The sequence below is a fragment of the Diadema antillarum genome, unplaced genomic scaffold (assembly GCF_040938485.1).
Source record: "Diadema antillarum isolate AM-2024a unplaced genomic scaffold, OU_Dant_1.0 seq00000471_RagTag, whole genome shotgun sequence".
NCBI classification, from domain to species: domain Eukaryota; kingdom Metazoa; phylum Echinodermata; class Echinoidea; order Diadematoida; family Diadematidae; genus Diadema; species Diadema antillarum.
The window spans coordinates 668,999-741,087 of NW_027271439.1; the positions used below are offsets into that span (position 1 = coordinate 668,999).

The 72,089-nt window shown below is 38.1% G+C and overlaps 3 protein-coding genes across 3 annotated transcripts in view; 2 read left to right on the forward strand and 1 right to left on the reverse strand.

The window, feature by feature from the left end:
* LOC139733314 (uncharacterized) overlaps positions 1-72 on the forward strand; it is a 1,976-nt gene extending 1,904 nt beyond the window's left edge. The window contains exon 2 of the mRNA XM_071644151.1: positions 1-72. This exon is cut by the window's left edge and continues 1,008 nt beyond it. Coding sequence (XP_071500252.1) covers positions 1-72 — 72 coding nt within the window.
* A 20,548-nt stretch (positions 73-20,620) lies between these two features.
* Positions 20,621-50,341, reverse strand: LOC139733328 (uncharacterized). The gene is made up of 13 exons (XM_071644166.1): positions 49,985-50,341; positions 45,334-45,413; positions 44,800-44,841; positions 42,146-43,458; positions 41,496-41,561; positions 39,140-39,205; positions 37,409-37,483; positions 35,446-35,517; positions 34,635-34,757; positions 32,991-33,142; positions 29,407-29,520; positions 26,924-27,037; positions 20,621-20,630 (listed from the first exon to the last, which is right to left on the reverse strand). The coding sequence occupies exons 1-13, from the start codon at positions 50,062-50,064 to the stop codon at positions 20,621-20,623; spliced, it is 2,307 nt and encodes a 768-aa protein (XP_071500267.1). The 5' UTR covers positions 50,065-50,341.
* A 17,674-nt stretch (positions 50,342-68,015) lies between these two features.
* Positions 68,016-72,089, forward strand: part of LOC139733330 (tyrosine-protein kinase receptor Tie-1-like) — an 18,618-nt gene continuing 14,544 nt past the window's right edge. Inside the window, exons 1-2 of the mRNA XM_071644167.1 lie at positions 68,016-68,040; positions 70,570-70,842. Coding sequence (XP_071500268.1) covers positions 68,016-68,040; positions 70,570-70,842 — 298 coding nt within the window. The remainder of the gene's footprint in view (positions 68,041-70,569; positions 70,843-72,089) is intronic.

A 72,089-nucleotide genomic window follows, 5' to 3' on the forward strand; every position in this document is an offset into this window, starting at 1 on the left:
CAGTGCCACCTTTGCGAACGTGCTTTCTCTCGTTCTGACCACTTGTCTCTCCACATGAAGCGTCACATGTGAATGAACTGAAACGCTCTTGAGTATGTCCTTTTGTGTAACAATGTGAACATTGCTGGCATGAAAACTTGTTTCTATGCTTGTCAAATTCACAGCTTGTTAAGCAAATCCACTGGTTTGCAGTGGTAAGATGCAGAGTGTGTTTTTGTGTTTCATGAGAACCACCTCATCGCTAAAAAGTTGGCACAGTCAAAAATCTATGAAAGCACACCTTGTGAATGTTATATAGGATTTTTGTTGGTTTTCTTTGTGACTCGAGATCAAAGCTGGAACTTGATCTGAGGAATTGTGATACAAAATCCTTTTGTATGGTGCTCTTAGTTTGATAAGTGCCTCTTTGAAGAAAATGTTTGGGCTAGCCCTGCATGAAGCAGCTTCTTCGCAGAGCCAAGAAGCTGTATAGCTGAAAATGTCGAAAGTTTATACAGGAGCAGCAAAGGAAAGATGCACACCATTTAAAAACCAAAGTGTGCTGATAAATCTGTCTTTGAGATTTACTGTTAGGATCAGTAAACTTAAATTGTCTCCTGATGGCAACCTCTGTTCCAAACATCATCATACCAGAGAACTTGCCTACTTGAGAATTGTGTACATTGTACAGCAGGCTATCTTGTTGCCAGTGCCTCACAACAGTACTTCAGTTTGTATATTTAAACAATTCAAGAAGAGCAGCATTTGAGAATGAATTAATATCAATGTTATGTAATGAATTGTGCTTTGAAGGCACGGGCAATTCTGTAAATATCAGATTTTTCTTTATATGTACATTGTTAAATTTCTACAAATTGGCGTTGATCGCTAAAACCAATTGAGGCTTGAAGTATGATGATTTGCCAAATTTATTTTTCAAGTTATTTAATATTCATCATGGCAACAAGCCATGATTACAATTTATACATAAAATGCCCATTCTTGCTTGCTACTTGGAATATGAACCACATTTTAAATCTGTACAACTCGCACCATATCCAATTGATAGATACACAGTCAAAGAGATATATTCCAGAAATTGCAATCGGTTGTCATGATCAAATTAAGCATTGTGTGCTCTGCAGCTGTTAAGCACAGACTATAATTTATTCCACCACACCACAATTCTTGTATGTGATGAATTTTTGTCACTGCAAAAGTGCATACTTATGTTCTGTTTGAAAAAAAGAATAATGCTCTTTAGTTCCAAGAATTGCACGACAGTACCAACGTCGAGTGAATTAAACTTAACCTCCTGTGAGAGGAAAAATTGAAAACTGAATCTCAACTGTAACTTTGTTCTTTTCATTTTCATGTCATTGATTGATGTTGGTTGATATCTTTAGTGGCGATTGTGAATGTGATGTTCTGTGTCTGTGCGTGCGTGCGTGCGTGTTTGTGTGTGTTTGTTGGTGCAAAACTTGAAGACTTAGAGTGCATGTTGAGTGTGCATGGCATTTGTGACTGAGAACTGAAGCAATGAAATACATTGTAATGTGCTGGACTTTATAGAAATAGCGGCAATGAGAGAAACAAAGATTAGGAATAGACCTTCCTCGGCTCATCTGAGCAGTATTCTTTACTTTACACAAATCGCTAATATATACGGACAAAACACAACATCACAACTAACAAAGTCCAATAATGACGGTATACTTGGAAGTCACTAAATTTTTTGATGGAAATCATTCACAAGAATACAGTCCTGTACATGGTACATAAAAATGTACACGTACATGAAATTTATTATGAACAATTAGAAAGAGTATACATGATCTCTTCCAAGCACCACAAAAAAGCTTATACAGTATATGTGTATATATATATATATATATATATATATATATATATATATACATACATATTAAAACAAGAAAGGGAAAACTGACCAGAAACAAATGATAAATGGCGACTTAACTTTGAGCAAAGAAAATGGGTTTTCATTGGAAAACCCATTTTCTTTGCTCAAAGTTTTCGCCCTATACATATATATATATGTATACATGTATATACAATGTGTGTATATATATATATATATGTACATACGTCACAATGTATAATACGGATGTAATATATTGGAGTTGATTTATCTGTCTAAAATCCTCTATTGATATAATTCTATGTGTGTAGATATCTGTCTATCTACCTCTCTATTTTCCACCCGTCTACCATCCATCTGTGGACAGTTCCATGAACACGATACATTTTTGTTCTTTGTGTACACGTTGCTGTATCTACCACAGGATTGTATATTTGCTTGAAATAAATCCGGTCTTATTTTCGTTTTCTGCTTTTCTTCATCCACCGAACCACTTTAAACATAATGTCGGCCTATATTGTGCAAATAAATAATCATGTCGATCCCATTAAAAAAAAGACATCGGCAGAGCGCTAAATTGGCAGAACTTAAATGATTTCCTTCTCTTTAAGATGACTGTACTGAGTACATAAACGTATAATATACATGTTCATGCTTGTACGTGTGGAAAAAACCCGACTTTTCATCATCCCTCTCTATTGCACATACCTTGCGCAAAGCTTTTGCAAAATCGTCATCACCGCGGTAGTGTGATACACGTAAAATATGCTCAATGATACTCAAGCATGAATCACGAATATATTTGTATTACATCGTGACAGCTGACGCACATTTTTTCACCTCACATCTCACATCTCACATCACCTTCCTCCGGCAAAAACCTGGACATATTTGTAGGATAACATCATCCTGCGTCTACTCATGGTAATCACTCCAAAAAGTAATGGAGTAAAGTAAGAAAATATCTGTACATGTAAATTGTAATAGGACATGTAGATAATGTCGTTACAGCAATTCGAGATGGACACACAGGAACTATGCTTCAAATTTATTTTGATATACTTAATAAACGACAAATGCCTCGAACATGATACCTAGAAGCAATAACTGTTACTTTTCAGTCGTTAGTTTTATTGCGAAATCTATGCTATGTTTAGCCACTATTGTCCAAGCACATTCATCTTGAAATGCGCAATCAATAATCTGTATACTTGTGTATATAATACCATGGTATGCGATAATCTACGTGCGTGATATCACACTAATAATTTTCCCCTCTCATTGTTGGCTGAACGAAACGAAAGTTCTGCAGCCCAAAGCATTTGAGTTAAAACACGCTTATTCATGCATGCCTGTAAAACCAACGTTATTCTGTGTAAAAATTTCTTAAATTAACTGTATTCAAAGAAGAAAATGACAATTTAACATATGTGATCCCATGTAGGGGAGCAAACTAGATTTGCAAACCACGATTAGTAGACTTTTACATGTACTTATAAAATGTATAACCCTAATGCTCCTTTCTGACATTTCCCTTTGTAAGAGTGGAACGTCATTTCTCATCAATCAATGGCTATTGTGATGTGCAAACTCGATCTCAATGCAAAGTGCAGTATGTATTGCAACATTATTTTCAGGCGCAGCGAAACAAACACACACGAAGTGCTCAAAACTACTGCGTGAACGTGCATACAGTCACTCACCAAATTATTTCTTTTTTTGACATCGTAATGAGGGCGCTATTTCACTGAAAATGGCAATTCGTGTAGAAAAACACTCGCAGCTCATGGTCCGCGGATTGAATGCATTGTCGAATTCGGGAATGCCCTGGATGTCGTGCGGAGTAGAGTCACTTTTTTGTGAAAATAGAATAAAATAGAATGAAATAAGTAAATAAATTAATTTATAGATAGATACATAAATGAATAAATAAATGAATAAATGAAGAGATAAATAAATAATAGTAATAAATGAATAAGCAAATAAATAAATAAATAAATAAATAAATAAATAAGTAAACAAAGAAACAAGCAAACAAAACTAAACAACACTACAACAGCGTAATTTGGCCATACAGTGTACCATCATTCATCCTGAGGGTAATCTTACTGTGTTTATTGTCGGCCTGTTTCAAATGCCCGGTCTTTGACGAAATGGCAAGGAAATGTAATGGTTTTTATAAACAGAAGTTCGGGTCAATCAAGTTCCTTTAGAAGATAGTGCAAGTTGTCGTCTTTCCCAGGGTTGCTTTCACAGTATGATAAAGATAAAGAAGTACCGGTAAATGTAAAACAATTTCTAAAAATAAATTCCACGTGTATGACCATCCCCTTCAAATAATAAAACAAAAATAAAACCAACAGCAACAAAACAAAAACATGCTATCGCGTCCATTTTGCGTCTTATTTTGTCCATTTGTTGATTGATTCTAATTAAAGCTGTCATCGATCTGTTAGCTTTTCTCTTTGAAATTTAAATCTGTCCATTACCCGTTAATACCAAAAGTGTTCCACAATATGACTAATCATTATAACGGTGTAGAGACCCTCCGTTTTGAGACTATATGAGGGCATACTTCATCTATTTAACTCTATTTACCACAATACCTGCTCATCTATAGGTTTCTATGTGAATTGTGCACATGTGACCCATTTGCACAGAAAGGGTTTACGAGAAAAGTTCATCAACACCATCATCATTGTGCTTCGCGTCATAACGATGGATTGATCACCTGATTTAAACCCATTTCCCCTTTAGACCAATAACATTAAAACCATTACACGCACAATAATTTCAATAATTTTTACTTATTTAGAGATTGCTATTCACATGATAACTTGAATTCTTTGCGCGATATTCGAAACAATAAGCATCTTCCATTATCCGATTGCAACAAATTTCAAGTGCAAATACATGGCATGTTCAGGCATTTCAAAGTCAAGACATCCCAAGCTGTATTCACGATTTCCATCTCCCCCCCCCCCCCCACTACACTCCATTGCTTCCCTTTTAATAAAATAGTGCGCAGTAGCAGCAAAGGTCGTGGTGAAATATCATTCATTCGTCGATGTTCGTGAGGCCGTTCAGTTCTCCAATTTCATTTTAACAAAATTTCATCGTGATCCAAATACTTCAGGGAGTAGTTTGTTCCCAGCTACAACTGCAATCGCAGACTTCTTCCTCTTCTTCTTCTTCTTGTGTCTAAATTTCTATCTGAACAATAATAAATGTGTATCAGGGACATTGATATTTTGTCGATGCATGTTGCGTCGTTTTATTTGTGTCATTAAGTTTCACAAAATCCCACAAGCGCTGCAATTAGTATTTTCTTAAATTTACAAAACAGCAAAAACTATACAACAACAACAACAAAACCCCAAAATAATGTCAGACTAACTTGGTGTGGTAGACGTGGTTGTTGTAATAACGTGCACCCAGGGTTAAATGATAGAATGGAGACAAGACTATCACAGGAAAACAGTTTCATATATTCAACATTAGCTCCTTTTTTTTTTTGGGGGGGGGGTCTGTTTTCCCTCTTTCCTCGCAACATTTTAAATGATTTCCTGCCCGGCTTGTTGCTGGTATCCGGTAGATGCCTCCAGAAATCCGCCTTTTCCTATCTTTATCTGTTTTAAGAGAGAGAGAGAGAGAGAGAAAGAGAGAGAGAGAGAGAGAGGGGGGGGGGGGCAAGAAAGAAGAACCAGGGGGAAAATACAGGAGGAGGAGAGAGAGAAAAAACAACAACAAGAAAGCATGAGGAAAAGTGAATAAAACACACAACGAAGTACGTGACTGCTTTCACGGGAAAGATTTAATGGTAGTCAATGTGAGTGTCTTTTTCTTTCTCTCCTCTCTATCTTTCTCGTTACTCGTAAGTACAGTGATAACGATTGATACCTGCGATAATTTTTAGAGTGATTGTGACGTCATTGCTAATGATACGCGTAATTATTGTAATCAAACTTTCAAGCTGACCTCGCGGTGACCGACGTAAAGTTAACAAAAATCCATCCGTCCTGCACTCCTTTCAGATCACGAACAACAATTAAAGGGAAATTCGAGGCCAGTTATAAGTTAGTTTGAGAAGATGGAGCAAACTATTACAAGCACAACAGTGGAAATTTGGGCAAAATTGGATTTTCACAAGCAAGGAAGTTATGACATTTTAAACATTCTCTAATTTTTGCACAACTTGGCAGTTCTCAAACAGTTGATGCGAATATGCAAGTGAGTGACCTCATATCCTCACCTCACCATTTTCTAATGTTCGAGTGAAAGAAAAATCAATTCTTCTGCCACAAAAGTAAAAAATATTTATGCTATCCTGGCTGAATAACTTAAAAAATGATCAGACAGATATACATCAGCAGGACTTTAGACTGTGTCATAATCGCGTTTGGAAAAAAAATATTAAAGATTTTATGTACAAACTATATTGCAAGTTACAAAGCGACGACATCAACAACTCATTTATTTGTGTATTTATATTGACCGTTAAAGAACTGTCGAAAAAAGGTTAAAAAAACGTGAGAATACCTTTTTGCTCGAATTTTCAATGTCGTGCTTGTAAAATTTTACTTTTTCTTTTCAGACTAACTTTTGACTGGTTCGGAGTTCCCTTTTAAAATGTGAACAGCGCGCACACGTACACTGTCTTACACTGTCTTACACTTACACTGTCTTACACTTACACTGTCTTACATGTACACTGTCTTACAATAATCAACACTGACAAGCGATACCTACCAACTTTCAAACAAACACTTTAATACACAATAGACCACAACATACGAATGATTGATTTCTACTCCTTGAGATGATGTGCAAATTTACATAGCGAATTTCCTTCCAATGTTCTAGTCTGTACAGTTCAATTACTATAATACCATCAATTACTATTGTCGGTGTCTAGACTGCAATCAATTTCTCCTAGAATCCTTCTCCTATTCGATATCAAAAGCTCGACCGCCGTGAGATGAGGGAATAGATTCAACTATAGAAATATAGATTTTCTCTCTCAAAGTTTGGTGCTCCATCGACATCTGCATCACCGATAAACTGACAACCCGCATCATGCCAGTGATGTACCAAGGAAGACCGGAGTAAACTTGGACATCAGTCTTGGGCGGGGTAATTTCAGACTGTCCAGAGGTCTCATTGATTGAGGCCACGTGACTTTGTTTACCAGGCGGCCATTTTGATTGTTTCTTTTTAGCCACGCCCTGCTTCGTGTGCATCAGGACATGCTCCGACTCCACCCCCAACAACCGGGGGGGGGGGGGGGATACATAACCCTCTATTCAGTAGGCATCAACGTCCACTATTATTGTCCGTCTGTACAATAATCTCAAAATTTAAGTAAGCACGTGTTAAATTTCCGTATTTCAACTGTACTGCATTCATTTAAAGTATAGAGTAGTGTATAACATGGAACACTTTCCGGTCCTGTCGTCCACCTATAGAATATAAATCACATAAAAACCATTTCTCGCGTAGCACAGTATCAGTCAATTTCAGTAATGACCTAATAGTATGTAATGTTACATTAGCAAATATCATTATATTCTGTAATACTACAGAAATATTTGATTGACTGGAATAAATCAATATATTATTTGGTTTAAAGGTTTCAACTTGTTTGACTCTCTTTCTCTTGTAATACTTATATCTCTTCATGGTATATGTTTTAGATAAAAATACAAGAATATTATTCATCAGCCGATGTTCAGGGTTTCATACAGTTGAAACACATCTGTGTTACAGTCTAACTAGATGCATTTATAATTGTTCGACATACCACTTGTCTAATGATATTTGTATTTTATACTGAATAAGGAGATTATCTTTATTCTATTCAAATCAATATCTGTTACGAAGAGGGAAAATAGAGAAGGACAGATAGATATGCAGATAGATAGGGAAACCGGGGGGGGGGGGGGGGGGGGGAGCGAGAGAGAAGGGGGCGTAGGGATAGTAAGGGATGGAAGAAGGAAATTAATTCAGGATAATGAAGGGACATTATTAACGCAGGCGTTGTATCTAATCAATTTAGAGGGATTTCACACCATATTACAATAACGCATATTCCCGTCTTTTTTTCAACACTCTTAATTTTCACCAGTAAAAAGAAGGCGGTCGTCGCACTCACACACCGCCATCACCCTCGTCGAATCCTGCATCAATATTTGCCTCTACTTCCTATAACAAAACCCTGGCTCGGTACCCCTAGATCGCATTTCAAGCCCGAGGGGTTAGTCCACCGGTCAGGCTTGGTATCATGTCTTCATTTACGTCCCTTAAGCGCTCCCCAGGTGCTTGTCTTCATCCAACTGACGATATATCTTTTCAAAAGAAACTTTTAAAAAAATGAAGAAACTGAAGATGACATGAATATGATGGGAAGAATAGTACGAGCAACCTTTATTTCCCGAAGTTTAAAGGATAACAGGAAAGGGTAGATCAATATCAATTTAATTAAGCGGTTGTTCCATTTATTTGCAAGTTCAAGGCAGTTCTGTGGTTTTTGTTTGTTTGTACCTGCACGTGTTGAAGTAATTGAGATATAGATCTGTCCCCCGTTGAGAGATGGAAGAGACAATTTTTCTGCGAAAACCTTGAAAATGTTTCATCCTACAGTACACGCACGTACACAACTTTATCAATACATGAGGATCAACTGAACACCATAGCAGCGGCAAATATCATGTCATTGTGTGGGAATAGTTTGTGTAAAATCTTGTTATTAAAGGAATTTTATTGATTCCGTTCCGCAATGCTGGAAGAAAGTTTAAAAAACCCTAATAACTTTGTGTAGCACAAAATTAATGACACAAGAAAGGAAAAAGAAAAATGCAAATGTATATTCATTTAAGGAACATAGACAGTCCATTTTTAAGATTTGATCTATAAGATTGCCATATTTTACACACGAACATACACAGTACAGAATGAAACACGTACCCACAGATTCAAACACACACATACATGCATTTTTAAGGAAAAAACAACAACTACAAGATGTAAACAGTATTCCAGTTATCAGATAGAACATAATATAACATCTGAGTGTACGAATGTGAGCAAAGCGAAAGTGTACGGGATGAAATTGAAATGAAATCGAAATTAATCAGATTACCAGAAATAAGTTGATAATATGTTGAACCGTACTATACGTATGTCTGTAAGGCATCCGTCATGAAGGACAAAATGAAATTCCTGGCAGCATGACTGTGACGTCACTACAAAGTAATAGTGGATCCTATCTGATGTAACGGAATTAAGCAGAAATAAATCAAATCAAATCAAATTTGTGGGCGTCATTTTTGTGTGCATTTGTTCGTAAGCTTATCATTATTTTCTTATAATGACTCCGTTGATGATATTCAAAGTCAAATCTAGTTTGTTATTGTATGACGTCATGGTCATGTGATGTAAGGCAATGTGTTAATAAATGACTTAATATATTCTACCCATCGTCATTTGAACATTTTTTTTTTTTTTTTTTGCATTTAGTTGCTGAAATCATCGCAGGTCTGTTCAATCACAACTTTCACTTTAACAACTTTGTGTAACTCGGAGTAGATCACCGTTACATTACACTATTCCGAAGTTCACTGCTCACAGAGACAAGAATGGAACAACTGAAATACATCGTTCAGTCTGCACCTTTAGATGCCGTTATGATAAGCGATGCTCTTGCATCAGAATTGAGCTGATGAAATATCATAAATCACCTTTCTTGAGGTGTATTATGATACAAATGTCAAATAGAGTATCACAATGGTAAACGAAAACGAATTAATCATTGAGGTGGAAGTAGCAGCGCTAATAAATCGTCTTCATTCATATCATCTGCAGTTCAGTTTTATTCATCTATTTTTTCTTCAATTATTTTTACGTCTTTGACCGCAAACAGCTAAGGTTCAACATGCCATTTTCTGTGGGGAATCAAAGGCCTGCTGATGACACAGCGTACCCAGTTTAGAAATATCATTAAATACAGCTCGTTCCACGGTCTACGACAGTGGCAGAAGAGAATTCTCCACACAAAAAAAAAATCATAAACGAATGCAAAGGGAAAAAAGGACACAACCGCGTGCTGATTAAAAGTTATTACTATTCAAAGATGACTGTCAGAGTTGAACAAAAATACCAGTAATTATCAGGGCGCGAGAACCAACGGATGGTTGAGAATTTCTGATGGCAGGAGAACTTGACCCGAAGTAGAATTTATTGTGTCATCTTAATCATTCTCGTGGCAATTAGGTGTGCCCTGTACAAACTCTTTTAAGGAACATTCTAATGTACATTTGTTTTGGACAGGACCCTTGGAGAACAAGGTGTTAATCTACGGATTAACGAGTTTTGAGTTAAGATCAAGATATTTATTATGTGTAATACTTTAAAGAGTTGAAAATATATATGTGCACAAACTGTCATAGAAATAGCCCCTGTTTTTCTTTCTAAATTCCTTGTTCAGTTTTTGAGTTTGTTAATTTGTAAATGAGATGAAAGGAAAGAAAACATGGGATTTTACATTGCTGACATCACAAGCATAGTGTTATATACACAAAGTTTCGCACACAGAAGGCAAGGCAAAAAACAAAAACAAAAACAAAAACCAGAAATGAACGTTTAGATGCGTATTTAGATATACCAATGTGAAAATAAAACTGGTCAGCCTCAACCTCGCCCTTGCATCTCGAATCTCTTGCCAACGACTGGATAGATTGATCTCGACCCACCAAAACACCACTTTTTTTCCCTCTCTCTCTCTCTCTCTCTCTCTCTCTCTCTCTCTATATATATATATATATATATATATATATATATATATATATATATACATACATATATATGCGTAATATATATGGGTATATATATATATATATATATATACACATACGTATACATATATGGGTAATGTATGTGAGTACTGTTGGACGTTCCTGCTCGCTGCTTAATATTTCATTATCATTTCATTATTTCAATATTTGTTCCATATCCAAATAATACAAAATAATTGCAAAGCAGCAAAATCGAGTTGTACAAGAAGGGGAAATGACATGAAGTTCTAATACAAATGCAAACAATGATATTAGAAAAGTTGAATTAAATTGAATTGAATTTATTTGTTCAGCATAAAAAACAACATCAAAGAATGACAATGATAAACAATCACGACAAGCACAGAGTAAAGACGGATCTATGGAATACATAATACATGATAAGCTGAAGGGAAGCAGCCAACGAGGAATTAAAGTTTCCTCAAAATCTGGCAAACCCAGGTAAGCAATAAAAGAATGCATTAGTGGAAGTCATTTTCATATTTTTTAAACAAAGAGATGAGCAAATATACAGATGTAAGAACAAAGTATAGCCATATGTACAGCTACACCTACACACACATACCGAGATACATGTGATGTACATAGTTGATCACGATGACTTCACTATGACTATGAGTTGAAATAGCCCTCGCTTGTAAGGAACATGGGAGAATATGGGGGGAACTTGCACAAAAGGCCGAGCTTGTACAATCGCCAAGTTCCCTGAGTAAAAAGAAAAATGAGGGTTTTTTTTTATACAGAAGGAAATAATATATTAGAGGAAGAAGGAAAAAGGAAAAGGAAGGAGAGAAGAAGGAAGAGGAGAAAGAAAAAAGAGTTTGAGGAGAGAAAAATAGAGAAAAGATAAGACAGTACTGTCTTGGTTACATTTCATTGACTGGATTTCCTTCACTTATCAGCAATCTGTGCTTTCATTTTTACTTCCTTTCCTTCTTTAGCATCTTCAACATCTAAGGAAAAAGGGACAAATCCTTCGACCAATAGAGGCAGCCATTCTTTCTGCCTTCTGCCAATAAAGGCTTCTTTTCTTTCGGTTGAAATTCCAAACTTCAGCTCTCTTCTCCGATAATCCGACAGCCCTCTAAGAGTGGCTTCACTCACGCAGCATCTTTTAGTCATGTTAACATATCTGCTACCATTGTAGAGCACTGACTATTTCTTATAGCACAATCCTGAAGACAAAAAATAATAATTCCCTGAGACATGCCCCTAGGATAGTCCTTGAATACGGGAGAATAAAAAAGACTAATTCAACTGATTGAGTGGGTCAATGAGAAAGCCCATAAGTGTTCCCTATCCCGACTTGTAAGAAGAAGTCAAGTCGGCTTGACAAAGGGAAAGAATACACCTCTCCAATAAAACGGATTAGACATTTGGAAAGTGGGAATAAATAGCATGCTGATTATGAAGACAAAAGACTGGTATCTTAAACTCGAAAGTACGCTGTGGCCTTTCAAATCATTTCACTTATCGTTTTTAAATGTATAAGTCTTTTTTTCGTGAACAATGATAAACAGACATCTGTGTAGGATTTAAAGAGAGAGATAGAAAAAATATGTCACCTCAATGACGATATCCCACTTTATTTTAAAGTGGTAAACTGTAATAAACTTATATAAACTAAATTATAAACTTAACTATGTTTCCTCTTTTGAGGATTTTTCATTTGCAGACGAATATTGTATCAGTATAAATAAAAGACTAATCCTGTTCATGAATGCAATGTCATTTCAAGTTCAATCATTTATGATTCAGAGGAAGGCAGAATGACGAAGAAACGAGTACTTTGATGTTATTCATACGTGTTTCATTGTGTGTGTGTGTGTGTGTGTGTGTGTGTGTGTGTGTGTGTGTGTGTGTGTGTGTGTGTGTGTGTGTGTGTGTGTGTGTGTGTGTGACAGCTGGATTGAGACACTTAGCGTCACACGGAAGATGGCTATGAAACCCAAGGGTAAAAGTTCAACACAAATTTTCACTTCGTGTTCATTCCCTAACGGCGAAAGTGCCCCATTAATCCCAAATACCAGCATATCTTAATTCAAACCAAGATATACTGCCAGTCTTAATTAATGCACGTAAAGCCATTCAAATTTTAATGATACCATTAAATCTTTCATCATTCATCTTTCTTGAGGAACAAAGAGATGACTCTATCATCTTTTTATGACGTTGTAAACTAAAGTATCTAATTTCATCATTCAAGTAGAGCGTTGTGGCGGCTTTGAAGTTACTGTAGATCCAAAACTCTCTTCAAATTTTATTGAGCTGTCGATTGAACTCATTGTAATGAGGTAACGGAAGTAGAGAATCCCATTCTAGCTCAAAATGACACGTGATCAAAGTTAAAGGGAAAGGTTAACTAGCTGACAACAAACAGGAAGTATACTACATTCATACTAATGTACTGCAATGTAATGAGGATGACACAACTTTCAAGCGCAATGCTCATAACTATGCAGCATTTATGAATATACATGGCCGGCAAGGCGTGTCGTTTCAGAATCCTTCACTTTCGGTTCGGACAAGCATTGTATGGAGTCAATCAACACCTATCGGAAAGGTCTGCAAAATGAAATTATCAATTTTGCAGTATATGATGGGCTTGTGACAATGAAGTTAATTACAGAAACTCTGTCTATATCTCCATGTACACATATATCATCCATCTTTCACAACAAACCTATAGTTGATATATTTTCACGTCAATTTAATCTTTCATGCACAAGAATATCATTTATAATGAAATTACTGTGATAAGTACTTCTTATGAAGATACTTACTACCTTTGCATATCATTATCTCTGGCTGGTTTTCGACACTATTCTGAATATTTCTCTCTCCAGATCTAACATTTTCAGCATTACACAATATACAGCTTTATCTATCACAAGATTTCATGAGACTATCCAAGTCACTTCCGTCAAACAAAATAGCAACCTTCCGATTTCTAGATCAAAGTAGATTTGTTTCAATCAGAATTTAACCTATGTTTATTACAAATGAAAGAAAAACGATAATACTGTGTCATTTTGAAAAGAACAGTATGTTTTTGTTTTTGTTTTGTTGTTGTTGTTGTTGTTGTTGTTGTTGTTGCTGTTGTTGTTTTTCTTTTTTTTTGGGGGGGGGAGGGGGGGGGGGGGGAATAGAAAAAGTGCTCCTTATGTCTCCGTAGCCTAGATTTGTGCAAATTTCCTTTTTGATACTTCAGATCAAGATACACATAATGACGGTATCCTAGATATAGATAATATAGATAAAGATACATATTGATATAGATTTTATAGATATGGGTAGATATAGATTCTTAAGTATGCTAGGTCAGCAGTTTGCCATAAATATATAGCTCTAATATTCTAGCTTTTCAATTTTCATGTGGGGAAAAAAAGATGGTTAGTGCAAAGATGTTATTCCTATCGTTATTGATTGAAATGATATTCAGAATATTAAGACAACAGGACGATTTTTTTAACGTGCTCAGATGTGAGCAATTTCACCTTTTCATGTAGTAAAATAGAAGTCTTAATGATTACTTCGAGCCAATTTGTAGTACCATCGTATCACAATCCTATAACTTTTAATCGGCAGTTACAAGTACAGAAAGATGAATGCGACGTTTCCTAGCTTGGAAGCACGTGATGACAGCGTGCGCAAGATTTCAGAAAATATCTTTATCTTATCTATCTCTATACATATACACGTGTATTCAATAATTTGACGACTTCGAAGCTCCTTTGAAATGTCCGCTGTTTTTGTCTTCTTCTTCTATTTGCGCTCATCGAGATTTGTTTACCCTCCTCGCGCTCGCCGCGCTGCGGGCGTGTGCCGTCTGCGGTCTCACCCGGCTGATAGAGGTGCTTCTAGGCCCCTCAAACTGGTCTCGTGCCTTTACCACAGCTGTACGGAAGTCGCAAAAAGAGATGACAAACCCTGTATTTTAAGTGATTCTCAAACATTCATCCCTGTATTCCCCTAACCTCTACCATAATCACAAAATGAAGGCCATGTTTTACGAATAAATTTAATGCAGTTTCTGTTGCTGTTTTGCACATAACATGAATAGCCCTACAATTTCCAGGTTGAGGTGTCAAAAGTTGGATCATATGCATAAAATATACGTTTACACAAAGGAGTGACAAGCTGTAGAAATTTTCAATATGGCATTTAAGTTGTGCTGATTATGAACGATTCACAATCAAGAACGCCAGCACCATTTTCGGTAATTTCTTATCCACTGCTCGCGTACAAAAAGATTCTTCCACTGTTGGAATTATCAAAGTTGTAATAATAAAGACAATGACTGTACATTATATCAATATCATATCGTAATGTGTGTAAGACTGCGGGGAGAGGGAATTTAGTTAATTTATTATCTTAGTTGACTGGATTGATTACGTGGTATAATAGTGAAAAAAAAATGCCCTCTCAAGCTCCAACTCACGAGTGATTAAACCTACATTCATGCGAAGGATATATCTACATCTAAGTTATATCAAGGTGACATTATGACTTTGAAAATAAACTTTCATATTTATTACCACTCCACCACTGAAAGCCACTGATTGATATCCTAGTTTTTCCAAGGAAAAGAAAAATTAATGCAATATATCTTCAGTTTTGCTGGCGATATTCAAGGATCGTTTGCTTTGATGAGGTCTGTTAACGAACCTATTTATCTATTAAATATAAGTATAAATTTGTTAATACTTCATATCATGGTTTTTCAAACAGCATTCAGTGTAAATGAGAGTTTGTTACGTTTATATCGGATTTTTTTTATGTTCCAGGATTGTCAGAACACTGTACTGGTTCCATAGGAGGTAAAGTTTTATTGTAATACTGCAAACATGGCAAAATGTGAGCACTCGCATTAGAGCGAGAACTTAACTATTCGCCCTGTGCGCGACTACATACAACCATACACTCTCCAAGAGGAGGCTAGCATAGTATGGAGCTGTCTTGTATGAGCTCCATGGCTGGGGGCTGGCGTAGAGCATGGAGCTACATCATCCCGTAGCTCCATGTATATAAAGTCTGGCCGACTGGGAGATGTCTGTCATGAGATGTGCCCCGGGTCGAGTTTCGGCAGGGGATCGGGTGACGTTTTGATGACGCAGTTTGAAGACGGACAGCTATGACAACCGGTTGAGTCATCACGATCTTCGTTGAATCTGTCATCGACAATGACATCCGAGAGATAACTCAAACAATGTCTGTCTGTTAAAGTACTATTTACTACCCGAGCGGTGGCCGCTACTACCACTGCTACTGCTACTACAACTGAAATAGTTTTCGGCCACTAAAAGTGGCAGGACTCTGATAGCAATGACAATAATACGAGTTTTGGTAGATATATCATCGTCATAATCATCATAATCAGCTGATCATTATAATTCGAAACGTGTAATGGATGAGATCAGACTCTGATTGGAGTAGTAATTGAGCACAGGTTTTCTCGCATTTCCCCGACTCGTCAAAAGTCGTCGTAAAAAAGAAAGATTATAGTTGAAACAAAAACTTGTTACTCTCATATCTATATAGTATAGAAGCTGTCATCACCATTGACGTGTGCGCAGTAGTTGCTCCTTATCATATGCGTCAAAGTTATTGACAGATATATGACTCATAAACGTGTGATCGGTGTGATTATGACATTTACCAAAACAAGATTATTATCGGATCACTGTCAATTTATATGATTTCTTCTTCAAGAACTGAACAACAAAGTGTTGAAGCTTCAGTATTAACCTCAAAGTTTTGTTTTTCCCCTTAACCTGTTGCTCTCGTCACGTGGTGGTTATAACAAGTAAACAAAAGAATCAATAAGGATACAAGAGAAGGAAAGACAGGTGGATCTTTGTGTTATCACTCCTGATTCTGATTGGTCGGCGAATTAAGGGTAGATCGTGGGTAAAAAATAAACTTTCCATAAGGACTAAGGGGTATTTTTAAAAGTGTATGGATGCTTAAAGCATTCTGAGAATCTTTGCACCAAATTGTCCGTCATCAGCGCCTTAACTCCCTCAAATAGCCCGACTCTTTACCATTTGAGAATGTGATGTTAAGTGAACTAGAATTTGCAAATGCTGTGCTCTTTTAGTGTACCTTCATCTGTTCGCTTATTCAAGTATAAATGCTGTGTTATGAAACTTCAGTGAATGCATTCAGTCGATAGATTTCACAAACCAATCAAGAGTAATTGTGCATTCCATGATTAATTTCTACAATATGGTGTCAGTCTGTGTGGCCTAAATTTTGTGGAGTGTAGAAAATTCCTTTTCTCCTTTCCTTATGGTATCTGAAGGTAGGTAAAGACGAAGATGTCTGAAGACTATAATCGAAGATATGGCGCAGATGCATGTAAAGGACGAAGTGGGAGTATATAGCCGTGCATATTCTGAGTAACACACTGGATTTTAAAGTCCCCGTCTAGAGCGCATCGAGCCAACGAAAGTCAAAAGAATTCCAAAATTTAAAAGATATGTTCGCATCCGTTGCCAGTACTAGAATAGTTCGTAACATGTTTGACGTTCTTTGGACATGTCAAAAAAAGAAGAAAAAAGATTGGCTCCAGCGTATCTCTGCGAATCCCTTCGAATAGCTAATGAATACAAAGAACGTCAAGCATGTTGCAAACTATTGTAGTATAAAACAGCAAGGGATGCGAACGTATCTTCAAATTTTCCAATTCTTTGGGCATTCGTTGGCTCGATACGATAGTGTGACTGGGCCTTTAAACAGATTGTCTTCGGTTGAGATCCAATAAGGTGCGTTCATTTTTTTAAACCCACAATGTCCCTCTTGATCTAGGCAAGTAGGCACCTAAATGGTTACTTGGCATGGCTTTAGGGTAATGATTATGGCACAGTCCTCTGGCGGTGTAAGAGAGGTTCCTTGCTGAATGGGACCAAGTTATAATTAATTACTAATTTCAGTGATGATAATACTGGAACCGTCTGGAACACAAGACGCAGGTCAGATAAAGGAGTTGTCAACTCCTTGGTCACATCATCAATGGACAGGACACGTGATGATAGAAATGAAATTTCTGTTCTGTGATTATGAAGAGTACTGAAGGGGATTTATAGAGTTTTGTCTTTGTGACAGTGTGAACTCTGGCTATTTAGCTGCCTTTGAGTGGATATTAAAGGGATTGTATAGTTTTGGTTGAGACCTAATTTCAGGTTTCTAACATTTTTGGTGAGATAATGAGAAACCTCTTATGACATATGAAAGAGCTTGTAATTCCATGAGGAATTCAACTTTTATTTGATGAAAATTGGTTTTGAAATGGCCGAGATATCCAAAACAGAGTGATTCTAATAAGGTGTGGGACCCACATTTCATTACGATCGCTTTGTTTTACTTCAGTCATTCCAAACCCGATTTTCATCAAATAAACTTTGAATTCCTCTTAAAATGGTATGTTCTGTACTATTTCATAGGTTTTTCCTTGGTATCTCGCAAAAAGTTAAAAGCCCAATTCTCATCTCCACCAATACTGTACCATCCATTTAAAGTGTTGGGAGAACAGAGAGCAACATGGCGAAGAGAACCAGCTTTTTTTATCACTTTTCTTTGGGGGGGGGGGGGGATGTGATGACAGCGAAATGGCTGTCTAAAATATCATATAAAATTTCAGAAGAGAATAAGCACATCAAAAACTTTTATTTTGACCAAGGTATGAAAGAGAATCAAACAAGCAACATAACTATTCTTATTCCTCTTAGTGAATAAACTAAATAATGAAGAATGTATCAAAATCGCAGTCGGAATCAACTTCAAAACAGCAAAGCGAGCAATTGTGATTATTGATATCGGATTCAATTCTGTTCAGTTCAATTTTCCTTTATGCCACGTCCCCTAGTTTTATACACGCATTTTTTTTCAGTCAAAGTATCATTATTTTAATAGAAATAGTTCTATTATCACACGGAACTCTCTTTTCTTTATTATCTCTTGCCTTTCGCCCTCCCTAAATCTTAAAACCTAGTTACTTTCAGGGATGGGAAGAGGCTGTAAAATTATTTCACCTTGATAGGAATTCATGGTAGAAGTCCTTCTTGCACGTTTGCATCCAAATGACTTTTGAACTTTCTGCCGGTCGATCTCACAGCTGGTATTTGAGTTTCCTTATGGTGTTCGCTGTACTTCATACGTACTGGTTTCAAGGAATGGTAACGATTATGTTTTATGTGTAAACATGAAAACACTCTATTGCTTCTGCAGAAAGAGATAAAAATTCTTGCTTTCTTGGTAAATATATTGATGCATGTAGCAGTTGGATCATTACGACACATGTGAACCTCTTTGCTGAAGGTTTTTGAAAGATTGGGGGGGGGGGTTGAAATAAATGCATTCTTGAGAGTGTTATCAAATAAACTAGATATCATACTGATCAAGCGGCTATGGTGCTTCAAGTGGTCAAACACTGAACTGAAAATCACTGTGTCCGTCTTCTCGATCACTGTAGAGTAGACCGAAAACAGCAACTTCCTCCCCGACGGTTTGGGGGCAACTTGAAGCCAAGATACCCTCGGAAAAAGCTGCTACAAAAACTCAGTGTAACATTGGACTGGATGGGGCAGTACTTATTTTTGAAGACATGAATTAATACAGAATTTTTTCATGAATTGAAATAAAATTTGATAAACTAGCTGTTTTTGCTGGAAATGCAATATTTGGGTAAAGCAACGAAAATCTAAAAATATGAATAGAGAGTGCAGCTGTGTTAATATAGGTCTATACATTGTATTCATCTCTCTCATACCGGCAAAACTGCGTCACAGTATCCTGATCTGATGATTGCAATGTATTTACAAAGACACGGAACATACAAAACATTAACGCACATTATCCCTTCAGCAATGTAATGGCACCTATTGTTTCTCTAGTAAAATTACCCCCAAAACAACGCATTCACCATTTGTCGACCAATATTTGTCACTCCTACTCTTTTCTATTTTTACTTGAGCTACAATGATGTAACTTCATCTGTTTTAATGTTCTTTTATTGTCATGAGAAAACCACTATAGTTGAAAATAGTTTGACCCCATTGTCAAGTTATGGCAAATATCTTAAAGATACTGCCTCTCACTACAATACATGCAGATATATTGCTATCGTAATGTATTTATGTATGTAATGTGTGGTTAATCGATAACATTTCATTTTGAATTTGAAATTGATCGAATGAATAGAATTCATATTGTTGATGTGCTGTCAACCCTGTTATTTCATATAAAATCATGATCATGATGATTTCGCGTTTTTTCGTCCTTTCTCATACGAACATAGATAGGTCTTAATTTAGAGATTAGCATAGCTTCTCCGATGAGCAGTTCTATGTCTCATTTTACAATCGCAAAAACTGAAGAATATCAGAATTGTTGAACTCGTCAAGGGATCGGGGATCGAAGAGACCAGATTGGTTCAATTCTAGATGCTTATCTAATGTCTATGTTATGTTTTTCATAAAGCAAAAGATAGAAAACATTTGTAACTGGAGCATGCACACAAGTGTCTAAGATATCATTTCAAGCTGTCATTTTTAAATAAAATGAAATAAATACTCCTCAGTAACATGATGGGCGTCTCCCTTTTACTCGGATTAACAAATAAGCAACTATTTCGAGATTATAGGATTATCATTTCGCTGGTTCAAGTCGAGGGACTTATGTCTTGAAGAAATGCACATGGCTAGAAGTCAAGGAGAGCGCTCCAAAGCCTTAAAAAGTTTTGGAAAGAGAAACATAAAATCTTCAAGATTTCTAGCGATTAAGATTCTCTGGCGAAAGCCGGATATCATTGGCGGGAAATTGTAAATGGCGCGCGGAAGACATACAAAAGAGCACGAGAAAGCTCTGGCTCAAGTCCCCCGAGGTTCACCCGATGAGCGAGATCTCCTCCCCGTTAGGCCCGCCTGTAGAGGGGTGACAAGATAAGACAAGGGTACAGTTTCTTGAACTGGTAATGCCACTTAAATATATTATGTGACAGGGCAGAGGGAGGGAGGGTGGCAGGGCTGATAGGGCCTGTAAGGAGGTTGGACCTTCAACCGCTCTTGCAAAGTTGTAAGTTGTGGTGACGTGCAAAGAATCTCTCGATGCCACGTATGCCATTGAAAGGCATATATTTGTTCAAGTAACGAACCCCACAATAACTACTTTTTGGGAAACAACTGCGAAATCCTCATCAGTTTATTCGACCAGTGTCCTTTGAATGCAAATCAAATACATCATACTTACATTACAAAATTGCATATAATTAATTCATGTCAGATATATAGTGTGTTTGAAATAATGAGTTATAATGATGCGTATACATACGATGTACACTTGCGTGCGGTATTACACATTCTTGCACACTCATCTGAGGATTATGTAGAAAACGACAAGAAATCAGAAACATAGCAGTGCATATGGTCAAAACTGAATCAACAGTTTTAACATGTTTATTGCTCATTGAAACATGGACACACATTTAAGTCATTGCAATAGAACAACGAGCCTCATATCTTTTTAAGTATATAGTTATTAAAGCCTTCTTACCGAACAATGACTTGAAATTTATTTCACTAACTATGCATCTGCAAAACCGAAACGATGTAAGAGTTCAGCAGATGGAATCACTATTCCTACACCAACACTTTATTTTCTTGTCTATCTAGCAATCATAATGTACAAGCAAACGTCCATAGGCCATGATTATACGTTTAGAAAAGTGAAGAAACCTACTTCTCATTAAATTTGATTTTTTTTTAAAACTCATATTCCTCACCATGACAAGTGAAGACAAGAACGTGATCGTTTGGCTCTTCTATCATCTAACCTCCGGCCTATTTAGCACGTTCGAGTAATCCACTCATATCAAAAGCTTGATCATAGCATTAAGTCGGCTTTTATCGTCAACTCGCCATAAAATTGATTTGTCAAAGCACATATGTGTGATGAAAAATTAGAATAACAGTCATTTGACTCTCTTCTTTGCCTCTCTTACCGATCTATTCACAGAGTTAAGGAGTTATTGATCACCGCATAATTAGAGTCAGGTTAATGAAGCACATGGATAAGCTGTCACGACCAAGGACGACAAGAATAATTTTAGACGTTCATGCCAAACATGTAATAGAAAGCTCTGTCGTGTATGAAATAAATACCAAATACCCATAATTCCTTTGACGATGTTGATGACTAATCCCTGTGTAAAACTAGAAACGTCAGAATAGAGTGAACAGACTTTTATACTAAATTAGAACATTCGTTTTATCTGCTGTGATAAGGGTGGGGTTTTTCTCAGCGACTTCTTATTATCCAATCATATCTCTCAGTGACGTCAACGTGGTAACTTTCTTTCACATTTTCGCAAAAAAAAAAGAAGAAATCAACATTTTCACGATTTGGGAATGTTCAGGTCAGTAAACTTTACAGATTTTTAAGAATTGAAACGGAACATGTTTATTACTTACTATCAAGTTTTGAGAAAGCCGAGTGTCAAAATCATTATTATAATATTTGGCAATATTACTTTAAGATTTTTGTTTTCTTGGGGAGGGGGGTTGCTATACAACAAAATGTATTTGCAGTTCTGACCATAGCCATTGATATATCAATACAGTTTTCCTTTGTTCCCATGCCGCAAGACATCGAATCTCTAGTGAAACCAGAAAAATATCAATTCCAGCTAGAAAAATCTATAATCTAGACGAACATTGTTAGCGACATTCACAATGGTACTCCAAGAGTATACTTATAGAAGATTTAGAAGCAAAAATGATACTTGTTTCACATATATCGCAATGGATCTATTACAAGTAAAAAGTGATCACAGCAAATTCCGTGTTTGTATGAAGAGAGGAAGCTAGTGTCTCACTTCAATTAAATTAACTGAGATGTACACCCTGATCTTACAGAAAGAGCGACATATGTCACTCTTATCGCACAGCTGTAATATAAACGTTACATGAAAATGTGTTAACTTTGACGTTACATAAAATGTATTAAATGTGTGAAAACAAGGAACAGTATTCAGCCATCTCTGCGTGTCTGATTTAACATGATATTGCACATCAACCCGTCGTATTTATACTCGTTTTCAGTCATTCTATCGTGGAAATGTCTGTGCTTATCGTTCTTGTGCAATATCGTGGAGTCAAGATTCACTAACTTTCTATCATATAGGCCCTCAAAAATCAGTGTCCATTACATGCCATCCCAAACGAGGGCGACATTTGATGTCCGTATCAAAGTGTAAAGCTATCAAGTACCAGAGAGCATACAGTACCTAATGCTGTTTCGTATTATCACAAATGATTTTTTATTCTATCTGGTTAACGTTTGATGAATTAGAGCAAAACAAAATCTCCTTCGTTTGAGCCATGTGTTGTTCATATTATGTAATTGTTTAAATTCTATTGCAGAACTATCAAAAGCCCCTAAATCGCTCAATTTGTAACTAATCACTAATTTGGAAACACATGTAAAGAATATTCAAATTAATGCTTCTGTCCCCGCACTGGTGAAAGTTTTCTTACATTTTTATCTTCTGATAATTTAATTGATTTTAGTAGATCCAACTAATCCATTTCTCCCGTATAAGATTACGTAATAAACTTCAGTGTTGCCAATTTGATGAGTACAATGTGATTGTTACTGTCTGCAGCAGCACGACCCCAGAACTTAATGAATTAAACTAGTCACATGGCGCCAGATATCTCTTTGAAATTAGCAGTAGTACACTTGACGCTATGTATGATATATCATTATTTACCATTATGATGCTGTTGCTGATTGTCAGTGCGGGTTATGAAATGGGCTTTAGAATCTCTGCAATCTGATTGGTCAATTGTCATGCACTGATTTCTACTGATCCACACTGAGCCATGCATCCGGTAAAGTCCGAACGCGTGGCTCAAGTCTTGTATAGTGTAGAAGGTATACCGGACACATGATGGGGAAAATGCTTGTATTTCATGAATTTACGGGCCCATTTTATAACACAAATGATGCACAGGCCTATTTCGTGGATCAGTGAGAATCGGATGCCCTCGTTTAACTTTGGAACATTCTAAAACCCACTCGCTGCGCTCGTGGGTTTAAACAGTTCTAAAGTTTAACTCGCGCATCCAATATTCACCGATCCACTCTGTCCTGTGCATCATTTGTATACTGACAAGTTTAAAATCAACTCTGGATTTTTCGACTCTGGATTTTCCATTAGGCATTTCCAAAAAAAACCGGAAGTCTCCACCTAACTATAAAGCGTGGGAATTCTATAGACATTGAACATTGTCACTACATTCTAGTTTCAAATTGCAATAGTTTTCGGGAAAGCCTACGTGCATATGAATATTTTTTTTTATTCCTTTCCTATAGATAGAAGAAAAAAAACCACACGAATCCTTGTTGGTTTGATGAGAAAAAAATTAAATAGCTTCGGATCAGTTTTTGTGATGCAACATGCAGTTCACGGACAGACCTCAAATGATTAAAAATTTAACATAGAGGAGTAAAGTGTAACGATAAAATTCATAGGAGTTAAAGTTTGATGTAATAAAACGTCTTGGTCAAAATCCAGTCAACCATGTTGAGGTACGCCAAGTCTTGGTGGACTCCTCGACCATAAAGGAACTAAGAGAACAGCAGCCTGCTCTTATCCGCAAACTATTCAAATGAATATTAATATCTCCCATTGATACATTTTGCGATGTCCATATCATGATAATCACTGCTTTCCTGCATGAAAATCTGGACAGAGAAAACCTAGATAAGTTTCTGTTAGGTTTGCTTCCTGCAGTGAAACCTTAAAGGGTGTGTACAGTTCTGGTCGAGGTGAGGATTTAGCTTTTAACATTTTGCGAGATATTCAGAAACCACTCTGTGAGATGTCAAAGAGCATGCAATTCTAAGGGGTATCAAAAGTTTATTTGATGAAAATCGGTTTTGAAGTGGCTGAGATATCCAAAAACAAGGTGAAACAAAGAGATCCTAATAAAGTTGGGGCATGTAGTCTTTTATTATTATCACTTTTTTGGATATCTCAGCCATTTGAAAACCAATTTTCATCAAATAAACGTTGAATCCTTCCTAAAATTACATGCTCTTTCATATTTCATAGAGGTTTCTCATTATCTCTCTTAGGAATGTAAAAAACATGAATCCCCACCTCAACCAGTACTGTACAGTCCCTTTAACTTTACAGGTTGCTCTATGACATGAGGGAAAACCCCATTGTCAATCCTATTCTTCATTTTCTTTCTTTTTTTTCTCTCTGTATAACTCTAGGCTAAGCACTGCAATTTATGCCCACTATGAGTGATTTTGTACAGCACGAGTAGCATATTACATCTCAGATAATTATAATCGACTGTTCTTTTTTTTTTCACGTATACATGTTTACTACCGTAATTTTTTCGAGACAGAATCAAGTTTGTGGATCATGTTTGCGTGGACATCCAGGGTATTATTATCGGACACATTCATACGACTATCAAATTTGTAACGTATTGAGTTCTATACGTTTTTCTCTCTGAATAAGCAACAATAGCAACTCCAACAACAACCACCTTCAGGTTTGTTTCGTTATCAATACGAAGAGATGTTTAAAGTAAAGTCATCATCAATAATATTTTCAACGCTACTGCACTCATTACATAACAAGAAATTATCATAATATTCTGATTATTTTCTTTGTTTTTCAGCAACTTCAATCTCAAACATCTAAAGTTTCAAAAGAATTATATTGTGGATTTTGCATTTAAATTCTTCGATTTTTAACCTTTATAGGGCCCTATCGCTTTTTAGTTATGGAGTAAACAGTGGTCTGGATTTTACTTAGACACAGACCTTTAAAGAAATGAATTAATATGTTTATTAGAAGAGCAGACAAAACAGCAAACCAGAAAGTGGTAATTTACGTGTAAGTGCTGCATGAATGGCTTTTGGTTTACACCGCTGAAAAGAACACACATTTTACACTTGTACACTCCGGCATGCACCAGTTCATACATGAATATTTATGACATAGTTTTCATGAAGACCTATCCAGTTTTTAAATACTTCAGTTACAAATCAAATCAAGAAAAGGTCTACAGTGACCTTTATCTGCACAAAATCAGATTGCGACTGTGAACTGGCTTATAGCCATCATGGTTCACTGCATTAATAATGATATTCGTGCACTACTACAATGATAGAGGGCTTATCACTGCCAGCCAGCAAATACCAAGACTGTGCGCTGATCGGACAGTGATGGCGCTAAAGTAGTTTACTGTACGTGATAGGCAGTAGGCTGCACTTGTCGCCGACCGTCAGCCGTTCTTTTAAACGTTGTACAGTATTCGAAACGAACAAACATACACGTAGTTCATGTTTTGCTATACGTAGTGTGCTAACACCCATATTTTGTTTGTTTAAAGGGACGTTTCAGTTCTAACGAGATACTGCAGGGACCAGACTCGGTGGAGTTCACTCAAATGCAAAGTAGAGATGTATCACATTTGACCAAATGCTGTTATGCATGAAACATGTCTTTCAGTGCGCCATGATTGTGATACGGTGATAAATACAGGTTAACTGTTTCTTGTAAGTACAAAAAGTATTTTCAGCCTCCACTTTTTTGGTCGTTTGTCGAACTGCTGGATATCGTAGTAAATACTGCCTCTTGTGCACTCAGGTCAGCTACGATCAGCAGAGAGAAGTCTCATGGTGGCAGTAAATAGGTGGCCGCGTCTCTGGCGAGTACATGGGTCAGCAAAGCTCGAAGAGATGTGAAGTGACGCTACGTTGATGCCTTGTGTCACCTTTGGACAGTCTTCCTACTAAAAAGATGCACATTGGAAACAAATCAATCTTAGATAGTGGCTGTAGATATAAACTAGGACCAATGCAACGTTGGAATATTACTGGTATTATCGGAAGGAAATCCGCCATAAAGATTGAGAAGGTGATAGCACAATATAGTCGTTGTGTTAGAGCTCTTCTAGATGATTGAAATCAGCCATCTAAACATGAAGTATCAGTTGGTACTTGTCATTACTGTATGCCTGCATAACATTCTGCAGTGTAACTGGCCCAAGGCGACGGAAATTTCAGAGAAAAAAAAAACATCAACAAACAAATAAATGAGCAAACAAACACATTAATGATCACCTTATTACTTTGAATTAAAAAGTATAAGAAGCAAACAGAAAAATGAAGAGAGTGCTGTCACCCTCACCTTTCAGTTTTCAGGGCATCTGTTTTAAAGTTTGGGCGGAAGTCGGATACGTTGCAGACGCTGTTGCCTTGGGCGGCGCCCGTTTTCAGCCGATTCTTGTCGTTCCCAGACAAGCTGCATTGGAGGCGAGATAGAGAGAAAGCCAAAGGATGGATGGCGAGTAGAGAATGGAAATAGACAGATGAGCGAGAGGGAGAGATAAAATGGGAGAGAAATGAGATGTAGGGTGAGAGAGCGGGAGAAGAGGGAGATATAGGGATAGATAGATAGATAGATAGATAGATAGATAGATAGATAGATAGATAGATAGATAGATGGATAGATAGATAGGTAGATAGAAAGATAGATAGATAGGTAGATAGATAGATAGATAAATAGATAGATAGATATATAGATAGATAGATAGATTGATTGATAGATAGATAGATAGGTAGGTAGATAGATAGATAGGTAGGCAGATAGATAGATGGATGAATAGATAGAGATAAATAGAGATAGATGGACAGAAAGAGAGAGACAGGAAAGAAGGATAGAAACAGAGAGAGAGATAGAGAGAGAGAGAGAGAGAGAGAGAGAGGGGGGGGGAGATGAATATCGTTGATGCTCTTCCTTAATTGCTTTGCCTGAAAACATCACACGATTCTTGAAAATCACCCACAGCACAGCAAAAATATATCCAAGCAACAATACTTATAGGACATAGAGATGAGGAGACCGTGAGTGTTAACCCCTCACATCTTCAAAACTTCAAACCACTTATAAAGGACTATAGTGACAGAAAACACAACATCTACATCCCTAGCAGACTTAGCTCATGCAATGGATTCAAATTTCGTTTGGCAGCCACGGTGGTAAAATGTATTATTGTAAAACGCTTTCTTTTTGATGATGCACTCTTGCTAATTCTACCACTTCTGGAAAGTACTTTCCTTAATTACTTTTGTTTTCAGAGTTAGCCATCAACAACAGGAGACGATGACATCTTGCATTTTATTTCCAATTTGCCTGCAGATGCGCTGTCAAACATTCAACATACATCGTGCGGTGAAATAACATCATTTTTCTCAAAATCAAAATCAACAACAGGTTCGTGTCAAGGACGGCAAACCTAAAACTTGGAAACAAAAACAAAACCAAAGACAACTACATATGACATTGACCAACTTAAGAGGGCAGTGTTTCATTTCTCTAGGAATTAAGATTTACAATGAAAATTATTATATAGGCATGAAATTTCATAAGTTGTAACAATGATCTGTCAACAGTCAACATTTCGAACTAAGGATGTGACATCTATACACGATCAAAGTCTCCACATTGCAAAGCACCATCACACAGTTGCCATGGTAACAATGACGTGCAGTAAGGTAAGGTAACCATGAGGTGATGACAAGGTTCTTTCCGAGGAAAGAAGAAGAGAAAATGTCACAAAAGCCACATTCTGGTTTCTCCGTCACCGTCTTACCATAGAATCACTGTGGGATAGAGATCAAACGATGGAGAGATATCGTGTGGAAAGAAGATTAGGGGTTCCGTTAATTTACCAACAGCCATAATATAAATATGATATTCTTTGACAAGGTTATGTGAATGTCTACTAATAAAATATCATCCAAAACTCAATAGTGCCAGAGAAATGTACCGTTAGCTTCAATGATCATGGGTGCGAAAGAACAGGGCTTTGTAATTAGCTGAGTTAGATATGAAAACACAAAATCTTAACAAGGGTGGAGCGTTTGAGCGTGTATTTACAGTATATTATGTAACATGTATAGTATAAGGATATTGGGCGTATTAATATATGTTGTCCAATGATTCCTAATGGCACATTGTACCTTTCAAGGAGAATGAGAGATTACCAAATGATAACATCGTACGCTTGAGTAAAAATAAGACATAGTCCGCAATGTTAATTATTGCAATATGGCGCTTAAAGCTGCAATGTGTGAAAAAATAATCTGTTTTAATGACATGAAAGATAAATTTGCAGTTGTAATCAACATTGGAATGACGAATTCAATATGACGCCTATGAGCTGAGGAAGCAAACTTCGTGTTCATCTTGTTAAAACATCAAACGTTTAAACGGTTTCCACAGCTTATCCATATCCGTTTAAAAGTTCCTTTCAAAACATCCAACATCACAGGCCCTAAAGTTTACTGTATCGTCTCAACAGTAATAATTCTAGCTAATTTCAAGCCCAGTTATCATGTATCAAGTAGCAAGTTGAGGTTAGATTTCAGGCCCGTAACCAGGTATGAACGTGCTGTCATGTCATTACATTTACATCATAAAATAAAGGTCAAATCTTAGAAGGCGTAAAGGCGCTTGAAAGAACCTAAAATTACTGTGCTCCAAGGGGAAAAAAATCAAAATCACACCAAATTAGGTCGACGAAATCGAGCAAAATGACAATTTTCTGGTAAGAATTCTTTCTAGTCCAGTGGCCCATCTCAGCATCCAATCCCAACCCTTAAACTCACTCCGAATGCCTGACGTAGTGCTCAACGACAGACGACCAGTTGGTTTGCTGTTTCATCGAGCGCCACCGGATGTCGTGTATTTCACCTAGGCTGACGGTGGTGGTAACCGGTGTCCTACGGGGTTGGTTAGTGGCAAGTCAGTAGTGAGAGCAGCTGCATACTATACTAACAGTTTTGTGGTTAATGCGGTACTCAGTGAGCTGGAGCAATATCATTCAAAAAGGTATTGTAATCATGAGCTGTTCTACATAAGTTGAAGACTAGCAATTATATAATGTCGCCTGACATTATGATTACGCTTAATACAGCCGTAATGAGCCATAAACTTGTGTTTTTCAGACTCCAGAGCCATACCTTAATTACAAAAATGGCTAATTTCTTATTAGATGGTAAGTATTAAAGATGAGATGACTCAAAACTCTTTCACCACTTTTTTTTTCTAAATGGATTGCTCCAAAAGAAATTCGATGATTTTATTTAAGAGTACTGCTCCAACTCATGAGTACCAGAAATGGACAGTTAGACAGAAAATGAATGGGATGAGGTTAAATGTCGGATGCAATATACTGATACTGACAGACCTCTCCACACTAAAATCTCCATCTTGTACAATCACTTGCCTCGCCTTAAGCAGTACATGATTGTGGTACCGTGGATGTTGCATCACACTTTCAAAAGTCGTTAATGATTTGGAGCTAACAACAATTCTTTAATTGTACCTTGTAATTATGTACTTCAATTATGAGCTTGATAACGGGGAAAAATGTACTTTGTTTCCAGTCAAATACTAGTAGCAGCTAGAAAATAAACGGTGCCAACCGTCATGTGTGCCAGCAAGAAAAGCAATACACACGAATCGACCGATAGATGGCGTCCTTTGCAGTATGGTTACAGTCTTTTGAGAGTTTAAACCTGTACGCACTGCTGACGATGATTATATTATGGAAATGATAATAATAATAAGCACAGATGGAGCCCTGTGTGTTAAGGTCTGTATCGTTTGATAGCTTCTGTATATGTTATTAAAACATTAACATGGGAAGGCAAATTAGTTATTGAGTCATAATGTTATATGAGATTTGAAAACACATGAAGAGACAGAGCATGATTCCCAAGCGGGTCAAATCATTCATGAGTCTGTCTCCTCTTTCATCAGGTGGTTAGGGATGGCGGGAAAAGAAATGATAAATGGGAGCAAGAAAGGAAGCTTTGATGGCCGCAGGTATGGGAATCAAGAGAGAAGTTGGTAAGTCGTTAGCCGAGCTCCATTCAAGCGTTGGTTAGAGCTACTTACGTTAAGGTTTGCCTGGGAATGTCTCTTCCTCTTTGGAGCCAAGAGTGGTAAGCGGGTTTGCGTTTTGTTACCAAGAATTAGCGGTATCAAAACAATTATATCAGTCAGTATTCACAATGAATATTAATCACAACAGTTGAATGTCTAGGTCTATAACACTTGGAAGTTAAAAAACTGGTATATGTGGTAGATAATTAAGGATATGCCGTTAGATTGGATTACTGGTAATGATCGGATATTGATGAAGTGTAAGGTTAAAGACTCCTTCTTAGTATTTGACCGACTAGAAGTAAACTCTTTCATGACCGCTGTCATCTAATCCTTAGAAAAAGAATATTCGGAGGGTTCTCTTTCACAAAAGAAATTTGGTACGAAAAGATTTAGTGATTTGGATGGCAAGAAAAATGTACACTTGTTGAAATTTTAATCTAAAAACAAATTGCCAGCAAAGTAATGAGAAGTAGTTTATTTGTTTCTGTGACCAAATGACTGTTTGTGTCTTTGCTCTAGTGGGGATGTTCTAACATGCATGGTGTGTTCAACAGATATTGATGTTTGCTATCGAATTTCAAGCAACCCTTCCTTCAAACATCGCATGATAAATGTATGGGATATAATGTATAATAATGTATATATTATAGGGTAAGCGTAAATCAATCAAGCTTTTAAGCCTTGCATTGATCAACGAGTGGATGGTTACGGTTGGGGAGTATAGAAGCTCTGGAGTGAGAAAATGAAATAAAACAAACAACTTTGCGGAAGAAGATACGTGAAATACTTTCAGTTCTTGCCAGATTGGACAACATAGATGGCAATTGATTTATGTGAACAAATTCTTCAAAACGTATAAATTAAAATTATATTGTATTTATAGTTTACAGATTTACAGTTTTAGAGAAAGAGAGTGAAGAGAAGCAATCACTTGATGAAGTGGTGTCATTTTTTTCTTTTTTTTGCACTGTATTTATATCACTAGCATAATTATGAAAGGAGGTATGAGATTACATCCGTGTTGGCGAAGTCCGGACGACAAATCCTATATAAGACCAACTCTATCGGCAATCAAACTTTATCATTGTGATGAATGATATTTCTCTACGGAAACAGCCCCCTTCTTAAAGTCATCAGACCCACGAACCAATATTCGGGTAGGTATTACATCCGCACAGAAGCTCAGAATTTGGTTTTCCATGTCACTTTTTCACACAGTTTCCAACGGAATTAGAGAAAAGTACACAATTTTTTAAAAGGACTATTTCATGTTTAAACGTATTTCAGCTGGATGAAACAAAATTAAGACAGATATAATAGTTAAAAGAAATGAAGAGAGAGAGAGAGAGAGAGAGAGAGAGAAACTGAATGAGAGAGAGAGAGTATGTATTATGTTTGATTTGTGGAAAAGAATTCACCTTTTGTTTCTTGCTTTGTTTTTATTTGTATTGTCTGAGATGGTGATTTGATTTGCAAACGTCATTATGACCATAGCTCAAAAGACTTGAAATTGAATGGCACCAAAAGTACGTCTACCATGCAGTGGATAGCCACTCAATATCATTCACGCTGAGACCCTCTCCACCGGACACACGCATCTTCATCCCTACATAACTCCCCATTGATCAGATACCACCTGCCATGCCTGCCGTGGGGGGAGAGGGTATTTCAGGAAGGCATCGATTTCTTTCCCCCTTTTCTCTCGACAGGTGGAAGATACTTTCGATGACACAAAAGGTGCGATATCTCCCCGCTGGGGGAGGACTTGGAAACTGTGAGTCTCTAAAACGTCAGGCTATATTTATTTGGAAAAAAGCTGTGATTTCTTCATTTTTTGAAAAGGTACAATAGCTATAATTGGAAAGTCACATAGAGGGAGATTCTTATAACATTATGGCATGTAAGCGAAAGCCATAGTCCATAACCGTTCTTAGTAAGTTAAAAAAAAAGAATATTGATTTAAAAAGTCGTTACAAAAACAAATTATCATAATGTTAAAGATTACATTCATTGTCAATGCTTTTAGATGCTCATGATATGTTTACATTGGGAATTTGCTGGTGTGTGTCGCAGTACAAGTCGTCAGAGAAATTAGAAGTATTATACCTGTTATAAGTAAGTTAGTATCAATGCATACTGTTTGTCATTCATGATAATATCACTACCGTTGTTTCAGCTATACTGATTATGAATAAATCGAAAACAACAACAGCAACAACAACAGAATATATAGGCCTACATTATACGTAGGTCGATTTGTTAGCTACACTATCGCTCCTGATGTTAGTGTGATACTTACGCTTTTCTCTTGTGACGTAACTGGCTCTCAAGATTCTCCTTCCACACGAAGGCGCTCTTGATGTCGCTACTCGCACTTTGCGTACGGAGACCCGAAGCACTGCCGTTTGCGCTTTCGGCCCCGTTTCGGATATCTTCGGAACTATCCATTCCCTGAGGAAACCATATATATAGATGCATTCAAATCTAATCCAACGTCCGTTGAAATTGAAATTGAAACGAAATTGACCATTGTGGGAATACCGAGGTGAAGGAATCTGAAATAGGTTCAGTTTACGAGAGAAAGAAAATCTACGGACCAGACAATCAGAGGAATAATATTGTTAGCGGGCACAAATCAAATATCGAAGTCCCCAAATTCATGTGAGCAAACATAGGTTGTGAAAAAACTTCAGAGGAACATTTCACTACGAAAAGATCATAGTTCAGTGTGTAAAACTTCTGAAAATTTCCACCATTGATTGACTTCAAGACATTTTCAGAACATAATACGTGACACTTAAACATCAACAGTATTTAAACACTATATATAGAAAAAGCTGATTTACGAGAATGTTCCTAATGGAATTTCTTGGATGGTACGTCGACACAAGTTTCCATAATGTCAAACTGTCATTATTCTAACTGTGACGTATATAGGCATCTGGAATACAGTTGCCGTTCAGCGTAACGCAGCGATCGAGTTTCCGACTGATTTATCGGTCTAAATTGATCGATATTGGGGGAAACGTTTGGACTATAATAACATCAATGAAAGATCAGCGCGAGGAACCCAACTCTGGTCGACCATATGTCCCGGCAGATTCTCAACACTTGACACGAGCATCAATCTGGCAATGCTTTTTAGTAAAACTTAGCCGTTAGTCTTTATATCCCATGACTACTCTATAGATATGTAGGTAACTTCAAACTGAGAGCTGTGTGGCAGAACCACGCAGGAAAGTACGCTATAAAGTGTTGAAAAAAAGATGCGCTTTATATGGAATTTTATTATAATTACTTTATAATTTGGCATTCTCAGTAATTATTCAGTTTTGAGACTGTGAATTCCCTACTATTTATTACATTAAGGCAAGGAAAGGAAAAAAATAAAAAAATCATTACTTGGATTATGCCAAATGTAAATGTTTATCTTCAAGTTAAAATATAAATTTCTATTGCAACCTTTCGTCAAGAACCCTCGCGATGCGAGCAGGTCAAAATACGCCAAGATGTGAGACAAGGAGAAAAAGTGAGGAAAGATATCGATGGGAAATAAGTAGGTGAGGAGATGCAGAAAGTTATAAGATATAGAAAATTTGAGATATATGGACGCAATGACAGATGGGTCTAATAGATAGCTACCTCTCTATCTAGATGGACATATAGATGAATAGATTTATCAATATCTAATTCCTAACAAGCTAGATGGATAGATAGATAGATAGATAGACAGACAGATTATACAGACAGATAGATAGATAGATGGGTAAATACAAACTGAAATAGGTAGGTGTAGATAGATAGATACATACAGCTGTAGATAGACAGATAGATAGGTAGATAGGTAGGTAGATAGATAGGTAGTTAGATATAAACAGAGAGAGAGAGAGAGAGAGAGAGAGAGAGAGAGAGAGAGAGAGAGAGAGGGTGTCTAAAGTCATACCTGCGTGCCTGAGTTGTTGTAGAAGAGATAGTAGTGTTGACCATAGATTTTCTTGTGAGCATTTTCCACAGCTCTCTGTAGCGGCGTCTTAAAGCTCTGAGGCCGGAACCCTGGCGGACCGCGCTACATCAACGATCAGACAGAACATCACACAGAAAATTAATGCTGTTTCTTACAGGCCAATCGGACCACAGACCTATTTATATGACTTCTTATAATACAGAGATTTGGAGCAGGGTCTATATAGCAAAGAGAAGAGAAACAAGACCGTATCAAATTCATGAATTGTATCAATGTTCAAAGCATAATTTTTGTAGGTAAGTCGAACAACCCGCACTGTTTTTTTTTTTTTTTGTAATTCTTAGCATGTAAAGGAAACGATGTGAATTTTGCAGGCTTCGCTTTCTTCGAAAAAGCATTAACATCAAGAAATCAAGCAGTTATCTTGGTGGTAATTACGAAGAGGATTTGAAGCAACTTTAATTCATAGGGTCATTAGGGAAACGGTTACAAATTGCATTCACAGATATTCTGGCATTCAAACATTATCGGGTAGCTAATGACAAACATGAATGAAAATAAAATGACACAAAAAGAGCAGTCAAAGATGATTGGATGAGACTGTTGTGTAGTTAGAATGGAATAATATTTATGATATGAGGCATTAGTAAGAAGAGTTGATAGATGATTTTGAACAGCAGCATGAATTGTGAAAAAGTTGTGTGGAAAAGGAAAATACGCTCCAAAGAATTCACCACCCGAGATACTATTGGTGAGGATGGTCACCTGCCGGCCAGCTTGGTCCACTTACCCGTGGTACTCTCTGCCTGCCCAACACTTGGGACACTATACGATCTTTGTCTCGATCGCTCTCTGCTTGGAGCTGATTGGTGCACCAGAAAACATCATCCCATGACAAGAAAAACGTCACATGAAGCATGCAAGGGTGGTAGACAGGGGAACATGCGGAATTAATTAATAGAAACATGCAGGAAGAAAGCTTTCACTAGTCAATGCTTACATTTGTGATCACAATAAAGAAGATCATAGCAGACTGGAATAGGATCTTTGGATACTATGAGTCAATGAAAAATAAATCCTTCAAGAGCATGGCAGTTGTTTGAAGAAACTTTGCCTCTACAAGCAGCAAAGGTAACGACAATGCTAACTCATTTCCACCCACTCTTCTGTCTGACAAACGACAAACGATCATATCTACCTATAGTTTTGACCCATAATTTAACAATGGCTACTTAAGAAAGGGATGGATTGAAGGCAAAAAGGTGAAAGTTTCAGATTCTTTCCTCTCGCATAAACAGATAACACCTCATGCGAAGCTCTAGTTTGGAGGGTTTTGCTTAAAATCATTTCGGTGATCTACCAGATATTTATGCAATTGTTGCATAGAGTAATTGCTTACATGAAATAACCTAAGCCAGAGTACAGTTTTGTCAACAAGCACGACCAAACAAATGTAACCTTTGATGCTTATGACCATATTTTTCCAGATACTAAGTTTTCTCATATTATACATAATATTCTTAACAATCAAGACATTTTGTTGTTGTTGTTGTTGTTGTTGTTGTTGTTTCGGATATCCTCTTCAGGTAGAGACCTTCATATTGAATTCACCAATAGCAATATTACCGTCATTCGATAATATACTGTCAGATAAAATTGAATTTAGCACTGTGTTATGTACATTTTCGTGCTTGTTTGGCTCTTCCCACATTAATATATTTTCTTTAAATGACTGCAGTCGCAATCTATTGCTATTTCTTTGTCATGTGGCGCATGTGGCCAAGCGATTTTTGTCACAAAGCGATCAGTACTGCTACAGTTTGGTTTGTAGGTCACGCGCCGTCTTTAATCTCTCGTCGCTAATGAAGAAGTACATGAAAACAGATTTATCAAAGCCGAGGAAAGCATCGTTGATATAATTTGTAAGCAATAAAAACACAATGTAATCAAACGTCACCTCAAACATGAAAGTACGATGTATTGCACCTAATTCCATGACTTCGGGATGAATTCTGTGCGTGTGTGTGTGTTTGTGTGTGTTTGTGTGCGTTGAACTTCAGAGTAAGAACATGAAACAGAAATGTATGAAGTAAATATCTCTTTCACAAATTTGATAACGCCAGTGCAAAACGATGCAGAATATAAGGTTCAAAAACAAAACTGCAAAATAAATCGCTTCACACAGGAATCATTTTCAGAACGACAAGGCTTCAGAGAGGATATTGATTTAAGAAACAAACAAACAAAATAAATAGCATTGCATATAGGAACACACAATAATGATAGTGAAAGGTCGTACGGCATGAAATATACAACAGCGTAACAACAAAATTTGGTTGAAATGTATGCATTGTTCTGAATATATACAGTGTGAATGAAGCAAGATAACAAGGTATCAAACGTGACTTAGATGACTTTGATAACAAGACGTGCATACATTTGGTTTAGGCCTACTACTTGGCTGGTTTTTATTCGCTCAGTGGTCCAAATACATTCAATTTATTCTTGAAAGCGTTTATATTATACGTAGAAATGACAACAATACTCATATATAGACAAAGTCACAAACACAAGACCCATAACGTTAGGCAACTCACACACGGATTTGATAACCAAAACTAACCAACATTAGTAAGGCCGTTGTTGTTATCTTCATAATATAAGAACACAATTAATGGGGTGGGGGGGGGGGGTGAGGTAAAGAGTCATCAAGTGCAATATGCAGTCAGTACATATCCACAAACGATATATACCTGGGATTTCTCGTTGTTTCTTTTCCTACCAGGTTTCGAAGCTGCTTGAGTTGTTGGAACATTTGCTTGCTTTTCCTTTTGAATTAAGCGTTAGTGTTATTAGTACATAATGAGATATACACAGAAAAAAAAAACTATAGAGATGATATTCTTCTACAACGAAACGTAAATGTGCTTAAGGGTCAAAGTGCAAAGACCTACAATTAATTACTCACACACTTACACTCGGTACATAATTGGTAAGTTTGGTTTTTTCCCCTATGTATGACAATTTATTTGTATCTGGATTGAGCTAGTTTGAAACCACTAATTACCAAGTTTGGGGGAGATGTAAACAATGTTAAGTTTCTATTAAAAAAATACATATATTTCAAATGAACTGTAACCATCACCTAGAGGTAACCCTATCAATGGAGTAGAAGACTATCAAAGAACTATCTTCAATCAAAATACGATATTGGCTACATCTCTTTTAGGATCATACTTCATAAAGACGTCAGGAAAGTTGCAAGCTAATGACATTGCCTAAGGCTCCTTCAGCAACACCTTATTTCATTCCATAAATGGCTGTAGATTAGCTGTCTCCATGGCGACTGTGTTAATCGTTAGCTGCCATTTTGTGAAGTCTCCTTTTGGAGAGTAGGTGGTTATTCCTGAAAGCATGCACGAGTGGCTTTATATCTTATGTTGTACATGATACCATTGATATAAGTGCCATATAAAGTAAGCTATATGAAATGAGATGCTATATCTGACGAATTTTCCTCACAACTATATGATTATGTAGCAGATGAATTAAGTTGATAATCATATAAGCAGTGTGCAAACAATATAAGCGATATGATCATTATATAATATACCCTTACGATAAATACTCTCCTATATAACACACAACAACCACTTTGACACTGTCACGATATTACGTATACGGGCACAAGACAACAGGACTCTTACGTGTCAATTCTATAGCTGCATACAGTCCGACAAGAGTACTAAAACAACATTCTGTTCTTCTATTTGAGTATTAAACTAAATGTGCAAGTAAGGAGGGAAACAAACTAGCTAGGTTTTCTACATGGCAGTTCTTGCGTCTTATTGCGAAAGCATTATCATGTTTGTGCTGTGCAGTAGGGCCTACTACAACAGTGAATACAATTAAAAGCTTTTGTTCGAAAACGTTTAGGACTTCCTTGTCTCTATTAGATTTAAAAGGGTTATCAATATTATAATATATACATTTTATACTGCTGCTTTGAACTTTGAGTACTTTGTGTTGTGATAGCCATTATTCTTGCGGTCATCGAAGTGGTCAAAGTTCTTCAAAGGGGTCCATCTGAATATGTTAATTTACTATCTTTCTTCAAAAGAAATATCAAATTGAAACACTACCCTTTCTTTCAAATTGATATTACCTGCACCGCTGGCTTATGTGAAATTCAATTCATTGAGTACATCAGCACAGCCATTTTGGAACGGTATTCGTAACCGATATTTTAATGGTAAACAAATTAAAATAACAAAACAAAACAAAACATATTTTTGGGGCTCAGCTTTCAGCTGTAAAATGTCACAATCATAACTTTGTTCCAGGTCTACATGAACCACCTGACAGAATTTTGACCACAAGAAGGCTGGAAGCTAGACTACATAACAGCAATAACTCTTCGTCTAATAAGACTTCTCATATTGTATAGCATGAAGTCACAAACAGACCAGAGATAGCCCCCATACCTGACGGATATAGTCCGCTGAGTGCACGCGGCCCTTGTCACGTGCAAGTGCCGCTTTAAGAAGCCTCTGAAAGTGAAAGTGATAGGAGCCGCACCACCGAAGCAAATAAAGAAAAACAATAAGAGACATGTAACAGACAATTTAGAACAAAGTTCAGAGCAATATGGTGCATAAAATGCGCGCGTGACTGATGCACAACAATCTGATCTGCCAGTCTACCATTGAGGGGGCGGATCTAGCTGTTTGCGGGGGGTGGGGGGGGGGGGCAATGACGATGGGTCAGTGGGTCATGACGAGTAAAAACAAAGTCTTTAATTTTCTTTTTGTTTTGCCATTGGGCTGAGCCTGAGACAGAGTGCTAGGAACATACTATGTGTCTACACACATGATGGCGTTTTTCTATGCACATCACATTTTCACTTGGCGGCCGGGGGGGGGGGGGGGGGAGAACTATCCCCCCCCCCCCTCGTAGATTCCCCCAACGTATTGTCCAAGATTATGTAGTGGAGATGGCGTACAGGTAGAGCCTGTTCCATTACTCGTATTCATTTAACTTGAAGGTAGCTGTCATCTCATTGGAATAATACATTGAGCAAAGTACATTCGTTGGTGAAACCAGACCAAAGGTCTCTCATTATTTTGTATCCAGTTGATTTCGAAATGAAAATGTATTATAGCTTTGAGCAGTGCAGTAGGCGAAGAAGATAAATGGAGTGCGGGTTGGGATAGAGGGCAATGGGATCAATTCAGTGGGAACTATGTGGGTTGCTATGGTAACAACGACATACATCCCATGACAAATAGCGGTGCAACTAGGATGAATGAACGTAACTGCTCCTACTTTTGATAGTATAGCGCGTAAAGGTCTTATAACATTGTCAAGGCGACACGTAAGAAGGTTATCCCTCCTCTAACCCCCCACACAGGTGGTGTGTGTTTCCTACGTAAATACGACTGGGTCATGCTCGTAGACGGATGATAAACTTAAAGGTCATGTTCTCTCAGCTTGGGGACACTCTGGGTCTGGATGGAGAATTTCATCACGTGACTACTACTGGGCGTGGTTTCAAGTAGAGGCTCGGAATATTCGCACATGGAACATTTTGACATGAAAATGTACGTGTGAAAATTATCAAGGTGGGTTGACCAGGGATGTTCCACGGAGAATGAGATGACATAGAATACTTATTTTATCAATGCATCTTTTTTCGAGATAACATAAGGTGGTGTGTAATAACAGCGTAGTGCTGCTGCTAAGTTCCAGTCTGATACAACCAAATCTGATCTCTCAAAGAATAATTGTGCAAAATGTAGTATGTCATATCATTATGATTTGATATCACCAATTCTATTTTCATATCACCATCATTATAAATCTGTAATCTGAAACTCTATGAAAATACTATGAGATTATTCAGGATTAGGTAGTAACATTTAAAACAGTAATGAATAGAAAGAATGCTGCAATTATTATAATCTACTAGAATACGAGTCGTATTAGTTGTAATGAAATGCATGCATTGCGTTTATGTGTGTTCTAATGATGTTTGTAAACCTAACCTTGCTATCGAAAGAAAAATGGAAAAGTAAGGAAAAGATGAAAACATGAAAAGCAGACATGAAGGGACGTTATCAATACTGAAACATGAATTGCATTCACAGACAGCCCATGGATTGTACACATCTTTCCTTCTTTCACGATTATAATGCGCAGTTTCTTTATTGCTGTAGTTCCAAAGGTTACAACAGTTCATCTGCAGAGAGCAAATAGCATCGATGATTTTGATAGTCGTTCAGCAAGTAATTGTTCAAAGCTTTCTGGAGCATATACTTTTAAGTTAAGCTGTACCTTTACAAACACTTGTACTTGCACTAAGTACACTTGTACTAATTACTGTTTGAATTCATTATGCAAATTTGGTGGAAGAACAATGTGTGAATGAACAGAAAATAATCTCGAAACCACGGGATGCCGTTCAGGGACTTCTAAATAAATCAGAATTGCATCCTTTATAAAACATGCCATAACCTGTTCGGTTTCACATTATTTAAAACCTTGGAATATAGGTTAATTTCAAAATGATTTCCACAGAAATGATTAGAAATCTCTTAAGAGGCCATTTGCTGTCTGCAGATGATCATTTAACAGGACTCAAACAAAAGACATCAAAAACAATGAAAACTTCAAAAAGATTTACAATCTCAAACACAAGACAACCATGAAACACCCCGTTTTGCATCTAACAATAATATGATACACGCCCGCAATGATATTGCTAACATCTACAACATGGAAAGCGCTTTTTAGGTGCGAATGTGTGCATTTACAGTGCAGTGCCGAATATCCGAGACTTACATGTGTTATATCCGAATCCAACTCCACTGTAGTTTCTTCTATTGCACTCATAATGCTGTCGTTATACTAGCAGGAAGTCAAACAAATATCAAGGCAAAAAAAAAAATAACAAGAATAAACACCTCAATCTAAGAGGACTAGAAAATAAATGAATGTGATGCACATTGTAAACTTGTAACAAGGGTCGAAATGCAGGATACAGTGTTAACGAATTATTGTTCCTGTATGTAAAACTTACAGTTCCCTATAAACATGGTGTGTTAACAACAAAATGATGCAAATATTTTATCAGACATCTTCATTTACCAACTGTGATGAACTGCGATGTATCACGTCCACTGTACTTTTTCCTGTTAACACTGTGGTGTTTTAATCAGCTGAGCTCTTTTAATCTTTGGGAACCGATGTGTGATAGCATAAACGTAATACCATTGTCATGCGAAACATCTCAAATACAACCCACCAAGTAAATAATGCAGTAACTTATGCGAAAATTACCAAAGTTGCTTTTAGCAAAAGAGAATAGAATATGCAATGACGTCGTTACGCTATATACCAACCACATTTTAATCTGTGAGTATCATAAAGAAATATTGTCAGCACTTTGTCGAGATCATATTTATGTTATCAATAAGGAGAAGGAAACCTACCTTGACGTATCGAGTGTCTTCCCGCTCGTTCTTCTTGGCGGGTTTAACCTCGCAAACTTCCTCCGTGTCATCATTCTCTCGCCTTGCTGGCTTCCTGTAGCTGATCACTGGTATCCTGGCCGTCTTCAGGTTCACCGTCCCCCTGGGTTCTCCCCTGCGACCCTCCACCTGGGAAGCACTGGGTGACGTGTGGATTTCTCGGGTCAGGTTCGAGCTGACGACAGGTGGAAGACTGGTATCACTGGAAGGTGAACCGCCCTCTCCGTTGTGTCTAGGAGAGGGCCAACCTGCGAAGGATTCCGCCGAGGATGTCACCTCTTCACCGCTCATCAACGATGCGTACACCGAGTCCCGCTTGCGACTTTTGTTGACAAGTCGCCTCTCTAGCTTCGGTGCACTGGACAACAGATCACCGATGCTGACATGAGCGGCTTTTGGAATGTATTCGACTTTCTTAGAGTCTCTTAAGGCTTCCTCGATCAACATTCGTCGCTCTTGAGAAGTTCTCCTTTTTATGCTCTCCGGTGGTAGTGTTGTCAGCGTGTCTTCGGAATCACCTTCGGCTTCGAGCAAGTCCACCAGTTCGTTCATTGGCAGGTCTCCGGCGAATATACCTGCTCGAGGATTCTGCGAGTGGGCGTAGGAGAGTTTCACGGGATTTGCAGGTATGGACACCTTTTGCGTGACGTTGGCCTTGATCGAGTTTCTCATGGCGGCTCGCCGGAGTTTATCCTCAGCATACCTGGTCTTGGCGGAGCCCGCCCGCCTCTGCCGTAGGGAATCCCTCCGTTCCGCTCGTGACACTGGTGCACTGTGAGAATTGTTATATCTATGTATCTCTTCAGCGTCATATCCATTCTGGAGGACTTTGACTTCTGCGTCTCCGTTTGGAAGACTCGCTAATTGCTGACTCAACTCCTCCACAGTCACTGTCTTATTCTCTGTCTCCAGATTAGTCACAGTTTCTACAGCGCCCTCACCGACATTTGTACCTTCACTTCCTTTCTGGGAGACTCCTTCGTTCGGTACTGTAACAGCGTCTTTACTTCTCGTGTTCCCTTGACCTTTTCCCTCTGTCCCCACATCCTTGCCTTCCTTCTTTTCCGCTGCTGGTGACTTCGTTTCGTCACTTGGCGGCTTCTCTACTTTCTCTTCTTTCACTTCTTGCTCGACTTCTACGACCTCGATATCCTTATGGAGGCAGAGACTAACGTTGACGAAGGCCTCGTAGTCGGGAATATTGGAACATTGGTGAACGGTGGTGCACAGAAATGGCTCCCAGATTTTGGAGGACGGGACACCCTTTGGAGCGTCTACAAATACACAGCAACATATTAATCATTAAAAAAAACCCAGCCAAGTGCAAAGATGACAAAAACATATAACTATCATAGTGTAGGATGCTTCTTTAAAGGACAAGTTTACCTTCATAAACATAAGGATTGAGAGAATGTAGCAATATTAGTAGAACACATCATTGAAAGTTTGAGGAAAATCGGACAATCTGTTCAAAAGTTATAAATTTTTGAAGTTTTTGTGCAGTAACCGCTGGATGAGAAGACTACTGCAGTGTGTGAATAACTTAGATGTCACATGCGTACAACAATATAAGGAAAATATAAAGAGAATTTCACAAGATTTCATCTTTTGAAAAAAAGTACACATTCCCCCGACTCGTTACCGACAAATGTTATGGGTAATATTATTCCCCCTGCCTTTAGAAAGAGGCAGGTCAAGTGCTCTTTTATTATGCGTAAAAAGTGAAAATATGTTGAATTTTCTGTACATTTTCTTTATACTGTTGTACGCATATGACTCACAAGCTGTAGTAGTCTCCTCATCCAGCGGTTCCAACACAACAATTTTAAAAATTCATAACTTTTGCATCGATTGTCCAATTTTCCTCAAACTTTCACTGATGTGTTCTACTAATATTGTTGCATTCTCTCAATCCTTATGTTTATGAAGGTGGACTTGTCCTTTAAAGTTTAATTCTATTTGTTCTGTATCTATTTTTTCCTTATTTTGCCTCAGGTCTAAGTGAGAAGTCTGTAATTCTACCAATTTGCCATGTTTCATCAACATAACATTACACAGAGAGCTATGAAGAACCTTATAACCTCATTTGTTCTTTTCAAGTCTGGTGAGTTTGTTGGAGAGGTTCTTATGGGAAACTTCGCTTATTGTGGTGACTGTGCCTCGAACAAACTGAGTTTTGTCTGTTTTCCATGGTTCGACTAGTCGGCTGGGGAACTCTCATCCATTAACTGAATTTTAATCTATTTCACATTATTTCGGATTTATTGAAGTCAACCATACCTTTAATGGATTATCCATAGCTTTGGTAAGATAATTTATCTCTCACATAAATACAGAACATTTAAATGTGATAGAATAATCATTACGTATAGGGCAAGGGGGTAAAATCAGACCTCGAACATGTCGAATTTGATAGTGTGGAAAACTATTGTTATACGAATAAACTATAGTCGTCAGAATGAATGCCTATCATGCCGTACAAACACAGCTTGAGTGAACGTTAGATTTGCCTCTATGTATGTCTTGAATATAGGTATTGTAATATACATTGATTCCTCGTTGCATTGACTTTTTTCAAGACAAATGAACTATACGTTAACAACAACGGAACTTACTTGGCTTAATCTTTGCATTCCTGCGCGCCCATGTGTCGATAGCTGAAAGTAAAATGGGACAAGGGGTAGTTATCATGACTACTGTAGCCTCATGAATTTTGTGATTAGAAATAAATTTGCTGAAGCATAAACAATGAAAAGGATAATGTCAATGATTGATAAATACAACTTTCTAAAAGAAAACTGAAGCAGTGGAATATAATCCCATAACACTTATTAACTCTGTTATCTGTGTATATAATGATTAAAGTAATCGTATTCCTGAGTTTTCTTCCCCTATCTATCATTGAATTCTCACCCTCGTCAAGTTTTCACTCCCCGTATTATCGTATAAATTACCTTTCGATTGTGCAGCGATACAAGTTCCCTTTGATATCGATTTCATCATTTTTGCTTTATTACCACATGATAGATATAATCTTTTGTTTTTTTAATCTTTTTTTTTCTATGAACATAGAGAGTGATCAAAAAAATTAAAGTGAATAGGACGACATCAACAGGATGATCCTGGCAGACTTCCAATGAAGAACTTACCCAGGTAGAAGACATCTTGGTCGGCCTCGTCACCCTGCTCCCAACCATTCAGTGGGATCCACGCCTCACATCGCGGCTTACTGCAGGGACACAAGACAATGAGGAGGGGGAGACAACCATGTTGTAATCTGGCAATAATTATGATAAGAATACTGACCCATAGACATTGAATGAACACCAATCCAAACTGAACATTACATCTACTCTTATCACGCCTGTCTAAATCGTTATCGAAGTGCTACATGGTGTGAACTTCTGGCCGAATTGCTGGCCCATTACTGCAAAGGAGGTACCTGCTAGCACCCCCTTGGTACGACACCAATCACGATCCATATTTCCTGTTATTCTTCATGACAGTCTTAAACATTGTTAAAGATATTACCCAACAAACTCAGAATAAATGGCGCCATCACCTTTAAGGAGGTAATAATATTCGATTACTATCTACACCTCCTACATGACTTCACTAAGCAACGGGTAGCATGGGACTCCCTTTGGTCGTGTTTGCTCAGCCGCCGTGGAATACTTACCTGTGTTTACTGTGGCGTTTGGCGTGTTTGCGATAGACACATACTCTTTGACAAGAGGTCGTAGCCTTTACATTGTGTTAGCATGATATTTCAGAGGTAAGATGTTCTATAAGGACTTGAATGAAATATTGCTTTCATCTATGTACGTACTCTACTAATTTTGATCATGATACAATCTGATTTTTACTTGAGGTAATAACTAGCAAAGTATTTAATATACCATAACTTAAACACACCATAACCATGGAATTATCTTTATCCGTCAAGTATCTGGGGAGGGGAGTGGATTTTGAGAGGAATAATCAAAATATCTTAATAAACTGTGACCATTTTCATAGAATTAGAACGCGGTCCAGCAATATCTAGTCATGAAAAAAAAAACCCGGGGGCATTATGTATACGTATACAATTTATTTCATCTCTCAAACAACAACACTATGTAGTGTCAGCAATTCAATAGTGAATTTTGTGTTGGTGGAGCTTTATAAACGTCTGTTCTAAACTATCTTCTGCATTTGAAATCCCGAATTCTTACTTATCTTTTCATTACAACCGTTGAAAACTCTTAAGATATACAACAATTTCCTATTCTGGTTTCTGATAACCAACTTATTTAGATGTATGAAGAGTGACCTACACTTTGAATTCTTCTCACGTCTCCACCACCAAGGAGGTATATCACACCCCAAACTCTGACCAGAAGTTTAGTAGTCTCTCTCTATACAGCGTCTTTCTCTAAAACTACAAGGACTCAAACATTTAGATGTATCAAAAAATATATATGTCATATCATTCTCTCCACTCGTTTTAGGAGCATACAATCATATCAAAGGAGCCAGGTAGGTATGTGGCAAAGTGCTTGGCTGCCAAGGGCATGCATGCACTCTTCAGACTTGCCATTACTACTGTGTAAGATTATAGGAGGAGCGTATATTATTATTCATATACTTGTGAATAGCATCGCGCCCTATGTGCAACTCATAATTCTACCCCATCTTTACCCCTACAGCAGGACCAATAGTTCTCATGAGAAAAGAATGCGCGCCAGTGTTTCCCATTATTTACATTTTGTTGCTGTTATTTATTCCAATGTTCTGTGAATCATGTAATTTGACTGAGATATCCAACATTCCTATCGATTTTCAAGATTGTAGAGCGAGTTGTTTTCCGTCTATCTGTTGTCTATGGGACCAACGTTTATCGAGCGGTATTGATTTGTGTGGGACAGCGGCAATGTCAACGCGTTACAATCAGTGTACTGTTGTTGACCTACTACCTCTCATTGGTCACGTCTTCAATCTAGCTGCATATGGATATTAAAAAAAGAAATTAGATGAATACGTAACACTGGATGTGAACTCTTTATACAACATGATGATGTAAATAACAAAAACCCAGTAAACAAACGAACTTGTCCACAGATATAATTAGTGAGATTTCGTATCTACATCCATCCAAATTTGTGTTTTTGATTTATCCTTGATTTTGGTTTGTCTTTCCTTTTCGGGTGAATGGGGAGAGGTTCGGAATGGAAGGAGGACAGGATGGGGAAATAAAGGGGGGGGGGGGGAGAAAAGGACAGGTTGGGGAAGCCACACCCATGTCAATACACTGTACGTGTGTATATAATGTGGCATGCTGACATATTACCACAACAGCAGTAGTGATTCTGATTTTATTTTAATTAACTGAACGGTAAGATTTGACATTTTCTTTTCTCTTTTTTGTGTGTCTGTTCTTTCATTTTATTTGTTATTTTCATCTATATGTATTCGGAGGGGAGAGGGAGGGAAAGGTGAGAGTGGGGAATAAAGGATTGGAGGAGATGTGGGGAGAGAGGGGTGAGGGGCCGACAGGGAAGAGGAGGAGGAGGAGGAAGAAGAAGAAGAAGAAGAAGAAGAAGAAGAAGAAGAAGAAGGAGAAGAGGAGGTCTGGAGGGCGGGGGATTGAGGACAGGTTGGGACTTACAGAGGGGAGGCCGGGAAGAGCGGGGTAGGTATTGGTAGGAGACTGGACAGGAAAGATGGCAGGCAAGATCCGACGACAGTTTGGAAAAGATTTGAAAAGGTTGGGCAGGGATGGATGACTTTGCACACTGAGAGCAACATTCAACAAATTGAAATAATTCTTCAGGATACAGGCAAACGAGTCCTTCTGACATATTTCATGGTGTTAGTAGGCGATTGGAAGTAGTGTATATGTGTATGAGTATTGCAAATCCCTATTCCAAGCTCAACAGCAAATGACTTGTTTATTACCAAAATACTGTCAGTACTGAGTCTGGGATGTTGATTTAGACAGGTTTGTTAAGGTCCACCATGATTCTCTGAGAATTTCAATTCTTCTTTTTTTTTCTTTTGCATGTATCGCTTGGTCAGATTTTGTCAGGTTAGTCTGACGTCATCTTTTTACAGGCTGTCAAAAAAGATCCACAGTTCTGTGAAGACATCACTTTTACCACGAGGATTCACAAGGAACATCATGTCTCAAGCTATCTGCGCTAAAGGACTATTAAAACCTTGGCTATTTAAGACATGAATTATTTGCTCATGAAAGAAAATCATTTTTATGTATTATTCAAAATATTAATTGATTAAAGGGATGCAAGCGTCTATAGTGTTATGTCATGTGCGGTCGTTTGTGGATGCGTTATACTCCGTGAATGATAATTCCATTGAAATAAAGATGAAATATGAATTTATGCAATAATGATTTATGAGAATGAAATCAATAGTTCATACGCAGATTAGAAATCGGTGACATCAAACTAATGTAGGTGTTTTAGTACAATATATTCCAGGTCTTACCCTGGGGTCCACTGATAAGGGACCCAAATCCCACAAGACATGCAAACATCACGGACATGATCAAAAGTAATTGTTCATAGCGTTTCTCTGTTATCTTTCTACAAATTTATTTTGCCTGTCGTTTCGTTTTTAGCGATAGAGAAATGACGACCCGCCATCCTTGGGATGTGGTTCTTATTCAAGGTCCGTTTTGGGAAAAATTGATTTTTGTTCTAGTTGTTGGCGTCGAAATCTGACGGTAGGCTAACCTCAACCAAGTCCGTAACCGTGAAGGCACAAACGCCCCACAAACGTCGCAGTGGATGTAAACGAAGCCCTTTGCCCTCATCTGTATTGTCCCAAATTGTTCATCCTCCATGTTCTGCCTTTGTCCGACGGACAAAAGGCGTTACGTAAGCCAACACATAGGAGACAGGTCGATTGGGAGCTATTGAATAGAATCGCCACACAGAGATGGATGTTGTTCCCCGAAGGAGTATAAGGAGGCACACGGTGGCTGGACGTGTGCGGAGCTGGTAGGCATGGTAGGCATGGTAGGGGCGAGTCTATGCGCTTAGCCGTGTTAACATAAATGTAAATGCAATGATCGTTCCAAGGTTAGAGAGCGGTTGATTCCTCTATTGGAATTTGTTTCTGAAGCCTCCTAAATGGAAGTGACATTTTAATCTTTGCTTCAAGGAGATGGAGTGAAATCTATTTGCTGACTGTATTTCTCCCTGTCCTCAAACGGTCCTAGTATTTGAAAAGGGTCTCCACTTTCTTTACCATTGTATATGTAGGTGTATACCATTTGAACAGATTGTCTATAAGAAAAAAGTCTGTATTAATTCATACAGGTAGTTCCATTTTATCGTAAAATACTTGATTAACGGTTGCCCAGAATCTGGTATCAAATTTGTAATCCTCAAGTCTCATATGAATACTGGTACGAATGTAATTCACTTTTTGCTGACTCTTAGTTCTCTTTTCAGTAAATCCATGACACATTTCCGCTGGTTTTACGTTATAACGAAGCTAATAATGGCTACAATTTGGGCTGCAAAAAGCACCCCAATCAGAGACAGCGTTAGTTTTATCATTAGAGAGTTTGGGACATTAACTTTGTGACTGTTATTATGTACGCCGTGACTTTTCGGTGCTTCTCATCTGTAGGTACGTTTACGTTTATGCAAACTGATTAATGAAAGTGTGCTGGCTGTGAGCATACAAGTTCGTCGTAGTATCTTGTTGCTGCAATTTGAGAAATATTACCATATTTTGTCAATCTATGACACTAGAGCATCATAGTACAGCATGATAGGGTGCCCCTCTCACCTTAGGTTTCTCCCAACTCGTGAAGAAGGTGTACGCAGTCCGCTCTTGGCTCCATTCTGCGAGGTCTTGGGCGGCAACATCGGGGGAAATACCGGATGGCATCACCTCATCATCCACGGAATCGTTGTCCTCATCATCCTCATCTCTTGTATTTTTCTCATTTCTCTTCAGCCAATGATAATCCCTCAAATACTATAGAATGTACGTGCATTCCGAGAAGTCTCATTCAGCTATTACTATCTGAGAAACAAAGCTAGAAAGAGGTTTAGTTTTACACGCTGCGTTAAGTGTTAATGTGGGACATCAGAAGGGTGTCAACTAGAAGCTTGCTGAAATCATTCAACGACGTCAGTTTCTCGTCTTCATCTGTTAAAAAGTCCCGGTAATTGTTGTCATGACGATAATGAAACTTGGAGACTTTGGTGCGGACCGAAAATACTCATATCACGTGAGTGGAAGTTACCAAGATACTGTACGTGTTCTCCTGTAGAACCAATAAAAAGATTAATGCAACAGTGACAGATGTGTCAGATATAATTTTGCATAATATCAACTGACATCGAATATGGTGTGAATTACATAGATTGTGCATACACAATACCCATATAGTATCATTTTTCTACATATAGGCCTAACATGGTAGAATTTTACACTAATTTTGTTTTGCTTTACAATCGCTATCTATCAATCAACACACACAAATGATGATGATGATGTGTGTGTGTGTATTCTGAAAACTTTTTTAAAAATTAAATGGAGCAGTTGCGTTCAGAACAAAATACATAGTATGGAAATGTTTTATGACATACTTTCTATGTCGATAAACTTCCTAATCTAGCTTTGACAACTCACATCTGACGGTCATTAGTATGACTGTATACATTGTATTATGCAGACTTTGATCATGGCTGTAAACTTGGCAATTTGGTTTTTAACTTATTTTGCAAGGTGATACCGACGCAGAATGTAACGGCTAGAGAAAGGAAAGAACTCTCGAGGTAGGAAAAAGGTATAAAGTTTCAACAATGTGCAAAGTAGGCCCAAACATATATTATATATCATTTGATATTAAGAACTTGTGTAAGACGTTAGCAATTGATAAGAATACAAGGATGCTAAGAAGACGTTTACGCAATCATTATGTATGTCGCATAAAGTCAGAACTCATATCCCTCCATTGCAAAATCATTCTTAAATTGTTACAACTCTAACAATGTGCATGAAGGACATGCATTATTTCTACTTGATTAAACAAAAAGACAGGTGTGGGCAAGACTTCATTGAGTGGGAGATTCGTATCCTGTTATGACGTCATCACTGTAAATAGTGAATGTATTAACAATTCTGGGTGCCATCTATTCGGAGGAAAAACATGTAGAATTTCAAACTTTCATAACTTCAATATTTTTAGGTCGATTTACATGGAACCCTCGCCACCATCTTGCCATCTTTTTTGTTTCATTTCGGACAACTTGAAATATTAATGAAGTTCCTTGTTAAGACAGACAGTCTATCAGGAAGACGGACTCAAATCTTATCTGAGGACAGTTTTAGGAGCAGTGTTAAGCCAGTACGCTGAAACACCCCTTGGAGGCTTGTACATGTTCTTTACCCCAAAAGAAGAAGAAGAACTTAAACCTATCACTATATCATTATGGTCATCTAGTGTTCGAAGCGGAAGCAGTATCCTTTAATTTGTTTGCATGTCATCTAATTGGCACAATTAAAGCATTGTTAAGTCATGCTGTAATATAGTTGACTAAGTCGAATTTGTAACAAGCCGTTTGTGTGCTGTGATGATGACAGAACAGGGATCCTGGGAATGACTCTACTATACATCCATGGTCAGAGGTAAGAATCATCCCTCGACTGCATGGGACTGGAGGCATCTAGGATAATACTTTATCGGATATAGCACAAAACTGGGCCCCGTTTTATCAGAAGATCAAATCGATTCTAAATTTTCTTAACACACAGGCTGCCATAGACTTATGATAGAAATCAACTATATAATCAAATAGAACTCTTCATAATTGATACAGGGCCCTGGTACAATTAATTGACTGAATGTACAGTAGATCTCAAGAATACAAATCTAGAACTAGATTACTTTTGTACATACTCCCCTCCCTCATTCGGAAAAGAATGATGTATACATACTTGTACTTAGATTTCACATGACGGGAAACCATTTGTTTTTAGCCGTGTATATTGCTTATTGGGGATAAATAGTTGTCATGGTCTATCCTAGATTCTGGAGTCCTGGGTTACGCGGATTCCGAAGTCCTGTAGGGTTATTAGGGTATGGGTTAGGATTAGTACCCAATTTTCTGGGGTACAAAATGAACTCTTTTGCGATTTCACCTGTACAATGATATACCAAGCTCGCTCAAAAGGCCACCAGAGTGGCGCTCGTGGTGCGCTACGGTAAACGGCTTACCTGGTTCGCCAAGGCTACTGGTGTGACTTTATTAGCTCAACTCATCGCCGCTGAGTATCTTCAACCTGTTCAGTATACATAACTCCTCCTCGTCTCTTTGATTGAACAATACATGTATCTAGTCCACGCTCGAAATGTATCTGGCGTATTCCAAGTTATGCAGCGCAATCCTGAGAAGAGTCACTTATGTTTTAAAATAGTCCCTTCGACACCAGCAGTAAACGCGGACGTTCACGGATAAACAACAACGTCGAAATACAAAGGAGAGAGAATCAGTATTTCCCCCATACACTTGTCGCTTCAGCGAACTTGTAAGGAGTCGCACTCTGTTCGTCGCAAGGATGAGCCACCTTTGCACCGGGGCTCACCCGCTGCTCGAGTGTCCGTTGTTATGCAAACGAGCTCCCAGCCCTGTCACTAGGTTTCCTATTATTCTACTCCATCTTCTCCTCTGCTCCCATACTGTTACGGCAGAATGGATGCCCTGTTGCGATAGATCAATACGTGTTTAGATTTGTAATTAAGTCCTTTTCAGTAGTCACTTGCATTTTCAAGAGCATGAAAAGAATCTGTGCTGTTTGAAACGAATGCATTCTTTCCTTGTAAAGACAAGCGGAAACCTTTCCTGCAGTGCAGCGTTGTAATCGAGGCATGTGTACCAGAAAACAGAAACAGAGTATACACAGAAAACAACGTTTTACCCGCGTTTTACCACACGGAGTGAAAGTTATTGGGGTGCTGAAAAATGCATCGTCAAAGTAAAGTATATTATGAACTCATTTTATATCATGCAATGTCTATTGATGTGACTTTCTATTGATAGTATTGTTGCTCGTATAAGTCAATATTTCTACATATATATAGAAACCTGACAAAAGTTGATTTTTTACCATTTTGTTGCACCTTATGTCGTACGTAATGGAAATGATTCTTGCAATGTAACACAATTTGTTTGCAGTAGAATGGAATTTATCCTCATTGTTCAAGATGAGATGAAGAGTTCAGACATCATGCCATCTGTTGAAACACCCACTACAGTCATTCTGAAATCCATAAACTTATTAGACACAATCCAAAGACAAGAGTTCATGCCGCCCTCTCTCGACGTCATCCAGGACAACTTTTAAACCCACGCCGGCACGTTACGGGTTGCCTGTAACTACCCCCCCCCCCCATAATATCATCACTTCTAAGGACACAGTATTGATTGATTTTAGTTGAAAAGTAAACAGCACGTCTAAGTCCATTTAGATCCATCATATTACTAGGTCCACGGATCCGTGTACCCTGAAAATAAACACACAACAAAGGTTACTGATATAGCAGTATTTTAAGTGTTCAAACAGTCTGATAATGTTTACTCGCAGAGATAGGCCGTCGATATATATACAGTGTCTGGGTTATGTGAGGGGAACGGATATGGATAGCTCGATCCTGTCAAAACAGTTTATCAGAAATCGCAGAGTTAATGAGGCAATATACTTCATGATGCAGCATGGTCACACGTCTAAGGTGCTTAGCATTCATTAAACTGACAACTGACAGAATGATTTGCCATAAATAAACAATGACTGATTTTAGATAGTCAATTTTATACGCATGTAAAACATCAACTTACATTGTTACCTTTACAATGATCACTACAGGAATTTCGACAATGGATCCAAAATATTGCCTCGAATTTGCAGAGTGTCTTGATTTGACACTTCATAGCAATCTATAAGATAACAATCGTTGAGTATAAACAATTACCGTCGTTTATGAGTCCATTCAAAAGTCAAGTTCAAGTTAAATAAAGTACACATATTTGCAAAGAAAGAACAGTTGAATGAGGGTTGCGAGGGGTGGGGATTAATCACGGTCATATCGTTTTCAATCTGACTCGTTCTCCAAGAACAATGTCGGTCGCAGTCACACTGCAAAACTGGATGATAAGTGTCGTTTGGCCACAACTGTGTCCGAAACTTTGTTGAGATAATATTATGTACACTCCAAGTAATGGGGACATCAAACTACATTTCGAAAGAGGTTAAAGATACTTTAATGCTCCTCCTTCTCAGGCCCGATGAAAGCGTCTTTCAGTGTTTCGAGAGTAAACGGTCTGACCTTGTGTGAGAACGAACAACATTACTGCAAGCAACATCAAGAAAGGTCAAAGCAGTCACCCAGAATCAAGTGGATACGAGGGATTTCCCCCACGATCCCGGGGTAGTTCAAACCCTCACCCCCTCCCCTCCCCATCTCGCCTTAAAGACAAAATCTGTTGAATAGCTTCCGTCATCTACACACCCTGTACAATCGAGCAGGGGATATGTCAAAGACAATGATTACAATCCTTTCAAAACTTGAGTTTGTGACTATCTTACAGCGATCGGTGGCTTCCGATGGGGATACTATATTTGGAATAATGGCGGGAAGATAAGTATGGACAGCAGGCATAGTGTATCAACGATTCTTATCCTTACTGATTTTCCATCAGCAGTTTCCTCGTGTCCAGTACGAGAAATAATAGCATCGAAACAAGACCCAGCATATGTAAATTGCAGAGAAAGAGAGAGAGAGAGAGAGAGAGAGAGAGAGAGAGATAAAGATGGAGGGACAGAGGGGGAGAAGAGAGGAGATAGAATCAATAAGAAAAGGGAAAATCAATTTTGGGGTTAGCCGAAAATGGTCGCTTTTATAGTGATTCTAAAAGAGAGCAAGTGATTTGTCTTAGAATATTAATATACGATCAGACAGCGTGTTACATGTTCTATATTTGTTTTAGTTGATATTATGATGTTTATGAATACATGTGTGTATTGTCCATACTGCGCAGGGCCTCCAAGAATAACAGTATTCATTAACTCAGTAATGGAGCCACCCTGTAAAAACAAGACTCATGAATAAAGCAATAATTGAAGGAGAGTAAATAATTAGGGGAGTCTTCCCGAAGTACTGAGTGAATCAAACCAAGAGTTCCCGAACTATTTCTGTCTCAGGATTATGAATAATTGTGACACACCACATCACATAATCAAGGCACTTCCAGTTTCGATTCCTTCTCCATCCTTCTGATTCCCAGGAAAACCAATAACCCTATTTCTTCCTTTTTTCTGCGCTGTAAGATTGTATTTACGTACCTCTATCTTACTATCTTTATGCCCCAGCACAGATTCTGTATACCCCTCACGGATATCAGAGGTAATAAAGTAACTCATTCAGTTCTTATATTTTTTGGATATACGAATGGAGCTTAAACAAACAAATTTTCATCATGTATCGACTCGCATTTTGTTGATGTGCACTTTAATATTTACAAAACATTAATTATGAAAATTGATTCATGAAGAGAATATCTTCATCGTCAGTGCATTATTTGCTTCACCTCATGGCTATCAAAAACCTTACAAGTTTCTTCCCTTTAATAGTAGGTGATGTTCTTCGTATGTCTACGATATTGAGCAGTCGCAAAGGGCAAGATATTTAGCCTCAAAACAAAACCAACCTGTCACCTTTAATTTGACTCCAGGATGTTCTCTAATGCCTTGCCTTTGACATTATGTCTGTAACATTCTTCTCTTTCTAGTCTACACTTTAATGTTGGCGCTTGGCAACAGAACTTGGTCTGGGTTGTCAGTTGTCATTCTGCATTGTGTGTATATCATTATCATTGTCATCACCATCACAATCATTATTTCAAAACAACTTTTCGTTCTTCTTTCACGTTTATTCCTCATTCATCTTCATTTTCTCCTTTTTCCTCTTACGTTTTTTTTTTCTATTTTCTTCTTCTTTCTGCTCTTTCTTCTTCTTCTTCTTCAACATATTCTATATCTTGTCTTATCTGCCTCTTCTTCATAGTTACTTTCATCCTTTCACTCCTTTCTCCTCCTCTTCTTATTCATCTTTTCGTCCTTCTTCGTTCGCTCGTTGAGTTTGTTCTTGTTGTTTATCCAATTCTGCTCGTTATAAAGGCATAAAGCTTGTTACAGTGATTTGACCCCATGTCAGACTTTTCAACATTTTGTCAACCAATTATCTTTGTCAACGACTCGTCAAGGAAGGATGGTGGGTATTAAAGTGGGTGCCTCGATTACAAGAAGACATCCTTTAGGGCGTTACCAGGGTGAAGGTCATCAAACCTGTCACCATGGTTACGAAAAACAAAACGCCACAGGGGATTAAAAAAAAAACGCGAAAGAAGAAATTTTCCATAAAAGGCAGAATTCGTGTATATGTTTAAAGATTTTCTTTCAGATATCTGATGTAGGTCATGAATGTCTCTGTCCCTCTCTCTTTCTAGAGGCTTATGTATAATGAAAGTTAATAAAACGTATAACTTGGATATCAATTGAGAGAGTTTACTTCCATGACATGTACAAGAGCTGATGTTTTCATCATCTTTCAGAACTGTTATTGTCCGTTCGTTAGTGTTTAATTAAGACATTAAGGCAGATGTCAGATCACAATAATTCTGCACAAAATGTATCTAGCAGTGCTAGGCAGTCCACTAATCAGAATAATGTAGACCAGCAGTCTACCTGTTTTTATAATAAAGTTTCCGACTGTTCCAGTAGCGACTTTTCAAGTTGGGTAGGAATCTGCATCAACCAACTACTAACGAGAGCAATGAAGGCTTTGACCAATCACGACAAGTCTACCGCGCAGTGACATTTGGTATGTGCTGCTGCCAGTATTCATGTCTGGTCATTATAAGAGAAGTGTAGATTTTAAAATATGAGCGAACGAGAGAGTAAAATCTGTAGTCGGGTGAAGTGATTCGAATCGTCTGGTGAGTCATCGGACGGGTCGACCTTGTTTTCCTCTCATCACCTTTAGAAAACAAAGCAGACGGTGTGGTAATGACCATCAAATTATCATCATTTTGTATTCTCGCTTCATTGAAGACCTTAAAAAATCATCTCGGCGGAAGCAGATGAGAGAAACTCAAATGAAAAGGTACATCGAATGAGATTACATCGTAAGAGAAGCAGCGAGCCATTAAGCGAACGCCCATATGTGTTTTATCGTGGTGTATGACTGTCTGGATGTGTTCGCTCAGTGTCCACGATTTGGCGCGTCACACTTACCCCTGTACTCCACTGAGCAATGATGAGGAGGACTTCATGTTCCATGGGACGGTTTTTCTCATTAGCAACATAACCACCTTTCGATCTGTGATGGAAACGGCTCATGTACTCGAGACATTGGGATTAGTGATGCGCAGCGTTTCTCGGTAAACTTTTAGTGATAAATTTCGGTACTTCTGCGATACTTGCTGTTATTTTCATCAACACATCAAAAGAAGTGCAGTAGTGAGAAATACTTTCGAATGGGATAGGCTGCGATTCTTAAAACATGTAAGCTGCTTGCAATTTTGTGCAAAGCATATACAAATACTCTCTGAATTTCGGAAGGAGAACTAAAGCAAGTCACTCAATGCGAGATAAATTTACGCCACTGATGTGAGAGAGAGAGAATTGGGTTCATTTAACGTTTATCGCCGATACCTGGAGATACTCGGAATCTAAACTCAAGTTTAAGATCATCATGGCGACCTTTCCGAGGTGCGTCATCGTCGTCGGGATCATTGCCGGACTAACCATCGATACCACAGGTGAGACTCTTAAATTAACGCCGAATCGCCGCAAACTTTAATTTCATCCTTTACTTCGCTTTGTTGTTGTTGTTGTTAACTGCATATAATAAGAGCTTCACACAAAGTTACATATACAATGCAGCATCATATGCTGGTCTTTAATGAGGCTTTCTCATGCATAGGACCTGTGACAAAGGGAGGCAAAACACGACTGAAAATGATAAAATGTGTGTCTATCAAACGGATTCTATTCTTCGATTTTTTAGTAGTCCAGATCAAGCACGTCAAGTGAGTTTTCGCAGGCATACGAAACATATACTTCTACCTAGGCATGTTAAAACGCGAGAGTGAAATGGACAAACAACCAGGTTTTTGTCTTTTATCGTTGATAATCTATAACAAGAAAGCACGAATTTAATATGGCCATAAAGTATCTGTCTTTAATTTCAGTGACCATGAAAGACATTGGTTCCCGAAATGATATCGTCACTTTGTAATAATTATGGACACCTATCACTATTCAATGTCAACTTTAACATGCTTAAAAACTATGTTACTTTCTTATTCTTTCTTTCTTTTTAATGAAATTATACTGCCTGGGCTCTGTTTCATAAAGTTGTTCGTAAAGTTACGAACGACTAACGAGCGACTGGTGATCAGTTCTTGTGGTGAATTATTGAAATTCTAGTAAGTATAGCACATCGCAACTGATTACCAGTCGCTCGTAAGTTGTTCGTAACTTTACGAACAGCTTTATGAAACACCCCCCCCCCCCCCCCGGTCTGTTTCATCTCTACGTCATTTGTTGAAGTTAAGTTGAACAACGAGTGGACATCCCAGTTATTCTGTATGTGCTTAGAGTGCTGATTGGCATAGAAAACCCCATAGCATTGTACACACTGTCCAAAGTCTCTGGTACATGAAGGGTTAAGTTAGATCACATGTTGAAAGCTGCTTGATCGCTGCAGGCGTTTGATATGAATCGGAAGAGTTACTTTGGTTTAATTTCCCGAACCATTAGGACGTAAATAACCAACCATTGGATAAGAAACGTACTTTATGTATAACTCTTTTATTAGCAAAGGGAAAAAGATGGAATGAACAATGGCTACCAATATTTACATGTAGTAATCATCTCATGACAAGAGTCAGAGGTTTAGTTCTGAGAGGATCTTATTCACGGCATTGAACCTTGTAATCTCTTTATCTCACATTCGAACTGTTCTACTATTGTCATTCGTCACCCTCTTGTTGTTGTCGATAAGTCTTTATACATTTATTAATATCTCGGTGTGGACATGATTGGCAATTTAGCTCTATGGTAAATGAGCGGAGAATCACAGCATGCTGTACAAAGCTTTGTTTTTGTTTAAGATTACTTTACATTACATTTCATTTATATTTTCCATATCCAAAATATAAACAAAATACAAAATTGTTGCAAAGTAGCATAGACGATTTGTCCAAGAAGGTGAAGTATCATGAAGCAAACAGAAGTATTACAAAAGTACAATAGAACGTTACAGCAGCACCTACAAACACATAAATAAAACTGATTAACATAATTTGATCATCACGAAATCACTATGAGTTGAAACAGCCCTCGCTAGTAAGGGATATATATGGAGGGAACTTGCAAAAAAGAAAAAGAGAAAAAAAAGCAGAGCTTGTACAAATTGTTACATGTGTGACAAGTTCCCTTTGCATATCAATTATACGTGCGTACATAAACGAGTGGTCATCGCTCAAGCCAGACACTCGTCGCTTAGTACTGACGATTAAACGAATGTAAATGACAAATCAAGATGACTAAGTGTAACTTAACGCGTTGAGTCCTATTTTTGAATTGTTAATACACAACTAAAGTAGAATTTTAGGAAGGTGAGTATAGAGGGTTAAAATGTGAAAAACATACGTCATACTAAATATCATGCAATTCTTGATTGAAAACAAAACAAAGCAGCGCAGTATTAGTATTTACATTTCTTATGCGGCACAGTAAATACATGTCCATGATTTATGCTCAGTATAACAATTCAAAAACTTTCATATTTTTTAGACTTTCTTATATGAGGCATACTGATTGACCTATATAAGTTTTTGTTTTTTCTGCCGAATTCTAACAAATGCATCCTGATGCAAAGGCGCCATCTTCAGACAAAATGTGGCTGAAGTTTGACAAGTTTGCTTTTGCTATTGAAAGCGATACAAGAAATGCTTTGATTAACTCAATTTCTCCTGTATAACACTGACAAGCGTGAAATTTTGATAAAATCAATGAAGAGAAGAGATTGTATCACTGCAGAGAAATAAAGGTCAAGTGAATAGCTGAAAGCAGCGAAGGAGAGAACGCGGGGAAACATTAGAGTAAAGGGGAGGCGGAAATTTGGATGTGAAGGTTAAAGTTCATAAGACGCCTGTACCGGACATCCCCGTCCCCACGGTTTTCAGTTCATGGTGAAAGAGCGAACCGGATAGCTCCTTAGTTACGATGGTTCCAGCTCACGCAGAAAAAAAATTCTACGTCAGCGAGACAATGTCCCTTTATTTCTTTATGTCTAACGCAGATCTTTCATTTGTCAAACGGACCCACCACGATCTTATCAAATGAATATCATGGAAATCGCCTCCCACTGTGACATAATCCCAATGGATGATTAGTTCCCTAAATCAGTAAATGTTCCATTGTGCCCTGATCTCCACGTCCGTGCTCCTTTGCCCAATAGGACAACAGAATTTGTGAAAGAAAGTTGTATACGTAATCAGAAACATTTGGTTTGATTGGATCACTGCCGTGGGAGTGACTAAATCCGATTGGTGGACGGAAAAGGAGCTCTCGCTCGAATAGGTGCAAACAGGGTTAGTTGCCTTGGCAACACTACCTACCTCACCCTCATCTTGGCAGAAATGGATGATAACAAGCATAGTGAAAACATGAACCTTTCTTTTGACATGTGTCTTGACTGTCCGTTCGTATATAACTCCATAATAGGTATCAAAAAGTGTAGGAAGAATTTATTTGCAATGTTACAAGATTTCTCTTATAGCACTGAAAGTTAGGGTTTAGCTAAGTTAATGTTTTTTTTTTCGCGCATAATTTCACTCAGATATATAAGTCTTTTTATTTGGTTATTTCCGGCATCACCCGTCACCCTATATAAAAGGATCAGATTTAATGTGGTAGATGGCATAGTGGCTGTATTAAACAGAATAATGTAACTCTTTTGGGGGGGGGGGGGGCGGGGGGAGGAGGGGAGAAGGGGGTTAGTTGTCATTAGACTGAGGGACATTCTGTTACTTTTGAGATTTAAACAATAATTCCGATATGATGTGTACTCTATACTTTATCGTACTCTGACTTATCATAACAGCGATAGTCATAATGAGTTATAGCGATGATAGTACAATGTAATGTAATGGAGATCTCTCCTGCTGAAGTGCTCCTCTACAACTACTATTGCATTGATGTTGATTATGATAATAATACCATGATAAGTCCTGCTTTATTATACTTACACTACTAGTGCTAAGTAGTATTGATAATAATAATCTGACCTCTGTTATTCGGAGGTCACTTTTCAGGATCTTTCTGTTAAGCGAGTCATAGCATGACAAAAGGTGTCTTTGTGTTTTCAGTGCAAAACTTTACTGAGAGTATACAAAACAACAGGGGAATGAGAAGCTCTTGAGGTAAATGTCGACCTGTATCATACGTTATCATATCTTATATATTCCAACCAAAATACTGTTACTGGATGGAACACAGACCAAGTGGTAGATTTGTTTTATTGTTTTATAGAAATCACCATGACAAAATCAACAATTTTCACATCAAATAATATGCAAGAGTACCCATGCAAGAGAAATACATATAATTATGTATATAATATAAGTACAGACATTATTCAACAAATAATCTAAGGGCCTATAGTGAATAATCAAAGGGCTTACAGTGCATCACATAACTTTGCCTACTCTGTTTTTATGGCAAACAAACATTGTTTTGTTTTCTCAATCAGGGGTCTTGAAGATTCTCCCTGTAGGCAATTCTTGCAATGCCATTGGCGAGTCATCAACGCAGTCGTGTTAATTAGTCGTGTTTCTGTGAAAAGCAGAGGAAAGAAAACGTTATTTTATCGTATAGACGCATTCACTGCCTAAAGATGACAAGATATTCGTGTGAATTCCCTACAATTTGATATTTCCCTTCTTTCCATATTACTAGGTGAGGTCGTTCACCTTGTGTCACTATCGGTCAACTACCACTCTCCTGATATCGAGCGACGATCCGAGTATCGATGCTACAGAAGTCAAGTAGACGCGGACGCCGATATCAACTTCGGTCGATATATCGCCACTCGATCGAACGAGACTGGACCACCACCTGATGTGAAACTGAGGGATTACCCAAGACTGGCTCGCGTGTCTAGATTCACTCGACCCACAAAGGCGATGGCCTATGGAGTGTTTTACTGTCAGGGTATCAAGCCTGGCAAAGAAGCAACCAATGTCTTGTCGTTCTTCATGCGGTCCGACGGTAAGTGGTCTTTGAGGTGCGCGTCCGTCGGGAGAAGCGCGCGTCCGTACCTGCCGCGGAAACATTTACACAGACATCCTCCTGATGCTGTTGGTTCCATCATAGATCCTACAACAGGGTTTTTGGTTCCATGACATTTGCTCCTGTGACACCTTTGCTCCCATGGAAATTCTGCACGCTAAGCCAAACTAACCCTAATCATAATCCTCACATCAAACTAAACCTAAAACCCTATCACAACCCTAACCCTAACCCTAAGTCCTTGGAGAAAATAAAACCTGAGCAATTGTCGCGGGAGCAAATGTCGTGTCACCGCTGCTGTTATGTAATTGTATTATTTTCAGTTCATTGATCATCATTCAAGTTTGCAGAACTTCTCATTAAGCAAAACTTAGCCGAGTTAAAGAGAATCTCAAAGGTAAAAAAGAAGTTGAATATAGGGACAGAAAGAACAATGCTATACACTTGACATAGTTGGCTCCCGAGGGTCGGCCGTCATTGTACGATTCTAGAGCACATACTTTGAGCCTGCTACATAAGTTACATGGACATAAACCAACATCCGAGCAGTATCTAATCTTACCATTATGAGCAAAGACACCTCACATTGGATTGGTTGGTCGAATGGTCGGTCTGCTTCACCCATGAATCCTTCAACTCCCATAATGCAGCAGAACACATTATGATTTTAAAGCTCTACGAGATTCTAAAAATATATTTCACTTTTATTTTGTGCGACAAATTTTGAATGTTACACATTCAATACATGTATGTGATACACTACTCTACCCCTGGAAAGAACACAGTGTCTCACAGTGTGATTCACAATATGAAACACAGTGTAAACACATTGGTGAATACTGTGTCAATTCTCTTCACACTGTCAAATTCGAGCGTTTTCACTTGGTCGACTATGTGAACACATTGTAAACATACTATGGGACACTGTGTACTTTCCAGCAGAGCGCACACACATATAACACACACACACACACACACACACGCACACATAAGTATACTTATGTCCTAGTATTGTGGCTAAACAGTTTGGATAACTGGAAAAACCCATGTTATCACTCTGTTGAGATATTTCAGCTTACGAGATTTGATACTTATAACGCAATCTACAGGTAATGACATAACATACTAAACGTTTTGTTACTCCTAGTAAACCAGAGTCTCGCACAGCAGTAATGATCCAATGCAGCAATATAATCGGAAAGAGTTATGTTTATTGCTAGCATTTCAGTGGATTCTCTACGCGTTGAAACGATGGAATGTGCTATGCATGCGCAAACGAAGTGGCATTTTCGCTGATACACCACGACATTCTTATCGGCACGGACACAAATGCATCTGGGAGTAGAGCCAGCAAACATTAGAAAGTTCATGCATTGACTTTCGTCGCGACGACAACGATACTTTCTTCCATTCCCAAGGGCGCCACCAGCTCTCCGTCAGAGTTCTTCGGTGTGACGTCATAAAGCCATGTGCACACGTCATCGATGCAGTTCTCACGAAGCTCGTCAGGAATGGACTCCAGATGGCCGAGAAGAGTTCGGATTTGAACTAGAAAAGGAGATGAGAGAGATTTATTGTTTTCTTTTCGTCGGCCTTTCTTAAAGTTTATGCCTTACTGCGAAATTAAGGAATTACAACTGAGGTGGAAATAGACTAATGTCCATGACATTCATGTTATGATTTTGATATTGTGATCGAGCATTTTGATAGAGCAGTGGCAACACTGAAGAGGCTACCCTGGATAAAGACGACCTTATCATTTATCATTACAGTACTCTCCGCATAATCGGGTAGGTTCGGCAGAGCGTTTCTTACCCGATTAAACGGAGTACCCGATTAACAGAAAATTACGTCTCATTCACATTGGACACACACAATGTGTATGTACATGCATTGTACACTGCACCAAACACCTACACTGTATGCTTAACACGCGTGCTTGTACGGCACATTCGGAGCGCAAGTGAAGTGTGTTCAACTCCTGTCTGTCTGTGCAATGTGAGTGCCAGCTCCATGTGTAATATTCGTTTACGTGTTGCAAGTCGGTACTGGTACATGTGTTTTCATTTTTAATCACTCCCCAAATGATTGTCTTCTTTGCTTAAGCAGAGAATGCCATTAGCCGGGGAAAATTTGACATTTATGATTTCTTAAAGTGTCATATCTGGGATAAAATGTGGGTAGAAATTAGATTAGAAGAAAATTATTTACCCATTTATGCGGAGAGGCAACCCGATTATCAGGTAATTTGAATGTGCATTGGAACTGATTTTGACATTACTACCCAATCAGACGGAATACCCGTTTAAGCGATACCCGATTACGCGGAGAGTACTGTATTATTATTTTCGATATTACAAGGTTTAAACTAGTAACGATATTATTTAATGTAATGTAAAATTATCATACATTTCGAAGTCAACGTCGACATGTTTGAAAGGAAATGCAATTTTATAGTCTCTCTGCTCATTGACTGCAATGAACAGGATTTTAGCACGCGCCGAATAGTTAAATACTCCTGATACATGATCAGTACCCAAACACGTGATCCATAGCAAATTACACGGAAACGAAACCTATGTCAACTAAAATAAATGAGAAAATAAGACACTCACGTCTGCAATTTAAGGTCTGTCGGAATGTACAGGGGAAAATTGTTTTCATTTCGGTGACAATTATCATAAGTACGAGAGCCACCATGTCACACGACATAATGCATAACGCAAAGAATGCACTTTGTTGACAATAACTCAGTGAACAACGGACATATGAATATCTTTACCTTTTGTATTATTCGCGCTCCAGCTCCGGTCAGAGGTCATGACTAAATCAGTATGGTGTACGGTAAAACCGACTGACCGGAACATGTTCAGGAAGTCAGTCTTCTCTTCCCAATCTTTTCTTTCTCGGACGTATCCCTGCAAAGTGTGAAATTTTCATCGTGTATTAAAGGGGCAGATAATCTCATTGGATAGGCTGTTTCAAATGAAAAAGAAATCATGATACGTGTATTGCAAAAAAAAAAATGTACATGTGTGATAGTGTGAAAGTAAGATGATCGGATCATGGCAATGCGGTACGCAACAGGTATAGAACAGTACATTGCTCTCTTACTGTATACAGAGATGGATTGATAAGTTGTCTTTCTATTTTTTGGAAATAATCAATGCTATGAGCAATCATTAGTGCAACGACTCAAGTGCCCTGAAATCGGCCAAGGCCCTTCCTTCGTGGATGCCAAGTACTTTGCATGAGATCACTTTCCATGAATCCAAACAGCTGGCTGAGGACAATAAGGTCATATCTTCGGATAGAGTCTAAAGAGTATTGAGACACATGTTATAGCAGCTACAAAATACCATCAATCAATTACAGCGATAAACACAGAACATGACCTCTATAACACATCGTATTTTACAGGAAATATATGGTCTTTAATACTGACAATGCGATAATGTTGTCCTTGAATAGCGCTATTCCATCATGGCGAGAATGCTCAACACACTTTAAAACATATTATTGGCCAATCTCTTGAAATCAACCGTAATCTGAGTACATGACTCAAGTCCCTGTAAAGAGAGAATTTCAGTCACAGACTACAACCACTCTTCGGCATACACCTAATTGCTGCCGGGTGCTTAGACAAACCAATCAACATACAGCTTCCTACAAGGAATGATTTACGCACATGGGTATAGCGAGGAGCGTGGCTCGCATGGTGTCTTGCTCAAGGACATATAAGTAATGGGGTAGAACTCGAATCTTATAGTCGTGCGGACTACGGTGCGCTTACGCTTACGCAATTCTCAATGTATAATTTGTAACGTTATATCAATAGAGTACGCAACCCTGTCAACTTACCACAAGGTATGGTCCCCACTTGGGGTGACTGCGTAGCCACGAATCACAGGTTTCTCCGTAGGAACAGCGGTTGCTGAAGAGCTGCGATTGAAGATTAACCCCGAGGAGCAGGGCCCCGCCCGGTTTCAGGCACTGGATGATGTTTTCCAGTACGAGTTTCTGGTCTCGACACCATTGCAGTACGAAGAGCGATGTGATCTTATCGAATCGACCGGCCCAGCCAGGGAAGCAGCTTGCGAAGGTATGGGCGTCGCCGGCAACGAAGTCGATGTTGGATGCCGAGGAGTTCTTTTTCGCGAGTTCGATCATCTCGGGCCAGGCGTCAAGACCTTTATTGGGACAGTGATTTCGATGAAGTGTAACGCAATATTGATAAGATGATCCATGCTCAATATTCTACGTCAACAAGATGAAAGAGTTCTTCCTTTTTTTTACATTTGGTATTATGTAATATTATGCTCTCGTGCCCTTAGTGATAACGTGTTTCATCAAAATTGTACAGAAGAGGAATAAAAAGGAAATCTTAACTATTATTCCTGTTTTACGCGAAATCAATGATCAATTACTTATTATTTCCACTGAATTTAAGTTATGTTATTTTAAATTTGGAATTTGTAATGATTTATAGGTGTAGTTATGTAAGACACGCTTTGTGTTATTTTGCTAAGGCGCCGCCATGGTAACGGTATAATTGCATATATATATATATATTTTTTTTTTTAAGAAATTTTTTTTGGAGTGAATTATAAAAATATACATTGGGATATGTAGGTGACAATTATATTGTTTGGTGTATAATGACGATGCAGGAAAGGATATTAATGAATATATTTATGAGTTGAATAATTGTATAAAAGTGATAATTAATAGTTTTTGTAAAGTTGTAAATGTCGGGTTAATGTGTATGTTGTTATGGTGCATACCTTATTGTATGCTGATATGAGTTGGTTTCATTCGTATTCTGTGATAAGTCTGTGGTGTACCTGTGATGTATTGAATGTTTATTTTGTTGTGATATCCAGTGTACAAAGAATTTCCAGAGTGGACAATAAAGTAATCAATCAATCAATCAATCAATCATTAGAGGTTTATGCCTATATAGGCCCTACTATTAGTGGTCGTCTAATTTCCAGTGTCCAAGACACTCAGACATACACACGCATACACAAATTTGCTTATACCCATCGTTTACATTAATGGGAAAAGAGTGAGGTCGACCGGCGTCAGCGATTAAAAAAAAAAGAAAGGCATGAGAAAAAACAAACAAACAACCAAACAGACATACTCACCAGTTATTGATTTAACCTTTGGCGCAGCCTCACGACAGAAAACCCCTGGGCCGCAGCCGACATCGAGGACCTCATCGTCCAGAGAGAAGTTTAGGAGGTTTTTGGCTAGTTCGATCACGGCCGGCTCACACTGACCCCAGTGAGAGCTTACCGTCTCGAAGTACGACCCGGACCTCATGGCCGATGAGTTCATCTTTGTCCGACGAATGTATGGCGTCTTCATAGAACACACCCCACGGTGACAACGAACATCTACTGATGCCGTCTGCTCAATAACGCTACCGATCATTCGGCCGACTGCCATGCCTGTCCTCAAACGATTCATCAGTAGATTTCTCTGCATCAAGATAATTGAAGGACTGAAATAAGGTTCATAAATATAGGATACATGTATACCTTTCGCTTATATTATATACCGTACAGTAGTTTGGACACTTCCTGATTCGTACTGTGACTAATCGGAATGAAGTAAATCCGGCGTGTCGAGCGGCACTCATTTCAAAAGTTGGATGCAACAATGTAAAGTGAATTGCAGGCACAAGGACTATGACTTTGATGGTCAGTCAATCTAATAGGAAGGACTAGGACCATTCAAGGATCCCAGTGTACTCACAGCTGTACAATCACCGTATTATAGGAGGAAAATGAGGGAACAAACTTTTCCTTTTCGAGGAAAAGTGGTATCACATGGGAAGTGGATTTGTATCAACTAGTATCTCTGGACTGAAGATTAATTCCAGACTGTTAGTATAGTGGCAATGGGGTATTGTTCATTGTAACGTCTGTAAAAAGTATGTCATGTACGTAACTAAGCAGCATACGATTGACCAATCGGGTTTTTGTGCATCTGTTCACAAGCGCGTTCCTCCACATTTTGTATTATTGCATATTGAACAATGCGCGTTACGCAACAATAGCTAAGTGCGTTATCACCGCAGAAGTGACATCAAAATTAATGCGTAAAGGCATTGCGATATGATATCGGTTTATTTTTCTTGAGTGATCCGTATGTTATCCATATACGTAAGCAACGTACTAATTAAAGGAATGAAACCCAATATGCAGGTCTAATTAAAGGGAATGAAACCTAAATATGGATGTGGACTGAGTGGATGCAGCAATATCAGTGTTAGAAGAAGTTTGAGGAAAAACAGATATTCCGTTCAAAAACTATACATTTTTAAAATAATTTCAGTGCCATCATCGCTGGATGTGAAAACAGAAGCATCTTATGACGTCACGCATGGATAACGACATAAATACGATATAAGGAAAATTCCACAAAACTTTGTATTTAATGAAATTATACATTCACTCGGCTTATTATTGATTGGAATCGAAGAATTTGATTGCAATGGGTTAGAAACCTAAACCGGGAAAGCGCCCATGTCCTTCAACCGCCCTATCCCCGCCCCCTCTTTTTTTTTCTCTCTCCTTTCTCTTCGCCTTCTTCACTTTATCACTGTGTCCCCTTCTCACCCATATTTGCATACACTACTTATCTTGTTATTTCGTATGCTCTCAGCACACCAATACACAACTTGCGACTTCAAGGACTCAAGAATTTGAATTCATTGACTGAAAAGTAGATTAACAAGGAAAAGTAGAAATTACGCGGTGCGTAATATATGTCCCCGCCGGAAGTAGCATTTAGTAGCAAAATGTACAATATAGGTAAAAAGATGAAGGTCAAAGGTCAAAGAAGTCAAAGGTCAAAATTCTATGTAGAAGTTTTGAAGCCCTCACCTAGTGCCATCACATAAAGCAAACGGAATCGAAATCGGGTTAGAAATGGCGAAGGAGTAGCATTTTGTAGCCAATGTACAATATAGGTAAAAAAAATCAAGGTCAAAGGTCAAAGAAGTCAAAGGTCAAAATTCTGTGTAGAAGTTTTGAAGCCCTCACCTAGTGCCATCACATAAAGCAAACGGAATCGAAATCGGGTTAGAAATGGCGAAGGAGTAGCATTTGGTAGCAAAATGTACAATACAGGTCAAAAATCAAGGTCAAAGGTCAAAGAAATCAAAGGTCAAAATTCTGTGTAGAAGTTTTGAAGCCCTCACCTAGTGCCATCACTTAAAGCAAACGGAACTGAAATCGGGTTACAAATGGCGAAGGAGTAGCATTTTGTAGCAAAATGTACAATATAGGTCAAAAATCAAGGTCAAAGGTCAAAGAAGTCAAAGGTCAAAATTCTGTGTAGAAGTTTTGAAGCCCTCACCTAGTGCCATCACATAAAGCAAACGGAATCAAAATCGGGTTACAAATGGCGAAGGAGTAGCATTTTGTAGGCAATGTACAATATAGGTCAAAAATCAAGGTCAAAGGTCAAAGAAGTCAAAGGTCAAAATTCTGTGTAGAAGGTTTGAAGCCCTCACCTAGTGCCATCATATAAAGCAAATGGAATCAAAATCGGGTTAGAAATGGCGAAGGAGTAGCATTTTGAAGCAAAATGTACAATATAGGTCAAAGGTCAAGGTCAAAGGTCACAACTGAAATTCTGTATAGAAGTTTCAAAGCTCCCATGTAGTGCTATCATATAAAGCAAACAGAATCAAAATTGGGTTAGAAATGGCGAAGGAGTAGCATTTTGAACATTTTGATCACACACGGACGCACACACGGACGGACACACGGACGGACGGACACACGGACACACGGACACACGGACACACACACGTACGGAGCCTGTTTCATAGTCCCCTGCTCGAACTCGTTCGGCGGGGACAAAAAACGATGACCTGTTCTTCTAGAACTCTACTGATAATAGCCACATCAATCCAGCTGTCCAGAGCATATTACAGGGTATTGTCAGATTATAATCACTATGAATTAACAACCATTATCATCCCGCAGCCAAATTTCTGTCTCGCGACGGAACGTTCACGCGCACCGTCAATGCCGGAGAGCGCGGCATCAAGATTCTGATGACGGCTATAGCGCAACCGGATCGAGCGAGATCACCGCTACGGTGGCGATTCAACGGCACCGATGCGCTCCGACCGGACAAGTCAAGTGTTCTCAAGATACGCCGTCCCGTGACGCAGGCTGACGAGGGCGTGTACGAGATCTTCTACAGGGGCGAGCGGGACACGGCCAGGGGTGGCTTATTCCGACTAATCGTCAGAGGTACAGTGCATACGGATTGTTGTAGGCTTGCAAGTTATAAATCTCCTCTGGGTAAATAATATTTGGTAGCCCTAGAAAGAAGGCATTTTGAATTGCAAATCCCCTCGATTTCTGTATTGTTATCACTGCAAGATGTGATATCTCTATCAAAAAACAAGTGGCACCTTTCAAAATTTTCTAGGAAAACAACCTACTTGAAATTCATGGAAGCTGACAAAGCAGTATGAACATTTGGACTTTGCAGAACGTCACAGAAAACGCAACAAAATTATTAATCCCTTCATGAACAGATGTAAATCCCAATACTGCTATATAGATATTGTGACGGAGAGGTCTTTTTCCCTATTTAATAAAGCCAGAGTAAGCCAGAGTCTGGAAAAGAAGACTATCATTTTATGTAGTGGTCACACACCGTGATTCACAGACTAGAGAGTACTGCATACAGTATTCCTTGTGCTAATGAATATTCATACGGACGTTGCGCAATCTGCAGCTATCAGAGCGCCGTAGCTATGTGCATTTCCTATGCGTATACATAACAAACCCACTAGTTGACAGTTACCTTAGTTATGAATATTCATGAGATAGACAGTGCGTTTAGTCTGAATTCAGGGCGCCGTTTCTATGAGCATCCTGGCGTATCATAACAGGCGCATATAAGCCTATAAATAGAGGAGAAATTGAATGATAATTTAATTATCTGGGTGATCTGACTTGGTCTGACTTGGAGCTCCTGTCAAGCTGTAAGCAGTCAACTTTACTTTGTCCCAAGTTTACAGTCTCAAGTTTGCACAATGATAACATTGCGCGAGGCAGTGACTTAGTGTGGACACGTCACTGTACAGTACCTCGTAGTCATAGTTTATTATTATATAAACTTCCTTTAATTATATAAGCTTCCATTTATTATAATAAGCTTGTATATCTGTACTTTATTACGAGCTTGCACAGCAATGTAAATAGTAATGTAAGAGCAAGCGGCACAAGCATTTGTACCATGTAAATAGCTAATTCCAATCATTAGTGTATATATAGATAATAATCCAATTAGTAGTTAATCTATTTTCTACCATTTCGATCTACGACAAAACAATGTGTCGTATTTACAACACAAGTTTCTTACCTCTGTTATGTACCATTTGCATACGAAATATGTATCCAATGAATTATTGGATGTGGCTGTAATATTTGTAGTGAATGTTAAATGTTAAATTGATAGATAACCGACAAGGTTAAGAGTTGTACTT

Excerpts from the sequence above, each read along its gene's own strand:
- LOC139733328 (XM_071644166.1), bottom strand. The coding sequence starts at position 50,064 with ATGTTGCCGCCCAAGACCTCGCAGAATGGAGCCAAGAGCGGACTGCGT. Across the intron at positions 35,518-37,408 it reads GAAACAACGAGAAATCCCAG|CTCCAAGCAGAGAGCGATCG; the intron begins GTATATATCGTT and ends TGCACCAATCAG. Across the intron at positions 27,038-29,406 it reads CACTACGTCAGGCATTCGGA|CTTGTCTGGGAACGACAAGA; the intron begins GTGAGTTTAAGG and ends CCTCCAATGCAG.